This window comes from Neofelis nebulosa, chromosome 8 (assembly GCF_028018385.1).
Source record: "Neofelis nebulosa isolate mNeoNeb1 chromosome 8, mNeoNeb1.pri, whole genome shotgun sequence".
NCBI lineage: Eukaryota > Metazoa > Chordata > Mammalia > Carnivora > Felidae > Neofelis > Neofelis nebulosa.
The window spans coordinates 67,584,453-67,653,168 of record NC_080789.1 but is presented as its reverse complement, the minus strand read 5'-3'; the positions used below and the strand labels follow the sequence as shown (position 1 = coordinate 67,653,168).

The window sequence follows — 68,716 nt, the reverse complement described above, 5'->3', positions numbered from 1 at the left end:
ATTGTCTGCCTTGCCGGGGGAGACCTAGGAGGGCAGGTGTGCCTAGGGGGGTGTGCGACCTTACGAGGGAGGCCTTGAAGACTGCTGTCAGTCCACTCACCATCCTGAGTCTGCTCTTCCCCCTTCCCCCGTGGCACCTCCCCACTGCAGACTGCTGAGCGTCGCAGACAGACCCTCCCACCCAGGCTTCCCGGCCGGAGTAATCTTCACCCAGCAAAGAGCAAAGCACTCTGAAACCCCAATCGCCTCCTTTCCACCCGCACCCACCACTCCTGATTCTTTTTTTTTTTTTTTTAATTTTTTTTTAACGTTTTATTTATTTTTGAGACAGGGAGAGACAGAGCATGAACAGGGGAGGGGCAGAGAGAGCGGGAGACACAGAATCCGAAACAGGCTCCAGGCTCTGAGCGGTCAGCACAGAGCCCAGTGCGGGGCTTGAACTCACGGACCGCGAGATCATGACCTGAGCCGAAGTCGGCTGCTTAACCGACTGAGCCACCCAGGCGCCCCCTACTCCTGATTCTTTAATAGCACTTCCTTGGTCCTCTGGCCCAGTGATTTCCTGCTTGGCTGGCACCCCACCTCGTGCCCCAAAGGTCAACCTCTCAATTCCCAGACTTTCCTACCCCTGTTACCGGCCCTCCGAGACTGCCAGGCACTCTGACCCCCACAGGTCCTCAAGGCCCCAGAGCTCAGTCTGCGTGGGGGTGTCACCCCCCCTTACTGGCTCTGACTCCAGTGGAGGGAGGCCTCAGGAGAGCCTGGCATGGAGGGCAGGAGTTCCCTCTCCACCCAGGCCTGAGACCCCATGCCGTACCCCCTTGCCCGCCCCCCCCCCCCCCCCCGCTCACCCTATGGCACCAGGCAGCCCTCAGGGCTGAGCCCACCCTGCCATCAGAGGCCACAGGAATTTCCATGTGGGCCTGGCCAGGGGCACTGCCTAGTGACTGTCCCTACCCCCACATCTGACTTGCTCCCTGTTTTCTGACTCGGCTTCTGTTCGACTCTATGATTTACTTTCTCTCCCATCCCTGAATTTCTGTGGGTCTCTGTCTCAGCCTTCCTCTGGGGCCGGCACAGGGGCAGTGTGAACCTTCCATCTGCGTGTGGGCCGGCCGGCCGGTGGCCCCTGCTCCTGGCCCTTGGCCTGGGCCTCTGCCAGCTTGGGTGATCTCCCTGGCTGAGGCCCCACCCCAGTGGGGAGGTGACTAAGGTGACAGTTTTGGAAAAGAGCCTACAGGCCTCAAAGGCAGAGCAGAGCTGAGAGGGAAGAGGGCGCTGATGAAGCCAGTGTTGTGGGAGGATGGCACACTGCTCTTTCAAGTTCAGGAGCAGGGGGTGCTGTTGGGGGACATGAAGAGCGACTGGGGTGCATGGAGGGGGGGGTCTCTGAGCTATTATATAATAAAGGCTGAGAAGGAAGTCAAGTTCTAGAGGAAAACAGGTCTTGGGTGAAATAACGGTGGGTTTCAGGGATAGGTTGTGATAGAAAGTTCTTTTCAGTGTCTAACCTCAATCCCACCTGCTGCAGACCCAACTCTTTCCATCTGTTTATTTCTTGCCTCTTCAGAATTCATGCGAGGCCTAAAGCGAAAGCGAGTGCAAGAGGTGCTTGTGAGGGGCAGAGAGGCTCTCTCCTCAGCCGGTGAGGCCACCAGAGTGTCCCCCCGCCACCCCAATCACCTGATAGCTCCCCAGTCCTTGGCAAGTCCCAGAGACCAAGCTGCCGGCAGTGGCAGCTTCAGGCCATTTAGACAATCTTCCTTTCACAGGTTTATTTATTATTCTTTTCCCACCTCTCCACCCCTTCCCCACCAGCTGCTTAAAATATTTTTTCAAACAGAAAAATGCAACCACAGCTGGAAACCAACCCTAAAGTTAGTGGAGAACGTGGGAGCTGCCAGGGAAAATTGCCGGAGTTCAGGCGGGGCTGTGAGAGGAAGGGCCCCAGCCACGGAGACGGCCAGCTCTGCCGGGGCCCCAGCGGTGGGGCTGCGGACGAGGGGAGAGGGCACTCAGGTCCCGTCATCGTTCCACAGCCTGCGAGGACCCGCTGTGGGGGGTTCGCCCAGACACAAACCTGTCAGTGACGACAACAGCATCCGCTGAGTGTTTCCTACACAAGGTCCCAGCCTAAGCACTTCACATGCATCACCTCGTTCAAAGCCCTATCAGCCCCACAGGGAAGGTATTACTGTGACCTCCAGCTTGCAGAGGAGGAAACTGAGGCACACAGAAGTTAAGAAACTTGCATACCGCCATACGACTGGTAAACGGTGGAGTTGGGCTCTGTGCCCAGGCAGTCCAGAATCCAAGCTCTCAGCCACCGCGCTAGGCCGCCTCCATAGGATCACGCAAGGGGTGAGGCAACCCCCACCCCCACCCCACCAAACCCGGAGAGAAGTATAAACAAATTAACATGAGAATTCACAGAAGAGAGAGAGGGTCCCTGGCAGAGGGTCAGGAGGGTCAGCATGCAAGTGCTTCATGGAGGAAGTAAAATTAGCGCTGCTTCTGGAAGGAGAGCGGGAATTGAGGGCCTGTGCTCTGTGGCCGGGACAGAACCGTAATAGAGAAAACTGAGGCACGAGCAGAGGCGGAAATAGGACCCAAGAGGCCCCGCTCCCAACGTCTGGCCCCCACCACTTGAGAGACTGTCTTCACAGCGGCCCAGTGCTCAGAGGGAGGGATGCACAGGCAGGCCAGGCAGCCATTGTGGACGGTGACTCAGATCCATGCTCCGTTTCTCCAGCACCTTCTGCTGCTTCTCACCTCCTCTGACACCTCCCTTGCCTTCCCAGTTCTCTCACTCCTACTGTTTGTACTGCCCCCTACAAACCTGCCCATAAGGAGGAGTGAAAGACCAAACAACAACACTCTAAAAACCCTTTATAATATAAACCTTTGGTGCCATTTAATTTGGACAAAAGTCACAAAGCTGTCTTGGTTGGGATGGATGGCCCACTAGAGTGGCCACACAGCCATGTGGCCCAAAGACCCCAAGAGATAGGGTGGTGGGTCACTGGACTGGCCCCTGCTCCATGCCCCGCCTCTATTTGTCGCTGTGACCTTTACCAGGTCACTTGGCATCTCCGGGCCTCAGTTCTCTCTCTGGATCCATCTGGTGTGCTGCCTTTCAGATCCGAAAGCCCCATGAGCTCAGAGTACTGGGTACTCTCCTCTACGCCTAAGGAATCTCCATGGAATGACCAGCTGGGTGGAGGCTCAAAGCCAACCCAGAGATGGCGACAGTGCTGCCAGGACACAGGTCCGGCTATTCTCCTATATGCCTTCAACCACAAGCTTCTAAGGACCAGTTGATAGAGAATCATCATCACGGTGATAGCTGTGATTTGTCGAATGCTTACTACCTGACAGGCACTCTTCCAAAAGGCTTTCGTGGAATAACTTATTCTATTATTTTAACAGCATTACGTGTGAGGAAACTGAGGGACAGAAGTGGTTGAGGTCAGTGCCCAAGGTCACACAGCTAATGAGGGCCTGAGCCAGGATTCCCATGCAGACGGTCTGGCTCCAGAAGCCACGGGAAGGATGCCGGTGCAGGGCTTCCGTGGAGGAGAGGGGAGCACCTGGAGGGCAGGGATTATGTCCTGTTCGTCACTGTCTCCCAGGGCCCTGACTCCCTGAAAGATTGGGTTGGATTTGGCTGGCCTGGGGTAGAGCAGGAAGGCAAAGGTGTGAGTTCTAACGAGTTGCTGATGTCCAGGAGTTTGTGCCAACTATCTCGCCCCACGCCTGTGGTATGAAGGGCTCTGAGCCCATTCCCAGCTCTGAACCAATTGGATCCCATCCATAGCTGCCTGCTGCAAGCACCAAAGTGGGCCTTTAAGGCTGAGCTTCAGGGAGAAGAGAACTTCCAGTGTGGAAGCCCCACGTCCTGGGCCTCCCACGCCCCCTGGCGGAAGGAACAGAGCTGGGCACAGGCCTGGGCTGCCACCTAAGTCCAGCCTTCCCTCCTCTCTACTCCCCTCCTGTCCTCTCTCCTCTTGCCTCTAGTCATTCATCCTGACTGCATGTCTAGTGGGCACCACGCACATGACATGAGATGGGGGCACAGAATGTATCCTGTGGCTGTGACACTATCCCTGCCCTGAGGTGGCCCCCCCCCCCATTCATTCAGTCAACTCACTCGACAAAATATTTATGGAGCTCCTACTCCCTGCCAGGCTTTCTTCTAGGCTCCAGGGACACCAACCCTGCCCTCAGGGAAAGCACAGGTGCTAGAGAAGAGTCCACCAGACAGATGTGGCGACAGCTGTCCTGACACTGGGCAGTGTGTGTATGGGAATGGCAGGAGATAGGTTTTCAGGGAAGATCTCAGAGTGACATCTGGGCTGGGCTTGGAGGGTTGTGTACGATCTCTCCGGCTGCAGGAAATGGGGTGTGGAGTGGGGTGGGCCAGGGAGAAAGGAATATCCTATACAGAGAGGGCAGAACGAGCAAGCACGTAAAGCACCAGCATGTTTAGGAAGCTGCAAATAGTCTTCTGCGGTCAGAGTGTGTGGTTAGTGGCAAGAGAGCAGCAGGACAGGAGAAAGGGCCTTGCGAGATGTGGAAGGGTTTGGGTCTTTTCCTGCAGCCTGGGAGGAGCCTCTGAAGCTTTTAAGAAACAGGAGGACATGACTCCATTTGCATTTGATTAAAGGACCGTGAGGCTAGACCGCTGCCCCAACGGAGTGCGGACAAAGAGCTGGAAGGTCAAGCGGCCAGAGATGGTGTGGTGTTCATATGCCAGCTGTGTGACATGAGGCAAATCACTTCACTTCTCTGAGCCACAGATGCCCCATCCATCAAATGATGATGTTGAAACCCAGCCTGACACATAACAGATACTCAATAAGTTACTTTTTTTAAGCCAGGAAACCTCCTAAGAAGGCCATCGCATTGCCTAGGCAAAGGGTGCAGAGGACCTGAATTCAACCGCTGACTATTGATGGAGAGAAGACACCTATTTCAGACAGTTGACTTCTGGGATGGGATTGAGAATGGATTCGGCTTTTCTAACATTCTCTTGGAGTTTACCTCTGCCATCTGTCCTCGGGCTTGGCCCCGTGGCTCCCCCATTCCTATCATCCCCTGCCCGTGGTTTTCGCTGCCTGCTTTGTAAAGGGTGTCGGTTCATTCACTGCCTGTCCTTCTTCCATTCGTCTGGCTGGGTCTCAGACAGAGGCTGCTGAGGCCAGAGGCTCTGCTGGCTGAGGCCCCAGGCACGGTGCCCAGCACAGCAGCACACGCAGACAAGAGTTTAATGGCAGTTTCTGACAACAGTCAGGTGTGAATCTGTTTGGCCGCCAGGTTTGTCCCTGCGGCTGGCACAGGAGGTGGCAGTGCTAGGGGAGGTCGACCAGGAAGACTGGCTGACTGCTGCCGGGTTTCATCGAACACTCATTGAGGAGTTAAAATGAAGCAAGCCCACCCTTGGCCTACCCCTTAGGCAGACTTCCCAGCCTAGGCAACTTCTCCCATGGCCTGAGGGTGCCAGCTCCCGACACAGTTCCCATTCAGGGGCCCAGAACTTCTAGGCAAGGGTACCTAGGGGTGGCAATTCCTGGACGGGGTGGAGGCCATGTGGTTTACATTACATGTGCATTGCACACACACTGACATGACCCAGAGTGTGTGTTCCTCTGAGGTTGCCAGCAGTAGAGGGGGACTTTTGGCATCTACTAAGGACCAAGGCCCTCACAGCCATCACATGGACCTTGGGGACAGTGGCTAACAGTGTTCAGGGGCCAGGTACTCATCTCCCCAATCTGTAAGTACCGCTACGAGAGAGTCTGGTTCTCGTGTTTGTTTTAAGATGTTAGTTGGTGTTTTGGTTTGCCTTGTATTTCTATCCCGCATTCCAAGGAGATAACAGTCCTTTGGGTTTCTTTGATTTCTGTGGGGTAGAAATATTCTTCAAAGATTGTTTTAAGGAAACTCCCTGAACTGTCTTCATTCAATGGCTCAGCTCCTCAGAGAGATAATCCCAGGTATTCCTGAAGTGCCATTGAGGAGAGAGAGGAAAACACGGGGACAGCAGGGACCTCTGCCCTGGCATCGCTGTGGGGAATGGCTGTGTTGTGTACTGGGCATGCCCGCCCCTGGGACCCAGCTCTGCCAGCCCAGGCAACGATTCCCAGGCCCCAGGAAAGCTGTCACATCACCCAAACCGGGGGCCTGTGGCTCTCTGCACAAGGAAGAGAGAACGTGACACGGTGGCCTGCTTCTGGGGCTCTAAGAAACAAGGGCCGATTCTTTCACTTACTGGGTGTCACTTAACCTCAAGCAAGTTCTCCCAAGCGTGGAATAGATAAAGGGAACAGAATCAAGACCTTGCAGAGCACTTCCAGCTCTAAACTCTCAGCCTCCACGTCAGCGCAGAGGGAGGTTAACATAGTCTTAAAACACTGCCCTGCACAGTCCTGTCCCCGCGTGTGAGGGGGAAGGTGTGCAGCCTAGCAGAGCCGGCTCAGGTCTCTACTGCCCTTGGCCTGTGAGGCCAGGGGTACCTAGTGCACATGGAGAAATTGAGGAGCCTGGGAGTGCAGGGATCCCCGGACGGCCCCACTCTGCCCCGGCCCACCCGGAGTGCCCCAGTGAGCTCATGTCTGCAGTAACCTCACTGCTCATAACCGGGATGGTGAGACAAACCTGGAATCCAGGCAAAGGTGAGAAGTGATGGGTGTCTCCTCAGGAATGTGCTGCCCAATTATACCTGCCTCCCGGATGGTGCAGGCGGATGCTGGGACTACTCCCCCAGGCAGTGCTGGCCAGCCTTCAGGCTGAGCCATTCTGCAAGCATTTGTTGAGAGCCTACTATGCACCAGGTGTCGAGCTGGGTGCTGGGGAGACAAGGAGATGGAACAGCCATACTGGAGAGTGTAGGCTATCCGTCCCAAACACACTTTCGGAAGCAGACTGCCAGAAAGCCTCAGGGGTTCTGCTGGTTAAGTTCCCAGGCCCCCTTCACAGTCCCCACCAATCCAAAGCCCTTTTTTTCCTCACTACAGGCCCAAGCGCTTAGCCTGTTCCCTTTCCTTTTCAGAGCATCCACAGCCCTCCACCATCCTCTGGCCTCCACTTCTTCTTAAGCTGGTATGAACCAGGCCGCTGCCTCTCCACCTTCCTGGCGCCCCGGACAAGCCTGGACCCTCTGAAACAGCCATCTGTAGTGTGGACATTAGTCCTTGGCAGGGATCCAACAGAGGCCTCAAGGTGAGGCAACACCCATGTGACTGAAGGATGGGCTCATTCCCCAGATTCCCCAGGTGAACTCTCTGTCAGAAGTGGGTCCTCAGACAAGAAAGCTGAACTTGGAAAAGAGGCCTCAGACAGGAAAGAGGTCTCCCTCTAAGAGCAGACTTTAGAACTAGAGGCTAGAAACCTAAGTGTGGCCTACATAATGTGTGATTAAAGCAGTCAGACTGCTTGTGTTAAAATCCAGGCTTTGTCTGTCTGTATCTTTATTTTTTAGGATTGTATCCCACTGTGAGAGGCACCCCCAAAAAACACAATTTTGGTGGGGAGTGGTTATTTTTCTCATGTAACAAGAAGTCAGAAGATAGGTAGTCCAGAGCCTGAATGTGGCTCCAAATGCCATAGGAACCCAGGTTCCTTTTATGCTTCTACCCAGCCTTCCGTAGCATGCATTTCTTGCCTCATGGTCACAAGACGGCTGCCCCATCTCCAACATCAAATCCAAATTGCAAACTGGAAGAAGAAGGTCAAAGGACCAGTTAAGTCTCTATCCCTTATCAGGAGCTTTCTAGCAAGTGCCACACAACTCTTGCCTATATCTCATTGGCTCAAGCTGTGTCATGTGGCAAGACAGGTGGGGAGATGTATTTTTTAGTTGAGCATATTGTTGCCCCAAACAAAATCAGATTTGTATAAAGAATATAAATTGGTATAGAGATTGCAACGAGAGAGATGATGACCAGATTTCAGGAAGGAGAAGGTATGGGCTAGAGGTAGAAAAGAGTAACAATGCCTCCTTGCTGAGATTAAGGTTCTGATTAAGATTCTTTGCTTGACCAAACTTTAGTCAGGCTCCTAAAACTTCTCCTAGGCCCTTCTGTGTGCTTATCATAGAATCCAGTATGAGCAAGAACTCTGGACCCTGGACACCTGAGCATTCTCCACCATCCCCCGGGTGACAGCTGATCATCCTGGCCTGTCTTCAGCAAGAATCCTGTTAGGTCGGTTTAGCCAGAATTCTCCCTACCCCTGATGTTTCCTCTTAGTAATTTTCCATCTGCTGACCACCCACCCTGCTCCTTGCCTATGAATTCCTACTTGCCCATGTTGTATTCAGAGCTGCACCCAATCTCTTCCCCACCCCCTCAATGCAAGTCCCCATTGCAGCCGTCCCTACACCCATAGCCATGGCCCCCCTTTAGTAAAGTCTGCCTCACTGTCTTTAACAAGTGTCATTTACTATTTCCTTCTTTAGCACTTCTTACTCTAAAGGCTCAGTGGATCGGCTATGACCAGCAGTTGAGCAGGTAGCTGGACAGCAGAAGGGGCACCAGCGTTCCCTAGAGCATAAAGGAAGAGTTACGGAGGTGGCAGAGACTTTGGAGGTCGCCAGCTTCACTCTCCATTGCCAAGCAGGCCCTTCATCAGTCGGGTTCACAATCTCTCCTCTCCCCCAGCAGCGTCGTAAGCAATGTCACTTAATGTCTGTCCTCACTTTCTTCTGCTGCAGGCTAAGAGTATGTGCAAAGAAACCCACTCGTTAAAAAGCGTTCTCTAACCCCTTCTGCGCAGGCCTTTTTGCGTACTGATGACGAGGTAAGGGGAGGACTAAGCCGCAATGGGGGCAAGTTCCGTGTCTTCTGCATCTCTGCACCCTCTGCGTCCACACAGCCCTCGTACCCAAACGATAGTTGAGAATGGCTTTGGCCGCCGCCGGCTCCTTCCTCGTCCCTCGGCAGAGACACGCGGCTCCGGAAACTTGACTCAGGCCCTTCCTGGCGTTTCTGGGAAACTCTGGAGTATCGCCTGTTCCCCCCGGGCCACCTCGCGTCGGCCGAGCGGGGCACCGCTCTCTGGCGCCCTCTGCCGGCGCCACAGTTGGGTTGGGAAGAGCGCACGCGCGAGCGCACGCCAGCGTCCCTCTCCCCCCGCGGCTTGCCCTTCGGCGCGTGCGCGGCGAGTGCTGGCAGTACGGAGGACCGAAGAGGCAGGTAAACCTGCTGGAGCGGGCAGGTGGCGGTGGGTGCGGCCCAGAGAGGAGCTGCCGGGAGTCGGCGCGCTGCAGGTCCGGGGACGCCGGCGTTCGCTCCCGTCTCGGCGACCCCGGTGGGCTCGCAGCGTCAGTCAGCCGGGGGGCGTGACCTGAGCCCGCCTCCCGGGGCTGGGAGTGGAGGGGGATGGGGATCTCTAAGGCCTGTTACTGATTTGGTGCCTGTTGTTTGTCCGGGAAGGTTTTCTCGAGGAGAGCGCAGAGTTTGCGAATAGCGGGCAGGAAGGGGCGAGGCTGGGACCAGGTGGGAGCTGGGGTGCCCCGAGTCCACAGGCAGTGAGGAGCTGGGCAGGTTGGTGGAGGGAGCTCTTGTTTCTCTGGCTTTATGGGGCGGGTGGCAGCGGTTGAGGAACATTGCTACAAAATGACGATCCTGGTAGAAATCGTGCAGGTGTTTGAAATCCCAGGACGGCAATTTGGTCTCTTTTTTTGTGTGTTTTCACTTTTCTGACAGAAAGAGGCAATTCCTTCTCTCCGGGCTCAGCGTGGCCACTAACATGCGCTCACTTGCCTCTTTACGTCTCAGGACATGATACAAGTGGCACATCCGGGCCATGGGGTCCCAGCATTCCACCTCTGCTCGCCCCTCTTACTGCAAGCGAAAGAAAGATGACAGGGCGGATTTGCTGGCCGAAAGGGAGCAGGAAGAAGCCATTGCTCAGTTCCCATATGTGGAGTTCACAGGTCGAGATAGCATCACCTGTCTCACGTGCCAGGGGACAGGCTACATTCCAACAGGTGAGCATCTTTGGCAATCAGGGGAAGGATTCCCAAGGTACCCACAGGGCTGCTTCTGCCGCCCAGACAGAGCTTCTCTTCTGGGCAGTAATGCCATAGTCATAGTGCCCTGAACAGAAGCCAATTTGATAAATTTGGGTAGGTTGCACAACTTCTGTTGGTCTCCTTATATCTGAAAGCCTCTCTTGACTTGCACTCTTTTGTTCTTTGTGTCCTTGGTTTGGAGCATGCAGTTGGCTCTACGTTGTGGGATTTGTTGACAGGCACGTTTCTTTATTGCTCTCACTTGTGAGGCCTGGCACAGCTTTTTCAGGGGAGCCATCTTGGAAGCGTCTTTTCAAGGAAGTAGATAGTAAATCATTAACGGCCTAAGGTCTGGGAAGTATTTCAAGTGGGGAGAGAAAAACACATGCTCAGGAGTGGAGCCTTGATTAAGTGCAGGATCATCTGTCAGTAAATTGGTCCTCAGGAGGTCTTCGCAATTTAGATGGAGAGTCACGGATGTTTACAGCTGGTAAGAACCTTAGAAACCATCTACTCCAAAGCCTTCATGTGACACATGAGGAGACAGCAGCCTAGAGAGGAAATGACTTCCCCAGGGCCGTTCGGCAGCTCAAGGCCATGCGGTAAAACTAGAACAAGATCTAGATGTCTCAACCTCCATGTCACTGCCCTGGTAGGATCGATAGATGTCTTGTAATTTGTGGCACAGTCTATGGATTTACTGGTTTCTTGTTCCTTAGACCCAAAATGTGGAACTAGTATAGAAATGTCTAATTCCAGGCAAACCTCTGTTGTGACAGGTTCGTTTGTGACGTAAAGGAGAGTATCACGAGCACATGGGGTTTATTTTACCAAAATAATTGTTTGGTTCTTTCCTAGAACAAGTAAACGAGTTGGTGGCTTTGATCCCACACAGTGATCAGAGATTGCGCCCTCAGAGAACGTGAGTCACGTGTCTCTCCTCTTGATACCTACTTCTGTCCTCCTGTCCCTAGTCCCATATATGTATGAGTGCCAGCTACTTTTTGAAAAATTTTATCTGTTCTTGTAAATTCCCCATTTCCTTTAATACTATCTGCTCGAGCAAGATATCTCTGCCCCGTCACAATCTGGGGAAGGACCACTGCTAGAAACATTCTGAGGGCCAAGTGAAAGAGTTGACCTGGAAGGCATTGGAGAACGGGGGTATCATGGGAGGTGAGGAACTGTTTCTGTCCTCCGCGCTCCTCCCTTCAGCTTCTGTTTCCAGATGACGGATGGCATTCAAATGAGTTTTTAAAGGCTTCTCCCACTGCACTCATTCTTGCCTGGTTGTTGTTCCTGGCTCTTTGTACTTTCCTTTTCCCTTCATCCCTGGTTTTGCATTTAATCTTGACTAATTGGACCTTGATATCTGACTGCCCGGGCCGATCATGTGCTGTGTCATTTGCAGTAAGCAGTACGTCCTCCTGTCTGTCCTGCTCTGTCTCCTGGCATCTGGTTTGGTGGTTTTCTTCCTGTTTCCACATTCAGTCCTTGTCGATGATGACGGCATCAAAGTGGTGAAAGTCACCTTTAATAAGCAGGACTCCCTTGTAATCCTCGCCATCACGGTAAGACTTAGGGCCTTGCTTCCCAGATTGTGCACCTACAAGTCTTGGACCCAAGACACTCATACTTGTTTCCTCCCTCACCCTGATGCAGGCCACCCTGAAAATCAGGAATTCCAATTTCTACTCTGTGGCAGTGACCAGCCTGTCCAGCCAGGTTCAGTACATGAACACAGTGGTTGGCACGTACGTGACCACTAACGTCTCCCTCATTCCACCTCGGAGCGAGCAACTGGTATGCTGTTCTTTTAGGACCCGTGCTTCACAGGCTTCAGGAAAGAGTAGGGGCCGTGGGGTGCTGTAGCCTCAGGACTTTGCTTTCTGTCTTCTCATTTCCACTGGCAGCGACGGGTTGATGAGGAAAATTTGATGTGCTCTGTAATTATGAGAAATAGGAAAAAAAAAATCAGCTGGCATTTGAGTGATAGGAGAACAAAAGAATTTCTAAGAGCAAGTAGTTCGCTACAAATCGAGAAGAGGCAGTCTTATAGTCTGAAGTCTGTTGGCCTCTCGCAAGGGAAGAGGTTGCAGCCGTTGTTAGAGGGTCATGGTCTATGTCAGGGACAATCTCGGGGAAGTATTTTGTATGTGACGGATGAATGCTCTCAAGTCTGTGGATTGCTGGTAACAGTGCTGTTCTGTCTTGAGCCTGCCTGGGCCACAGACTGACTGTGGTGTCTTATTTTCAGGTGAATTTTACTGCGAAGGCTGAGATGGGAGGACCGTTTTCCTATGTGTAGTAAGGACAGCATTGTCTATATGTGTGCTCTCTGCTGGATGGAAGGGATTCAGAATGTACTCAGTTGATTGGGGCTGGTCCTACCTTAAGTCCCAGCCTTTGGCCTGTAGGTTCCCTAAGCTTTGGCCATCTTGGGGTTTGTTTGGAGGATGTGTGTTGGCCTTCGACCGAAGTGCTGGGATTTCTAAGAGATCATTTAGCCACTAGAAACATTTACAGGCTCCGGCATTTATATGGTGGGTTTGAAAAAACAAGTATCATGACGTGGGAGGATGTGTGGACTCTGTGGGGACTCAGAGCTAGTGAGCCCTGGAAGCACTTAGGTCAGAAGGGTGGGGGAGCAGAGGAGCCCCAAGCAGGGCTGACTGTGTCACTCAGCGCTCTTCTGTTCATTCTTTTTTTTTTTTTTTTTTTTTTTCTTCAAACCAATCTAACTGTTTTCATATTTGCTGTTTGGTAGCTTCTTCTGCACATTACCCGATATCGTGGTGCACAACATAGTGATCTTCATGCGGTACGTTGCTCTTCTCCCTGTCCCCGTGGCCTTTGCGTCTGCACCTGGACCATCAAGCTGTGTGACCTCACCGCCTTTGCTCGGGAGATGCTGTGTGGCCCACAAAGCAAAGGCACCTAACCAAAGAGGGGACACATGATGTCTTACAGACACAAATACAGTGGACCCTTGGGTGTTCTCTAGATGCAGTGTCCAATTCCCTTCACAAATCACCAGATTCACAGTGATCAAGTAGACATAAAGTTTTCTCCATGAAGTAAGGTCTGGTTCTGTGATCCCTTTAGAATCCGAGTGAGACTAGTAAAGAACAGAAGAACTTCTCAAGGCGTAGTAAGTACTGGGTGTTTGACCAGACTTACTTTCTGTCCACACAAATTACCATATGTCATGGGTCTTTATAGAGTTGGTCCTAGAACCCTGACTGTTCAGTTTGCGGATGACAAGCATCTTCTAGACATTTGAAATAGGAGGGTCTAGAGCAGAGCTTCTCAGCCTTGGCACCGTTGACATTTTGGACATTGGGACATCTTGGACACCGTTAACAGTTCTTTGTTGTGGGGGGCTGTCTGGTGCACTGCAAGTTGTTTAACAGCATCCCTAGCCTCTACCCACTAAACGCTAGTTAAGTCACCACCTCCCGGCCCCTCAGTTGTAATACCCCGGAAGGTCTTCAGACATGGCGGAAAGTTTCCTATAGGGTAAAATTGTCCTGGGTTGAGAACCACTTATTTAGAACCACTTCTTCATGCCATAGCCTTTCTGTGAATGTAGAAAGATCCTCTGGCCTCCTGGTTATGTAATCGTGAAGATAGGCATCTGGGACCCATGGATGTTGTTGCTTGAGCTTGCTAGAAATTATTCAGGCAACTTTTCTTCATCTCAAAAACAGAACTTACTCTTCTTGTGTTTTTTTTTTCCTCCCCCTAGAACTTCAGTGAAGATTTCATACATTGGCCACATGACACAGAGCTCCTTGGAGACACATCACTATGTGGACTGTGGAGCAAATTCCACAGCTGTTTAGAAACTGCTCTTGGTTCTTCCGTGGCAGCACCTGCCAGAAGAGACACAGCACCTGTTCCCAGGGCCTGAGTTTCATACCATGTCGCAGGTGGTAGAAAGAGCGGAGAAATTGGTTCTCTTGATCGCCAGCAAACACCCTCCTGCCGCTTGGTGGGGAGAGCTCCTCTTGGTAGCGCCATCTGTGTTTCTCAGAACCAGCAGACTCACTGCCCGGTGCCTACCCTGTGCCCAGCAAATAGTAGGCCCTCGGAAAGTTTGGAGAATTGAATCCTGCTGTTTTCGGCTGTTCTTGGGGCATTACAAATAGAAATCATACTGTGGTTCTAGGTTATCAATGCACAGAGTGACGTGGAGATTGGACTGTTAGTGCAGCTGCAGGACTGTCCTACTCGTCTGCACAGAAGAGGCAGAGGGTGGGAACATTTGAATACATAAGGAAGCACAGACCCTTTAATACGGGAATTTTTTTCATCTGTTCACAAATGCCTAGGAACTTAAAAACAAAAAACCTTTTTTTCCTGTAGAAAGCTCAATTGTTTTTAGCAAGAGTCTATGTGAGGCTTGCTTTACCCTTCATCCATTGGCTGGAACATGGATTGGGGATTTGGTAGAAAAATAAACCCTGCTTTTTTGATTCACCTACGTTTCCTCGGATTGCCTGGATGTCTTAGGAGCCACCTCTGGGGGACTGTAGAATAGTTGCCTGCTAAGTGGGTCAGCACAGGATGGGGGAGGGGGGAGGAAAAGGAGTCCCCACTGTACTGTCCCCGTGAGCTCCCATCACTGAAAGCAGCCTCCTGCCACAGCAGCCTGGCTCCTCCCCATCTGGCGCCCCCCTGTGGTGACAGGCTGCCCTACTGCTCTTGGAGAACAGACCACTTAGTGCCCCCTGGAGGTTGCTAGAGGTAGGGCAGATGCCTGAGGAGTGAGCAGCTCCTTTCCTAAGGAGGAATAACGTCCCCCACCAGTTGACTGTAGTACTGATTAAGAGGACCTGGTTTGAAGCTGAAAGTTTTGTCCACCCTCTTGGCGTCCAAAGAATGGGCTACATAACAGCCCCACGATGGCAGGGAATCTGGTTGGGTAACTTGAGTAGTTAGGTTTCAGGATCCGGCTGAGGTGGACTCCAGTTCCCTCACTGGTGGCCTCGGGAAACCCTAACAGAGCAACGGGTGGTGGCAGGGAGTCAGTATTAGCTTTTGTCCCCACTCCTATAGGTTGATTATATTTGTTTAATGATTTTTGCACTCAGAGTCTTCAAACTAAGGTTAAATTTTATGATTCTTTGGCTGCTGTTGACCATGATGGAGTAACCCAAAGCTCAGGGTTGAAAGCCGAGTTACAGTGTTCTGCTGGATCCTTTAATGGTCTGTACTGTGTGTCGGTGAGGGAGCACCACCGCTTGTGCAGGAGCAAATCCCCTTTTCTGAGAACACTATCCTAAACAGAACGTGCCCTGAACAAATGAAGATGTTCACAATTACACGTTTTCTCTTTAGTTTTGCCATGTTTCAACTAGTCTCTAGCACCTCTTCGCGTTACTCATTAGTACTTCAGTTTGGAATCCCATTTTGTGTCTGTGTACCTCCACAGCATTTCTTATACATATTACCTTTAGAACTCAGCTATGATCTTCAAGTGAGAGCACTTAAAATTTTTCAACAGGTCTGACTGCATTATGCTATGAATTCTCATACCTATTTATATCCTAGCATGCCAAGCTACACTGTGGGGTGTTCTGCGTGGTTTAATCATGCTCTCCGTCAGTTACTGATTCAATGCATACAATTTGCTGTCAGCAACACCAGAGTAGAAAGGGCAAGTGGTTGGCTTGGGTGTCCTCGCTATCACTGTGGTTTTCCTAGTGCATTGAGATTTGGAGAGTATGTTTCTTGGACACGGGGCTTCGCTAGAGATCATTTCTCTGCAGGTGCTGGTGTGGCCTATGTTGGGACCTTTCTTGCTCTCACACTACTTTCACCGTGTCACCTGGTTGAAATCTCCATTTGTTCATTTACTCATGCCAGGAAAATGTTTATTGAGCACCTGCTGTATGCAAAGGATTGCATTTTCTGATGCATTTTGTTCAGAACCATAGCAGAAGTTCATCTACCACAAGCTTTTGATATTTGCCAGGCCCCATATAGGCCACAGTTTGCCTCCACTGTCTATTCCGCAACCTTAGTTTCCCCAAAGCAAGATCCCCAAGATCTCTGGATCGGCTGCTCTAGGAACTCTAGCCCCAGGTGTGAACTAAATTACTTAAAAGACTCTGCCTATTTGTGGGGGCCCTGGCTGGCTCAGCCAGTAGAGCATGCGACTCTTGATTTGGGTCGGGGTGGTGAGTTCAAGCCCCATGTTGGGTGTAGAGCCTACTTAAAAAAATAATACAATTAAAGACTCATCCTATTTATAAAAACTCTGAATGAATCTAAAGGGTCCCACATACTTCCTCGGAGCAAAGTAGTTCTTATTCTTGACTTTACAAGTAAGATTCTTTGTTTTATTTTAATCTCAGCATAGTTAACATACAGTGTTATATTAGTTGTAAGTGTACAGTATAGTGATTCAGTAATTCTGTACATTTACTCAGTGCTTACCCTAAGTGTATTCTTAACCCCTCTCACCTATGACATCCATCCCCCACCCACTTCCCCCTGGCAACCATCAGTTTGTTCTCTATAGTTAAGAGTCACTTTTTGGTTTGTCTCTTTTTCTTTGTTCGTTTATTTTTCTTCAGCTCCGCATATGAGTGAAGTCATATGGTATTTGTCTTTCTCTGACTTATTTTGCTTAACCTAATACACTCTAGCTCTAGACACATCGGTGCAAATGGCAAGATTTAATTTTTTTTCACAGCTAATACTCCCGTTTTGTGTGTGTGTGTGTGTGTGTGTGTGTGTGTGTACACACACACACACACACACACACACACACACCACTTCTTTATCTGTTGATGAGTTGATGGATACTTGGGCTGCTTCCATAATTTGGCTTTTATAAATAATGCTGCAGTAAACCTAGGGGTGCATGTTTCCCTTCGAATTAGTGTTTTTTTATTTTGGCGATAAGTATTCACTCATGAGTTTACTGGATCGTATGGTAATTCCATTTTTAATTTTTGAGGAACATTCATATTGTCTTCCACTGTGGCTGCCACAGTTTATGTTCCCACCAGTAGTGCAAGAGGGTTCCTTTTTCTCTATATTCTCGCCGACACTTGTTTTTTCTCTTTGATTTTAGCCATTCTCACAGGTGTGAGGTGATGTCTCATTGTAGTTTTGATTTGCATTTCTATGATGATGAGTGATGTTGAGCATCTTTCCATATGTCTGTTGGCCGTCTGTATGTCGTCTTGGGGGAAATGTCTGTTCATGTCTTCTACCCATTTTTTAATTGGATTATTTGTTTTTTGGGTGTTGAGTTGTATCTGCTCTTTATTTTGGACACTAACCCTTTATTGGATATGTCATTTGCAAATATCTTCTTCCATTCAGTAAGTTGTATTTTAGTTTTGTTGTTTCCTTCACTGTGTAGAAGCTTTTTATTTTTGTTTAGTCCCAATAGTTTATTTTTGCTTTTGTTTGTCTTGCCTCAGGAGACCTCTCTAGAAAAATGTTGTTATGACCAATGTCAGAGAAATTACTGCCTGTGCTCTCTTCAAGGATTATTATGGTTTCAGGTCTCACATTTAGGTCTTTAATCCATTTTGAGTTTATTTTTGTGTATGGTATAAGAAAGTGGTCCAGTTTTCATTCTTTTGCATGTGGCTGTGCAGTTTTCCCAAAACCATTTGTTGAAGAGACTGTCTTTTCCCCATTGTATGTTCCTTCCCCGTTTGTCAAAGATTAATTTGCCATATAATTGTGAGTTTATTTCTGGGTTTTCTATTCTCTTCCATTGATCTTTGTGTCTGTTTTTGGGCTAGTACCATACTGGTTCGATGATTACAAGCTTTATCATATAAGTTGAAATCTGAAATTGTGATGCCTCGAGTTTTGTTTTTCTTTTTCAGGATTACTTTGGCTATTCAGGGTCTTTGTTGGTTCCGTACAAATTTTAGGATTATTTGTTCTATCTCTGTGAAAGATGGTGTTGGTATTTTAATGGAGATTGCATTAAATCTATAGATCGCTTTGGGTAGTACAGAGGTTTTTTAAATATATGTATAGGTATATGTGTATTTTTAATTTACATCCATGTTAGCATATAGTGCAGTAGTGATTTCATGGGTAGTACAGACATTTTAACAATATTTGTGCTTCCTTTCCGTGAGCATGGAATATCTTTCTCTATTTTTGTATCATCTTCAATTTCTTTCACCAGTGTTTTATACTTTTCAGAATACAGGTATTTCACATCTTTGGTTAAGTTTATTGCTAGATATTTATTTTTTTCGGTGCAATTGTAAATGGGATTGTTTTCTTAATTTCACTTTTTGCTACTTCATTATTAGTGTATGGAACTGCAACAGATTTCTGCACATTGATTTTGTGTCCTGTGATTTCCCTGAATTCATTTACCAGTTCTTGTAGTTTTTCAGTGGAATCTTTAAGGTTTTCTACATATAGCATCATGTCATCTGCAAATAGTGAGAATTTTACTTCTTCCTTGCCAATTTGGATGCCTGTTATTTCTTTATGTTGTCTAATTGCTATGGCCAGGACTTCTACTACTACTGTCGAATGAAAGTGACGAGAGTGGACATCCTTCTCTTATTTATGATCTTAGGGGAAGAGCTCTCAGTTTTTCACCATTGAGTATGATGTTGGCTGTGGGATTTGCATATAAGCCCTTTATTATGCTGAGGTATGTTCCCTCTAGCCCTATTTTGCAGAGGATTTTTTCTTTATAAAACTTTTTTTTAGTTTATTGTCAAATTGGCTAACATACAGTGTGTAAAGTGTGCTCTTGGTTTTTGGAGTAGATCCCCGTGGTTCATCGCTTTTACATACAACACCCAGTGCTCATCCCAACAAGTGCCTTCCTCAATGCACATCACTCACTTTCCCCTCTCCTCCACCCCCCATCAACTCTCAATTTGTTCTCTGTATTTAAGAGTCTCTTATGGTTTGCCTCCATCCCTCTCTGTTTGTAACTATTTTTCCCCCTTTCCCTTCCCCCTTGGTCTTCTGTTAAGTTTCTCAAGAGCCAGATATGAGTGAAAACATACGATAGCTGTCTTTCTCTGACCGACTTATTTCACTCAGCATTATACCTTCCCGTTCCATCCACGTTGCTGCAAATGCCATGATTTCATTCTTTCTCATTGCCAAGTAGTATTTCATGGTATATATAAACCACATCTTCTTTATCAGTTGATAGACATTTAGTCTCTTTCCATAATTTGGCTATTGTTGAAAGCACTGCTATAAACATTGGGGTACATGTGCCCCTATGAATCAGTCCTCTTGTATCCTTTGGATAAATTCCTAGTAGCGCTATTGCTGGGTCATAAGGTAGTTCTATTTTTAATTTTTTAAGGAACCTCCACGCTTTTTTCCAGAGTGGCTGCACCAGTTTGCATTCCCACCAACAGTGTGAGAGGGTTCCCATTTCTCCACATCTTTGCCAGCAGCTGTTGTTGCCTGAGTTGTTCATTTTAGCCACTCTGACAGTGTGAGGTGATACCGCAGTGTGGTTTTGATTTGTATTTCCTTGATAATGAGTGACGTTGAGCATCTTTTCATGTGTCTGGTGGCCATCTGGATGCCTTCTTTGGAGAAGTGTCTATTCATGTCTTCTGCCCATTTCTTTACTGGATTACTGGTTTTTCTGGTGTTGAGTTTGGTAAGTTCTTTATAGATTTTGGATACTAACCCTTATCTGATATGTCATTTGCAAATATCTTTTCTCATTCTGTCGGTTGCCTTTTAGTTTTATTGATTGTTTCCTTTACAGTGCAGAAGCTTTTTATCTCGATTAGGTCCCAATAGTTCATTTTTGCTTTTAATTCCCTTGCCTTTGGAGATGTGTCTAGCAAGAAATTACTGCGACTGAGGTCAAAGAGGTTGTTGCCTGCTTTCTCCTCTAGGGTTTTGATGGTTTCCTGTCTCATATTTAGGTTTTTCATCCATTTTGAGTTTATTTTTGTGTATGGTGTAAGAAAGTGGTCTAGTTTCATTCATTAGCATGTTGCTGTCTAGTTCTCCCAGCACCATTTGCTAGAGACTGTCTTTTTTCCAGTGGATACTCTTTGTCAAAGATTAGTTGGCCATACATTTATGGGTCCAATTCGGGGTTCTCTATTCCATTGGTCTTTGTGTCTGTTTTTGTGCCAATACCATATGGTCTTGATGATTACAGCTTTGTACTAGAGGCCAAAGTCTGGGATTGTGATGCCTCTGCTTTGGTTTTCTTCTTCAATATTACTTTGTCTATTCGGGGTCTTCTGTGGTTCCATGCAAATTTTAGGATTGTTTGTTTTAGCTTTGGGAAGAATGTCAGTGCAATTTTGATTGAAATTGCATTGAATGTGTAGATTGATTTGGGTAGTATTGACATTTTAACAATATTCTTCCAATCCACGAGCATGAAATGTTTTTCCATTTTTTTGTGTCTTCTTCAATTTACTTCATAAGTTTTCTATAGTTTTCAGCTTACAGATCTTTTACATCTTTGGTTTGGTTTATTCCTAAGTATTTTATGGTTCTTGGTGCAGTTGTAAATGGGATCAGTTTCTTTATTTCTCTTTCTATTGCTTCATTATTGGTGTATAGAAATACAACCGATTTCTATACATTGATTTTGTACCCTGCAACTTTGCTGAATTCATGTATCAGTTCTAGGAGTCTTTTGGGGGAGTCTTTTCAGGTTTTCCATGTAGAGTATCATGTCGTCTACAAAAAGTGAAAGTTTGACTTCTTCATTGCCAGTTTTGATGCCTTTTATTTCATTTTGTTGTCTGATGGCTGATGCTAGGACTTCCAACACTGTGTTAACAGTGGTGAGAGTGGACATCTCTGTCTGTTCTCAATCTCAGGGGGAAGCTCTCAGTTTTTCCCCATTGAGGATAATATTAGCTGTGGACTTTTCATATATGGCTTTTATGATGTTTAAATATGTTCCTTCTATCCCGACTTTCTTGAGGGTTTTTATTAAGAAAGAATGCTGTATTTCATATGCTTTTTTTGCATCTATTGACAGGGTCATATGGTTCTTATCCTTTCTTTTTTTAATGTAATGTATCACATTGATTGATTTGTGGGTGCTGAACCAGCCCTGCAGCCCAGGCATGAATCCCACTTGAACATGGTGAATAATTCTTTTTATATGCTGTTGAATTCAATTTGCTAGTATCTTGTTGAGAATTTTTGCATCCATGTTCATCAGGGATATTGGCCTCTAGTGCTCCTTTTTTGCGGGGTGTCTGTCTGGTTTGGGAATCAAGGTTAATGCTGGCTTCATAGAATGAGTCTGGAAGTTTTCCTTCTGTTTCTGTTTTTTGGAACAGCTTGAGGATAGGTTTAACTCTGCTTTAAATGTCTGGTAGAATTCCCCTGGGAAGCCATCTGGCCCAGGACTCTTATTTGTTGGGAGATTTTTAATAATTGATTCAATTTCTTCATGGGTCTGTTCAAATTTTCTATTTCTTCCCATTTGAGTTTTGGTAATGTGTGGGTGTCTAGGAATTTGTCCATTTCTTCCAGGTTGTCCAGTTTGTTGGCATATAATTTTTCATAGTATTCTCTGATAACTGCTTGTATTTCTGAGGGATTGGTTGTGATAAATCCATTTTCATTTGTGATTTTATCTATTTGGGTCCTCTCTCTTTTTGAGAAGTCTGGCTGGGATTATTGATTTTGTTTATTTCTTCAAAAAACCAACTTTTAGTTTCTTTGATCTGCTGTACTGTTTTTTTTTTGGATTCTGTATTGCTTATTTCTGCTCTGATCTTTATTATTTCTCTTCTTCTGCTGGGTTTGGGGTTTCTTTGTTGTTCTGCTTCTAGTTCCTTTAGGTGTGCTGTTAGATTTTGTATTTGGGATTTTTCTTGTTTCTTGATATAGGCCTGGATTGCAATGTATTTTCCTCTCAGGACTACCTTCGCTGCATCCCAAAGGGTTTGGACTGTTGTGTTTTCATTTTAATTTGTTTCCATATATTTTTAAATTTCTTCTTTAATTGCCTGGTTGACCCATTCATTCTTCAGTAGGATGTTTTTTAACTTCCATGCATTTGGAGGTTTTCCAAACTTTTTCCTGTGGTTGATTTCAAGTTTCATAGCATTGTGATCTGAAAGTGTGTATGGTATAATCTCAATTCTTTTATATTTATGGAGAGTTGTTTTGTGACCCAGTATGTGATCTGTCTTGGAGAATGTTCCGTGTGCACTTGAGAAGAATGTGTTTTCTGCTTTAGGGTGAGAAGTTCTGAATATATCTGTCAGGTCCATCTGGCCCAGTGTATCATTCAGGGCCATTGTTTCTTTATTGAATTTCTTTCTGGATGATCTGTCCATTGTTGTAAGTGGAGTATTAAAGTCCCCTGCAATTACCACATTCTTTCCAATAAGATTGCTTATATTTGTGATTAATTGGTTTATATATTTGGGGGCCTCTGAATTTGGTGCATAAACATTTATAATTAGCTCTTCTTGATGGATAGACCTCATAATTATGATATAATGTCCTTCTTCATCTCTTGTTACAGCTTTTAGTTTAAAATCTAGTTTGTCTGATATAAATATGGCTACTCCAGTTTTCTTTTGAGTTCCAGTAGCAAGATAGATGGTTCTCCATCGCCTCACTTTCAATCTGAAGGTGTCCTCAGGTCTAAAATGGGTCTCTTGTAGACAGCAAATAGATGGGTATTGTGTTTTTTTTTTTTTTAATTTTTTTTTTCAACGATTTTATTTATTTTTGGGACAGAGAGAGACAGAGCATGAACGGGGGAGGTGCAGAGAGAGGGAGACACAGAATCGGAAACAGGCTCCAGGCTCCGAGCCATCAGCCCAGAGCCTGACGCGGGGCTCAAACTCACGGACAGCGAGATCGTGACCTGGCTGAAGTCGGATGCTTAACCGACTGCGCCACCCAGGCGCCCCGATGGGTATTGTGTTTTTATCCATTCTGATACCCTGTGTCTTTTGATTGGAGCATTTAGTCCATTTACATTCAGTGTTGTTATTGAAAGATGTAGATTTAGAGTCATTGTGTTATCTGTAGGTTTCATGCTTGTAGTGATGTCTCTGGTCCTTTGCGATCTTTGTAGCATTCCACTCACAGAGTCCCCCTTAGGATCTCTTGTAGGGCTGGTTTAGTGGTGATGAATACCTTCAGTTTTTGTTTGTCTGAGAAAACCTTTATCTCTCCTTCTATTCTGAATGACAGGCTTGCTGGATAAAGGATTCTTGGCTGCATATTTTTCCTATTCAGAACATTGAAAATTTCCTGCGACTCCTTTCTGGCCTGCCACGTTTCAGTAGATAGGTCTGCCACCACCCTTATGTGTCTATCCTTGTAGGTTAAGGCCCATTTATCCCTAGCTGCTTTCAGAATTCTCTCTTTATCTTTGTATTTTGCCAGTTTCACTATGATACGACATCAGAAGATTGATTCAAGTTATGTCTGAAGGGAGTTCTCTGTGCCTCCTGGATTTCAGTGTCTGTTTACTTCCCCAAATCGGGGAAGTTCTCAGCTATGATTTGTTCAAGTACACCTTCCACCCCTGTCTCTCCTCCCCCTCCTCCTCCTCCTCCTCCTCTTCTTCTTCTCCTTCCTCCTTCCTCCTTCCTCCCTCCTCCCTCCTCCCTCCTCCCTCCTCCCTCCTCCCTCTGGAACTCCTATGATATAGATATTATTCCGTTTCATTGAATCACTTAGTTATCTAATTCTCCCATCGTGGTCCAAAATATTTTTCTCTTTTTCTCAGCTTCATCTTTTTCCATAATTATCTTCTATTTCATTTAATCTCCTCTCTGCCTCTTCAATCCTCACTGTTAGCACCTCTAGTTTATTTTGCACCTCATTTACAGCATTTTTTAATTCATCGTGATTATTTTTTAGTTCCTTGATCTCTGCAGCAATAGATTCTCTGCTTTTATTGAAGCCCAGCGATTAATCTTATGACTATTACTCTAAATTCTTGTTCAGTTACATTGTTTATATCTGTTTTGATCAGTTCTTTAGCTGTCATGTCTTCCTGGAGTTTCTTTTGAGGAGAATTCTTCCATTTCATAATTTTGGCTAGTTTTCTGTCCCTTATGTGTTTTAAAAGCTTGTTATATGTCCTGTACCTGCGAGCACTACTATGTTAAAGAGGGTCATACACTGTCCAGGGCCTGGCCCTTCAGGAGGGAGGTGTTTTTTGGAGAGTATTACTTGCTCTCTCTTGTTGTGAGTTTGGTTACTTTATCTCCCTACTCATAGTGATATTTTGGACCCTCCACCAAGTGTGCTTTGATTTGTTCCTTGAAGTAGCCCTGGAAAGGAAAACAAACAAACAAACAAAAATAAAAAACAAAAAATACCAGCTACAAGTAAACAACAGGGTGGAGGTGGTGCTGATGGAAGAGACCTTATCCCATACTAGGAGAGAAATGACAGGGGTGGGGCCGGGGGGGTGGGGGGGGTTGAAGAAAAAATTGACCAGAGAAATTAAATGGCTTAATCCAGAGAGAGAGAGAAAGGAAAATAAGGAGGTATAGAACATGTATAAAGAGAATAGATTAAATATGTCTGTTTAAACAAACCAACAACCAGAGTAACCAGACTAGAGGCATGAAATGAGAAAAGGAAGAATGAATATATATGTGTGTGTATGGTATATATGTATATACACACACACGCACACAAAGAATTGTCCAAGAATTAAATCAGGCAATGCAGCAGCGCTGGTCTGGAGGAGGCCTGTCTGGTTCGTCAGCATCAATCCCACTCGTGTAGATGTGCAGTTACCAGGCACGGAGGGGTGTGGTTTGGTGTAGGCGGCTCCCACCTCCACTGTGAGCCCTGCTGTCCTTTCCTGAAACCCCACCTTGTTGGCGATGGGGAGAAGAATGGCAACATGCCAGTCTCTCCTCCATGGACCAGGTGTCCCAAACCACTCTGTTCAAGCCATCCTCACTGTGCCGTGGGCACGAATGAGGCGGTTTGTCCTGCTCCGACGACTCCCTTGCCTCCCTGGGGCTCAGCTGGGACTTAAACCCCGATGTCTTTAAGGTTCCCACTCCATACACCCTGGTTTCAGGGCAGTGCCGCTCCACCTGATATATGGCCTCTGGCTGGCAGGCGCAAGCAGTCTTGTCCTTTGAACGGTCATATACCTTCTTCCCGCAGCACTCCAATGAGGGGGTTGCTTTCTCCCACTTCAGACTGTGCCTCTGAACTAGTTACCGTGCTGGGGCTGGCTCCTTTCCTCCCCAGGTGCTCGATCCGGGCAGCTGGACTCAGTCCGGAGAAAGCCCCACAGTTAGAGATTGGATCTTGCTCCATCCTCGTCCGTGTTTTTTCTTTTGTCCAGATACAGTCCTACGGTTCCCCAGCCTCTCTTTCTCTTCCCTTTGTCCCTCCGCAGAAGGGGGTCCCCCCCTCCATTCCTCTGCCGCCTGTTTTATCTCTCCCAGTTCGCAATCACACAACTATGGCCCTTCAGGTTGTCCCGGTGGGTCCCTGGAGGCGTCTCTGTCACTTTGCCACCTGGACTTTTGGAGTTCAAGATCCCTTGGCCGTTTCAACACTGCTGTGTTTGAGAGATGAGGGAACTTAGGATCCCCCTACTTCACCATGTGGGCCTCTCCTCCCCGTAGAGGATTTTTTTCATGACGAATGTTGTACTTTCAAATGCTTTTTCTGCGTCAGCTTAAAAGATTATATGGGTTTATCCTTTCTCTTATTGTTGTATCACATTGATTGATTTGTGAATATTGAACCACCCTTGCATCCTTGCATCCTGAGAATAAATCCCACTTGATAGTGGCATATGATTTTTTTAATGTATTGTTGGATTTAGTTTGCTAATATTTTGTCAAGGATTTTTGCATTTATATTCATGAGAGATCTTGGCCTATAACTAACTAACTAACTCTCTCTCTCTCTCTCTTTCTCTCTCTGCAGTGTCTTTAGCTGGTTTTGGTATCATGGTAGCCTTATAGAATGAATTTGGAATATTTCCTTCCTATTCTAGTTTCTAGAATAGTTTGAGAAGAATATTAAATATTTTTTAAGTTTTTTTTGTTTCTTGTTTTTTTTTGTTTTGTTTTTGTTTGTTTGTTTGTTTTTGTAGAATTCACCTGTGAAGTCATCTGATCCTGGACTTTTGTTTGTTAGGAGTATTTTTTGGTTACTGATTCAGTTCATTGCTGGTAATTAGCGTATTCAAGTTTTTTTATTTCTTTCTGCTTCAGTTTTGGTAGGTTATATGTATCTAGGAATTTATCCATTTCTTCTACATTGTCCAATTTTTTGGCATATAGGTTTTCATAATATTCTGTTACAATTGTTTGTATTTCTGTGGTGTTGATCATTATTTCTCCCCTTTCATTAGTGATTTTGTTTAATTAAGTGTTCCCCTCCCTCTCTTTTTGATGAGTCTAGCTGGAGGTTTATCAGTTGTTTTGATCTTTTCAAAGAATGAGTTCCTGGATTTATTGATCTGTTCCTTTTTTTTTTAGTTTTGATATCATTTATTTCTGTTCTAATATTTATTATTTCCTTCCTTTTGCTGTTTTGGGTTTTGTTGTTCTTTTTCCAGGTCCTTTATTTTTTTTAAGTTTGTTTATTTATTTTGAGAGAGAAAGAATGCACATGCATGGGGGAGGGTCTGAGAGGGAGAGAGGGAATCCCAAACAGCCTCTGTCTGGTCAGCACAGGGCCTGACACAGGTCTCGATCCTACAAACTGCGAGATCATGACCTGAGCTGAAATCAAGAATTGGACACTTAACTGGCTAAGCCACCCAGGTACGCCTCTAGCTCCTTTAAGATGCAAAGCTAGGTTGTTTATTTGAGATTTTTCTTCTTGAGGTAGCTCTGTACTGCTATAAACTTCCCTCTGGAGTAGCTTTTGCTACATTCCAACGATTTTGGACCATTGTGTTTTGATTGTCTCCATGTATTTAAATTAAATTGCTTTAAATTATCTATTAGTTACCTCCATTTAGTTTAGCTGTCTTGCTGTGATTCTGTCCTGTTCTTTCATTTGGGACATATTCCTCTGTCACCTCATTTTGTCTGCCTTTCTGTTTCCATTTGTTAGGAAAGTCAGCTATGCCTCCTGCTCTTGAAAACAGTGGCCGTATGAAGAAGAGATCCTGTAGTGCCCCGCAGCATAATGTCCTCTGTCCACCAGAATCTGGGGCTGCAGGGTGTCCCCTGTGTGTCTTGCATGAGCCCTACTGTTGTGGCTGAGCCACTTTTGCCTTCAGTCCAGTCATCTGCAATGGCTTTCTTTGCCTGCTATGGGCAGGGTTTGGTCCCTGTGTTGTTAGTGGGCCAGTCCGGGGTCACCTTGGGCCTGAGTTGAGTCAGACCAGACATTTGCCAGAGATGCAATAGCACCAAAAGGCAGGGTGCTTTCCTTGTGTTGTCTCCTGAGGAGGTTTTGTTGGTGGGTGGGGTCTGCAATCACATCAGCTGTCTGCCTCCAGTGCACTGTTGGGGCTGCAGTGGGACTGGTGTGCATAGTTATCTTCCCCTCTCCCTAGGGTGAGAGTCACTTTGGAGTGGCACTTGCCCCTTTTGGGGCTATTTGCATACTGCCAGGCTTGTGGCACCACTTTGGATAGGCTTCAGCCAAGGGCATATTGGAGGGGACAGGTCCACAGGAGAGCATGGGGGCAGGGCTCATGGCCAGTGAGTTTTGCACCCATCCACTATGGGAAGGGAAGTACCTGCCCAAAACTCTGGCCAAGGCTGGCCACAGGAGAACGCCAGGGTGGGCACTTTGTAAGCAAGCTAGGTGGAGAGCGTTGATGTCATACTGGTTCCCAACGCAGGTGTCCTTGTTTCTGGGCTGGGATGCAGGGGGCGGAAATGCTGCCTGCCAGCTCCTTTGTTCCTGGAAAAGTCTCCCAAAGATTCCTGTTCCTCCAGCACAGCTCTGAGATTAGCAAACAAATCTCTGTCCATATACCCCAGGCGCTTTCAAACTACTGCTTCTGTGCTGTATCTCTGTAGGACTGTTGGTTGTGCCGTCTCTTTACTGGTGGGGACTTTTTCCCTCTTGCCATGCCAGTTCTCCCAGAGCTGAGCCTGATGATTTTTAAAATTCCACATATAAGCCCCTGCTGATTGTAAGAACTACAATGTTATGTCCCTGTAGTTTTCAAAGCCAAATATTATGCCTGGGATTTCTGGTGTAAGGGTGTTTCTCTCTCCCCTCTTCATGCCTCTGGTGTCCCTTCCTCCCTTGGACAGTCCTGTAGGTCCTTTAGCTCTAGACCACATCTTGGCCCTTCCTACCCTCTCTGATGCGGCCTCTTCTCTACATTTAGTTGTGGAGAGTCTGTTCTGCTAGCATTCAGGTCATTTTCTGGGTTATTTACAGTGATGTGGGTTTCTAGATGTATCTGTGGGATGGGGTGAGCTTAGGGTCCTCCTACTCTGCAGTCTTCCCCAGAAGTAATTATAAATAAGATTCTTCATCGCCTCGATAGCAGTCTTTTTTTTTTTTTTTTTTTAATGTTTTTTATTTATTTTTGGGACAGAGAGAGACAGAGCATGAACGGGGGAGGGGCAGAGAGAGAGGGAGACACAGAATCGGAAACAGGCTCCAGGCTCCGAGCCATCAGCCCAGAGCCTGACGCGGGGCTCGAACTCACGGACCGCGAGATCGTGACCTGGCTGAAGTCGGACGCTCAACCGACTGCGCCACCCAGGCGCCCCTCGATAGCAGTCTTAAGATTCTCTCTGTGTTCCTTCACTTGGCTGGAAGGGGAACCAATTTCAGAAATTGTTGTGATTTACCTAGGATCCAGGTGACTTGAGGAAGTCCAAGCTCTTATTTCTAGGTTTTACTAGGTACCCAGGAAGTGGATGGGCTTTGAGGGATCACCTTGATACCCTGGTGCAAATGGGACTTCTCTTACAAAGGTCCAAGCTGATGGTCACAATCTACTGAGCTGCTTCAGTAAGAACTAGGAGCTGTGACACCACTGTGGGAAGTGAGGTGGGATAGGAAGCAGTGTGAGCTCGGTGAGTGTGGCTGTGGGGTAGAGCCACACTCTGCGACTCCATTCCACCTTTGTCCACCTTCAAAAGCATCCATATACCCCGCTGCTCTCCCCTTGCCCACCTTAGCTCTCTTGGTAGATGGAAGGGCTGTTTTAAATTATGAGATAGCTATTCTAATTAGGTATTTTTAAGTATGTTTTCATTTTACTCCTTTAGTCATGAACTAGCCCTGATAAGATACCCTTTATTCAACAAAGTTTACACTGTAAGTTGGATATTAGTAATAGAAACAGGTAGTCCAACAGAAATGCCCTATGTATCTTTTTTTTTTTTTTCTGTTTCTTTAATAGAAAAGCTGTCTACCTTCCTCTGGAGGAAGGGACAGGCAGGGATAGGAGAATGGGACCGAGAGAGGGACAGTTCCTCTGGTTTATCAGTAGTGGTGGGTAGCTTTTGAAATTTATGTTGCCAGATACTATTGTCATTGATTTTGATTGGTTTCGTGTCTCCTGTCCACCTCACACATCACCGCCACTGTGCCCCCCTCTAGTAGAGAAGGTGACAGTTTCCTCACTGTGCCACCCTGAGTCACTGGAAAGCAAGGGACCCCTGATGGCAGGGAGAAATGGGAGGCCATCCATTCAGAAGCCTGGTGTTGGGAGGAAGTCCATGGAAGCTCTAAGTGTAGGCCTGGCAAGCAGAGAGGAGGGGCCAGAGGAGGGCGCAGGAAAACAGAATAAGGGGTAGGGGTGAGTGTGTAACACTCCCACCTCTCCTTGACCTAAAAGTCTTAAAGAAAGATGCAGATAAATAGATCGCCAGGGTTGGCTGATGGTGTGTACTCGTCACGGGCCTCTGTGGACTTGCTCCCGCGCCTCTTCCCCACCCTCCCTTGGGAGCATCTCTGATCTCCCTCATCCAGCAAGGTGTGGCCCACACACTGTCCCATCCCCTCTGTCCATCCCCATGCCCTAGAGTTGTGTTTTGTTTACTCGAGAACAAGGCCGTTCCTGTTTTCTGCCTCCCTTCTCAAGTCTTGCCCTCCGGTCCCAGTTTACTCTTGGATTCCACGCAGTGCAAAGGTTACAAAAAGAGGCAAATGCGTGTTTGTGTGAGGTCACTAAACCAGGCAGTGTGACTCTAGAGTCCTCCCTCCTGGTTGAAAAGTCAATAGAAGAAGGCCTTCAGGACTGCCATTTGGTCATGGCTACAGTATCAAAGACTAAAGGAAAATGAACAAAGCACAAGTCGGTATGTACTTTCCAATAATTTTTTTGTTTTTAATATCAATTGATGTTTTAAAAAATACAGAGGTGTTTGACACAGAATAGCACCATTGTGTAGGACACACACAGTTCCTGCGCCCGGCACCTGAAGGGGGCTCTTCTTGCCTGGGCTGGGGACAGTCACTCAGGGGGCGTTTGACTCACACCAGTTAGTTTCCTGCCTCTGCCTCGACCCAAAGGTCTTACAGGAAGACAATAAATAAATAGAACACCGAGATTTTATTTTGCAGTCTGCCCAGTTCAGGTCTCTCAGAAAGAGAGAGGAGAAAAGTCCACACTGTTGAGCGGGTGGGATGAATGGACATCAGGTCAGGTCAGCCATTCAGTGCAGAGCCCTAGAGTGACTGGGACTGGAAAATACTTGGGTCCTCTGGGTTGGCAATGGATTGTGTTGTTTGTGGGTTCGGGTTTTTACAAGAAGCAGACAGGCCCTATGTCCACACCAAATTCCTGCTCAGGCCCTCCTATGTCCATGGGTGCAATGTCAATGATGGGGAGACGCGAGGTCTTCTGTGACCGGTACTCGATCATAGTCTTGCCCCACTTACCGGTGTGTTTCTAGGGGAGAAAGAGAGGAGACACTGTCCAATGCCAGCTGCCCAGGACCCCAAAAAGGAGCATCACAGAACACAAAGTGTAAAACACGCTCAGGGCTCCCCCGACCTCTCCTTGGCTTGCTGAAGCCCTCTCCACCCCAGCTTCTGTCCTTACCAGCAAGTCCCCCTCCACCCGCTCCCTCCCCCACAGTGAGCGTCTCTTCACTCCATCCCCAAGGCAGACTCACACACACGCCATGTGAATACTCCTACGAGAGTAACTGGACGTGCCAGGTAGGACTTCTTTCCCCTGAGCCCAGGGAGTGAAGAAGATACAACAATGGCACCTTTCCCTCCCCTGGCACTCCGCACGCCTTCTCTACATAACCCCTCACGCTCACCTCTTGAGGATCCTATCACCTTAGGCCTATGACACCTGCTGTGGACCAACCCTCTGCCTGCTCCAGCCAGCCCGACTCACCGTGCAGCCATCCTTCAGGACAGTATATGTGAACCTGCTGTTGCCCTCAGCCCGGATCTCCACATCATTGGAGCCCTGGATGAGCAGGGCCTTCTTGAGGTTGCCAGCCGCTTCATCCAGGTAGGCAATGCTGTTCTTGCAGTGGTAGGTGATATTCTGGGAGCCCTCGGTGGACAGCAGGCGTAGGAAGGTCATCTGGACGTTGGCAGTGTTGGGAGCCAGGTTGTCATCTCCATAGCTGAACTGTCAGGGCAGAGAGCGATGGCGTGAGGCCCAGGGGCAGTGTCCAGTGGGATCGTGGTTAAGAACACTCTTCCTCCTCTTTCCCTCTTCCGAAGCCTCCAAGAAAAGTGGTGGGCGAGGTGCCACCAACTTCAAGGGAGAAAGAAGAGAAGGGTTCTGAGGAGCCGTCTGGGGCCCAGAGCAGCCAGCTACTCACGTGGAAGCCACCGTTGATGGTTTCTCCGAACCAGATGTGCTTCTTGTCCTTGCTCTTGCTGCTCCACCAGTTCTTCTTGGGAACACTCGCCGGGTTGGGGTAGACGCAGGTCTCGCCAGTCTCCATGTTGCAGAAAACCTTCATGGCGTCCAAGGTGCAGCCCTGGTTGGGGTCAATCCAGTAGTCTCCTGCAGGGGGAGGAGGCAGTACCCCATTGGGGCTCAGACAGGCACACACATACTCCCGAGAGGGCCAGGCCTGCCTGGGAGAGACGGAAAGGCTTCCCAGGACACAAGGGGGAGAGGCACAGGCTGTGAGGGCCACGTGTGGCCAAAGGGAGGGGAGATGCAGGGATCTGGGAGCAAGGAGACCTGGACGGGAAAGTCTGATGCTAAACAGGGGCGCAAGCAACAGGGCAGGAGCAGCGCCTGCCTGGTGGATGGAACTCTACCCTCAAGTCATGTCTGCCAAGTAGCCATGGCAGGACGGGAGCCAGGGCTGAGGTATCTCTGCTGTGAAATGGAGGAGCAACCATCCACCAGAACCTTCCAGGCCTGGCTCTGGCCTGTGCTACGAGCGGTCTCCTCCCTCATTCTGATGGGGGCCATGCCCTGCACACTCACCGCTCTTCCATTCAGGGTGGCAGAGTTTCAGGTCCCGGCAGGTGCGAGCGGGGTTCTTGCGGGAGCCCTCAGGGCTGCGGATGCTCTCAATCTGGTTGTTGAGGGACTTGAGCGTGGCATCCACCTCGGCGTCGTGCTGTCTCAGGTTGCCAGCTGCCTGGTCAGCCCGCATGTACTGCAGGGGGTCGGGGCCCTTCTCTCTCTGGCCTAGGCCAGCGAAGGCAGACATGTCGATGCCAGGGCCAGGGGGACCTGGAGGGCCAGGGGGTCCGGGGTTTCCAGGAGGACCCTGTAGCAGGAAATGGAAATCAGCCAGGAATTGTGGGGATGTGCCCCTCCTGCGTACATCCCCACTTGCTAGAATATACTAGTGTCTTCTTCCAGACACTGGGTGGGGGAGGGGTGCAGCAGCCCAGGACCAAGAAAAATCACAGCATTTCCCTACTTCTTCATCAGCCCCTCTCTCCTGTTTCCCAGCACCAAGCAGGACCCTCTGAACCTCCAGGGAAGACCCAGGACACAGGATGCCATCTTCACTAGCTGCAGGCGGATGCCCTGAAAGAGGCCCTTGGCACCAGAGAGCCCGAGCCTCCCAGATGCTGGGGACAGGCCAGACAGCGGGGAAGGAGTCAGGACACTTACAGCCGGGCCAGTTTCGCCCGAACGTCCGCGGGGACCAGGAGGTCCAATGGGGCCAGGGATTCCATTAGCACCATCTTTGCCAGAGGGACCGACGGGACCAGGAGGACCCTGCAGGCCAGGAGAGAGGAGCCGTCAGCAAAGGCAGGGGTGTGTGTGTGTGGGGGGGGGCAAGGGGGGCTGGTCGGGTGGCTGTCCTGATGGGAAGCCCTGCAGCTTCACATTTCTCGGAGGGCCCAGACTTGTCTCCGCTGGGCCAGGGACCAGCAGGATGGCTTCATGGCTCTTCTGCCATCCTGAGCTCCTCTTTGTCGAATCCTATTCCCAGTGGGCCCAGCTGACAGCCAAGAGCTGTTCTCATGTTCATCCAGCCTGTGATCTCAGGGGGTTTCTGGCCACAGTCACCCTGAGCCCGTCGTCCTTCCACCTCCGAGCGAGGCCCCCTGAGCCCCAGGCTTCCCTCCCCATCAGAGCGCCCACACCTGGCCCCACCCCCGAGGAAGGACTCACTGCATCTCACTTACTCTAGGGCCAGAAGGACCAGCAGGACCAGAAGCACCTTGGTCTCCAGAAGGACCCTGTGCAGAAGGAAGAAGCAAAAGTCAGAGGTCAGCACAGACAGGGCCCCATCTTCCAGGATGGGAAGCCTTCTTAAATATGCGTACGATACATGTCCCCCCTCCCCCGTCCTTTCCATTTGCTCCTCCCTCCAACCCCAAGGAAGTCTTGGAAATTTTTCTTTTGGTCCTGGATATTTCTTAGGATGATCCCAAGCTGGGTTAGCTGCATGGGACACTCAAGTGAGCTCTGAGCAGTGGGAGGCACCTGGGAGACGTGCACAGACAGCAATACTCACAGGAGGGCCGGGCAGACCCTGCAGACCAGTGAAGCCACGGTGTCCCTTCAGTCCCCTCTCGCCAGCCTCTCCAGCTTCTCCTTTGTCACCTCGGGGGCCTTGAGGACCCTGGGAATGAGACAGACACAGGTTGGGTCAGGTTGACCGGGGTAGAGGCCTCTTGCTGGCCTCACCTGAGCCAAGGAGTCCCAGGATCCACACAGTCCCCACTGACCTCCAAGCCTACCCCAGTTAGGAACCCAACAGAGGGCACTCAGATACTCACTGGGATTCCCCGGGCTCCTGCTGGTCCTGCAGGGCCCATGGGGCCTTGTGCGCCCTGTGAGGGAGAGAGTGGGAACTCTGTCAGCAAAACCCTCCTCTGCCTATGGCCCGGACTGGGCCCCAAGACTCCCTGGACCCAGGGATGCATCCAGGGCCTGGGAGTCAGGCACGTAGTGGACGAGCTCCCAGCTCACTTGGCCACCCTTCTCCGCTTCCAGCTTTTACTGAATTAAGGATACTCACAGCTTCTCCTCGGTCTCCCTGCTTTCCAGTTGGGCCAGCGGGGCCAGGAGAGCCAGGGGGCCCAGGGGCTCCAGGAGCACCCACGGGACCAGTCTCACCACGATCACCCTGTCAGGAGAGAGGTCTCAGGCTTAGAGAAGAATGTTCCAGAAAATCCATGGAGAAAAGGCCCTTGCACACTGAGACAAGACTCTGACTCCAGCCTACCACCTGGGGCTGACCTGGTAGGCCCAACAGAATATTCTCCTGTCCCACTGCTCATAGAGACACCGAGATATTCACCTTGACTCCAGCCGCACCATCTCTGCCAGGGGGGCCATCAGCACCAGGGCTTCCCTGGGCAAGAGGAAACAAGATGCCATTAGAGCTGCCCCTGCCAGACTCCCGTTCTGTTCCTCCCTTCTCCCCTTGGGAGCCCCAGGCTTGTTCCCTTCCATCCTGCTAAAGCTTTGGAAGCTCAACAAGCTTCTTTATGCCTTCCTGCCCACGTACCAGTTCTTAGTCTCTGTGTCCCTCTCTCTCTCCCATCACGACCTTCCATAGCAGCTGGGCACTTGGGCCCATGGGCCCATCCCATCATCCCCTCCTCCAGGGCACCAGGACTGGGCCTGGCTGGCCCGGCACGCCTCTCCCTGGGAAGGGCCACACACACAGTGTGTCCCATTGCTCACCTCTCGTCCAGGTTCGCCAGAAGGACCAGTCAGGCCAGGAGGACCCACGGGGCCGGGGGGACCTCGGTCGCCAGATGCTCCGGGAGCTCCCTGCTTGCCAGGTTCTCCCTGGAGGGACAGCGACAAAGAGGATGAGTGTGCACTCTAAGAATCCCGTCCTGGGACATACTGAGCCCTTCCAAAGAAAGGGCTGACAGAGAGACGGTGCTGAGGGTGCAGAGTAGGGGGAAATCTCAGGGGGTGGTATTTCTTCTGCAGAGACCAGGCCACCAAGAGCACTGAGTGAAGAACACCAGCCAGAGCCAGGCTGGGCCCAGTTCACCAGAGGAAGGGGCATCCTTCACTCACCGATGGGCCAGGCAGGCCGGGGAATCCTCTCTCACCACGTTGTCCAGGAAGACCAACAATGCCCCTTTGACCAGCCAGACCTTGGGGACCTGGAGGACCATCGGGACCCTAGAGAGGGAAGGCGAGAGTGAGAATTTGAGCTCTGACAGGGAGTGGCCCAGCCATCCACACCCAGCCTGGCCGCCATTCACAGATCCCAGCACTCTTCCCTGGCAGTGGCCCCTCCATGGTGTCCCCTCCTCCTCCATGCCCTCTGAGCTCAGAAGACTTCCTGGCCCAGGCCTGGGAAGGACTTACAGAGGGACCATCATCTCCAGGCTCTCCCTTCTCGCCAGGGGGCCCGGCAGGACCTTGGAGGCCAGGGTCGCCAGCACGGCCAGGGGGGCCGCTGTCTCCTCGAGCACCTTTAGGACCATCTTTTCCAGAAGGACCAGGGGGACCAGGGGGTCCAGGGTTGCCCTAGAAGAGCAAATGCAAGAAATGAGAACTCATCTCACCCTGCCCCATCCAGACTGCCAAAGCCACTGTGGCCCCCTCCACACAAAGGAAGCTTGACCCCCACCCCTGTCTGCTTCTTCCACCTTCCCTCCCAGGAGGGAGCTCTGAGCAGCCAGCCCTGGCTTGTCCAGCCCCACATTTGCTTTTTCTGATCTACTTGGACTTCTTCCTGCCTCCTTTCTTTTAGAAATCTCAATCCCACCATCCCTCAAGGAACAGTTCAAACATGGCTCCTCGGACCCCTAAACCTCTGCACCCACTGCCCCTGCACTTGATTGGTGGTAAACTGGTGACTTTTCACCATCTCTCGTCCCTCCATGGCAGATTCCCTGTGGGCAAAATGTAGAACTTGTACAGGCCGGGAACACAGAATGCGCTCAAGAAATGTGTTGAGGCAATCATGCCAGCCTGTCCTGCCCACTGAGCCAGGAATCTGAGGGTCCAAGCCCAAGCCAGCAGGGAAGGTTGCCCATGGCCACAGCCCTTGCTCGCAGCTGTTTACGAGAACAGGTCCCCATGATCAATTACTCCCAGGAGTGGGAAAACGCACAAAGGGATGGAGGCCAGCTTGCACTCTTTGGAGCCCTGCTGGGACTGTGCCAGGCTCTTCAACCCCTGCTGTGCCCCTCATGCCAAGAGTAAGGTAAGAACCATCCAGGAGCATCACTTACATTGGAGCCTGGGGGTCCGACACGGCCAGCAGCTCCAGGGAATCCGGTGGCTCCCTATGGGATGAGAAGAAAGACTCTGAATCCCTCAGGCCCTCAGAAGCGTCAGGAATCATATCGGGGGACGGACAGGGGTGTCTCAGAGGCTGGTGTGGAAAAGGGCAAGGAGAGCTAGAGAAGGAGAAAGGGCCCCATGGGGTCTGGCTATTGGATCAGGAAGCTGCAGCTTCTCTGCCTCCAGCTCCTGTAGGGGCTGGGGTGAGGAGGTGCATTCAGCTGGGACAGCCAGTGCTTTGGGAGCTGAGCAGGGGGCCTGCCCAGGACCACAGACCTCCCCGGATCACTGCACACCGGCAGAGAGGGGCGCCCGTTCTCCCACATGGCTGTGGGATGGGCTCAGGCTGGGGGCAGAAGCAAGGCTAAGAAAGAAGCGGGTGAGTAAATCCCAGAGCACCACCGTGGGAGCATCTGGCCAGGCCTTCTTCGTGACAGCAGCTGCCGCCCCCAAGGCGCCCTCCACCCCACCTGGTGGGAACGGGGACCTCACTCACCGGGGGGCCTTGAGCACCTCGGGCTCCTTTAGGACCAGTCACACCAGTAGGACCCTGGGAAGGAAGGAGAGAGACAGTGAGGCCTGGTCACCCGGAGGAGAGCTGTGGGCTTCTGGGTATAGGGCCTGTCTGACCCCCAAGAGCTGACTCCCAAGGGGTTAGTTTTCCGAGATGTAGCTTTCTTGTCACTAAAATCCCAGCCTGGAGAAGGCATCACAGGTGGGCCTGCCACCCCCTCCAAGAGAGACTCGTGCTCTAGGAGACCTCGGGGGTGGGGGGGCGGGGGGAGGCCTGGCAGGCATCTGCCCCCTTCCCTCCCCAGGAGCCTGGCTGCATCGTCCCTGGTCATCTATCCTTAGCCTGCACTCTGTGTCATCTCCTGGCCCCCACACCCTAGACGACATAAGCCAGTTAACTCCTTTTGAACCTCTATCCCCAAGTACAGATTCCTCCCCACAGCTGCTCCCTTCTGGGGCTGGGGCAGCAGCAGGCTGTAACATCTGCCAGGTAGAGGGGCTTCAGCTTGGGGTGACACCCATGCCTCCTGTCCAGGCCCCTCATCCTGCACGCCAACATCCCTATCCCATGGGAACAGCTCCTGGGGCTGCTCACTGCTACCCACCTGAGGTCCAGGAGCTCCAGAGGGGCCCTGAGGACCCGGGGCACCAGCATCACCTTTCTGGCCAGCCTCTCCTTGCTCGCCCTTGGCACCTGGCTGGCCATCAGCACCCTGTCCCGAGGAGGAGGAAGCAGATGAGTTAGAGGCAAGCCAGATACTCCACGTTCTTCCAAAAGGGCCAGAGCTCTGGGTGAGTGGGTGGGTCAGTAAATGAGCGAGTGAGCGAGCTGCTCTAAGATGGGACTGTGAGATCAGCGTGGAGGTTCAAGGAAAGACAGAAGAGGCCATTTCCCTCTTCTTTGCATTCTGTCCCTCCCTCCCCCACAGGCTAGAAGGTGCCCTCAGGTGTAGAGCTGGCCTGAGCAGAGGGGTGGGAAGGAGGGTGGACAGGGACACTCACGGGAGGTCCTGCGAATCCAGCGGGCCCGGGAGGGCCAGTCTCTCCACGTTCACCCTGTGGGAGAGAGGGCCCAGGAGAGGTAAGGCCCTATGCCTGCCTGCTTCTGTCCTCTCCTATAACCCAGGCCCTTGTGGCCCAGCCCTTGCATAGAAAGCCCAGAGACAGGACATGCAGACAGCCTCCAGGAAGCTCTGTCCTAAATACAAGGGACCCACTTCAGAAGACCTCTCTTGGTCAGAGGATCTGGTGACCTGAAGGCCCTCCACCTCGACCGCATCATGGAGATGAGGCCTTCTCTCTCCATTCTCATCTCTGCTTCCTCCCCCAGACCCAAAGGGCCAGGCTGAGAGGCAGGGCGGCTTCTCTTGCTCCCAGGGGCCTGGGCACAGGGGCAGATACTCACCGGGGCGCCACGAGCACCAGCAGTTCCTGCAGGACCAGGAGGTCCAACTTCTCCCTAGGGTGGGGAGGGGAGACGAGAGCCACAGGTAAGGGGTGGGGGTCAGAGTGGGGACCTTAAAGAGCAAAGTGCATCCAGGGAGCCCTGCAGCAGATGGCCTGTTTTCTCCTTGTAGCTTCAGTCCGAGAGGTACTTCCTGGGGCCTCTGCTGAATGCTGGTTTACCGGCCCCCTCCCTCCCTGCAACAGCTCTGCTGGACGGGGTGCACAGCCTCTGACTCTGCTTTTAAGAAGACTCCCACCCCTCACTCCTTGCAGCTACTAGTGGGCAGGAGGGTGCTAGCTGTTGAGTGAGGAGAAGAGACGGCAGTCTTTGGCAGGAGATGCGCAGGTGTGATGGGGAGGGGAGCCATGAGCGAAGGGAGCTGTGACTCACCTTCTCACCATTGGCACCGGCAGGGCCAGGGGGGCCAATGGGACCAGTCAGGCCCTAGGGAGAAAGGAGACAAAGGTGAGGGAGGAAGAGTTGACCAGGGACTTGGAGCCCCGTAGGGAGTCTGGGGACCTCACACCCGTGGCCCCAGCCTTGTCAGGAGAGTCCCAAAGCTGCCCAGCCTGCACAACTGAGATAGGACAGGGGCTGTGCTCACACACTGCGCTTCTGTGCCCAGAGCGCAGGGCTGGAGACCCACGGGGTCCCCAGGGTGCCTGCAGCCAGCATTCACTTACTCGTCCACCGTCCTTCCCAGGGGCTCCCTCGGGGCCTTTCTCACCAACGTCACCCTGTGGGATAGAGAAGATGGGCCACCTCAGGAGGGGGCTCTGGCTCCGTGTCACCCTGGCTGAGGCTGCAGGCACAGCTCAGCTCCTGGCCCAGCAGGATTGGCTATGGGTTCAGGGTGAGAGGCGTGAGATGGAGGGAAGGGTTGGGAGAGGGGGTCACTAAAAGACAAATAGTGCCTGGGGTGGGTGGGTGGCGGGGAGGTCTCCAAGTTCCTCAAGAGGATTAACTAGGGACCCCCCGCCCAGGTGCTGTGGGGAGGGGGTGAGTGTGGCACAGGGAAGCGCAGCTTTGGGGGAGGCACAGTCGGCCTGGTACTCACCCTGTCTCCCTTGGGCCCAGCGATGCCAGCTGCTCCCCTCTCACCAGGCATCCCCTGCAGACCTGGAGGGCCCTGAGCCCCAGGGGGGCCGGCTGGGCCAGATGCGCCCTGTGGGGTGGGGGTAGAGGCGTCTGTGGTGGCCAGCACCTGCCCAGGACCCCAGCGCCCAAGCCCCCCTTCCTCCCCTGCCAGGCCTCCTTTCTGTCTTGTCTTCCATCTTCCCTTCTCCTGTCCCCATCCTCCCTCCCCTCCCCCAGCAGGGCCTCCTAGGCTGACCCAGACAACCCCAACAGCCTCACTTACTTTGGGGCCGTCCGTGCCAGGAGTGCCAGGGAGGCCGCGGGGACCCTGGAGGCCCTGGGCACCGGGAGAGCCACGTTCACCTGGGAAACCTCGTTCACCCTGTGGCAGAGACACCATGGGGCAGTCAAGTGAGAGGGATGGGGCAGAGGCCCAGGGAAAGGCAGGGGGGCAGCAAGCAGAGTGGGGCCCCGGGACCCGGGCGCAGCTCTGCAGGGCCAGGCTGGCAGAAATGCACAGGGAAAGAGCAGGTCTGAGGGGACCACCGGAAACAGCCAATGCTTACCCTGGGACCCACGAGGCCGGGGGCTCCAGCTTCACCAGGAACACCCTGGAGAACAAACAAAGACGTGTGAAAGAGGGGGAGATTTGATGTCCTGCAGCCAGGGAGGAGCATCCCTCCCTCTGGAGGCTGAGCTGGGATGTGGCCCGGACACTCCCGGCCTCGGGGGGCTCCTTGTGCCCTCCTGCAGAGCAGAAGAGACCTTCCCATCTAAATAGTTTGCAGGTTCAAAGAGCCCCACACTCACCTGGTCACCTGGCTTTCCACCTTCACCTGGGGGACCGGGAGGGCCAGGAAGTCCCTAGAAGGCAGTGACATGCGTTAGCAAGAGAGTAAGTTTACTCCTCCCGCCCTCCAGGGAGGCCCAGCACAAGGCAAGAGCCAGGACTGTAGGGAAGCCTCACCCCCCTGGCCCCCATGAGAGGGGCGGGCCCTCCACCCGCAGTGCCTACTACTGCCCGCAGAACCCCGGGCTTGGAAAGGACTGAAAAGGGGGCCCAGTCCGCCCACCTACCTGGAACCCAGATGGCCCAGGGGCACCCTGCTCGCCTCGTTCACCAGCAGGTCCCTGCAGAAGGAAACAAACGTGACCCGAGCGCTCCGGAGAATCTAAGAGCCTCGGACACAGGGCACCGGGGTGGCCAGCAGGAGGACAGGCCAGACACCCCCTGCACCGCCCAACAAGGTTGCAGGAGTGTGTGCCTCGCTATTCTCCCACCAATGACCTGCACTCCTGAAACAGGGGTGGGGTCCACACTGCCTTGGCTGAGTGGGTCTGGTGTCCCGCATGAGCCCACACCCAAACTGTTAGTTTCAATGCCGAGCGGGCCTGAGGTGCCTCGGCCTCCACACCACCGCCCCCATGCCCACAGGGCCACCTAGAGAGGCCAGGCAGGTACTTACAGCGGGTCCGGGGGGCCCTGCAGCACCGGTCTCACCATCTTTGCCGGGAAGACCCTAGAGGGAAGGGAAAAGGGTGAGGTCCTGACACACGCTCTTCAGTTCTGCGGACCCCAGTACTGGGCAGGCACAGTCGGTGGCCCTGAGTTTCCATGATCCCCCAACCTGAACTCCATTTCTCCCCACTTCCTTTCCTGAGCCCCTCCTTTTCCCAGTCTTGCTCAGCATGGGAGCCTTCCCCATCTCCCAGCTACTGACCAATAGCAACTAGAAGTCATCCTGTGTGGACTCCCAAAGGCCCTAGAGAAGCATGGGCTCAGCCACAGGACTCCACGCTGGTAACTAGGGACCCCAGGAGCATGCCACGGGATTCCTCTCCCCTTGAGGGTGTCCAGCCAGCACCAATGCGTGGGTAGTGAGACGGGGTACTTACTCTCAGTCCAGGGGCACCAGGAAGTCCCTTCTCACCAGCCTTGCCAGGTTCGCCCTGGAGGAAAGAGTGCAGGACCATGAAGGGAGGGTTTTGGTGGGGGCAGGGGGGTAGAGCAGGTGGGGGAGCCTGGGACTTGGGGCCACAGCCTGATGGACAGGAAAAGCTCAAGCTGAGAATCAGCACCTTCTCTTATGCTCAGAGGGTGTGGCAGCACTGCCCATGGAACAATGTCACGGCTGAGATGTCCCGAAGCTCTAAGGAGCCCCGGGTTTCCCCAGATCACATGCACTCCTGTGGGACATGGAGGCGCCAGCTGCCCATGGCACCCAGGATCCCACTCAGACCTGCCCTTGGTTAACTCTCTTTAGGAGCCAGTCCTTTCCACAGGGGGCAAGGAGGTAGGTGGCACCATGTGGAAGGAAATGGAAGGGCGGGTTATTACTTACATTGGCACCTTTGGGGCCGGGGAAACCCATGACACCAGGCTGCCCACGAGCACCCTGAGGACCTGGAGGTCCAGGACGACCATCTTCACCAGGGGCTCCCTGAAAGAGAGGACACCGTTCTCAGAATGTAGACGCTCTTCCCACATCCGTCCCTCCACCTACTAAGTGCCTACTATGTGGCAGGCACAGGGCAAGGCAACGACCAGACGCACGGCACAGGGATTGAGCACGGTTTCGACCAGCAGCCCTCACCGCACATGTGGGCCCCCGTCAGCAACAAGGTGCTGCTTAAATTAGAAGTTTTGCCTCTCACGGTGCGCACCAGGCTTCGTTTTCCCCCGAGGAAAGGCCCGAATGCACAACGGGGTGGCACTTCCAGAGCTCCACACCCGGCCCTGGTACCTACCATCTGCACCCCTCCCCTGTTCTCAAAATTCACGGGCTGCCCCCCACCCAGACTCCTGTCTGTCTTCCTACCTGCCTCCTCAAGGATATCCCCTCAACCTCTCCCAACAACTCCAAATGGTAGACTTACAGAAGGACCAACTTTGCCTTGAGGACCGGCATCACCGGGGCGTCCAGTGAGACCCTTTGTTGAGGAGAGAGACAGAGGGTGGGCGGGCGTCGGGGCAGGCCCCAGGTCCTCCCGATCCTCAGCACAGGGCTGGAGGGAGCAGGTGGGGAAGGGCACGAGGACTCCCGATCACAGTCGGAAGTCAAGGACGAAGGCGGCTGGGCTACTTACCCGGGCTCCAGGAAGGCCAGGCTCTCCGGGACGGCCAGGATCGCCGTTGGCACCCTTGGGGCCAGCAAGGCCGCTGGGCCCTCTCTCTCCAGGGGCTCCCTACACAAGGGGAGGCAGCAGTCATCAGCAGGCCATTTGACCAGCCATGCAGGGACCCCAAGCCCTTCTTCCCCCACTCACCTTTGGACCTGCCAGACCATCTTGACCTGGGAAGCCACGGTTGCCAGGAGCACCCTAGGAAGAAGTGGGAGGGCAGGTGGTGAGTGACAATGGCCCCTGACCCAACGGTGACTCCAGGGAGCCCAGCCAGGCTTCGGGGGATCAGTCCCACCAACCCACAGTTTCTGTGGGGCTGTAGCTATGGCCGGCAAGATTCCGAGAGAGTGACTTCTTGGGCCTGACCTGGGGAGTAGCTCAAACCATTTCGTGCCCTCCTGGGGGCATGGGGTACAAATAAGAAGAGCTCCCTGTCCCCGTGGCATTGAGTGGAGAAGAGAGGAATCTGATACTCAGGCCACAGGACTGGACAAGAACACAGAACCACCAAGACTCCACTTCCACGTTCAGGTCACACCCACAGAAAGTGGGGACTAGGAGTCCCCTTACCTCTAGAGCAAGAGCCCACTTACTCTTTCTCCAGGGGGACCAACGGGCCCAGCACCACCAGGCTCTCCACGGGCACCTCTCTTGCCTTCCTCACCAGCAGGACCAGGGGCTCCTTGGGGGCCAGCAGGGCCCTGAGAAGCATCACAAAAGAGAAACAGGGTGAGTCTTCACCTGACCCCGGGTCAATCACTGACCTGGCATGTGGTGGAAGTGACCTTGGCCGTTATTTCAGGGCTAGGGGATTTGGGGAAGAGGGGCCATAGAGGGTCAGCCCAGGAAGAGCAGAAGTGGCCCAGTGGGAAGAGAGAGGGTGTAAGGGTCAAAGATGGGAGCTGAAGCTGCATCAGCTTCTCAACCCCGATATGTCCCCCTCCCCAGACAGCCTGAGGGGTCCCAGATTAGGGGACAGGGCTATGGAGGAGTAGGGCAGTGGGCGGGGGGATGGCCTTGGGCCCAAGAGCTGGTGGGCAGATACTCACAGGCTCTCCCTTGGGGCCTTGTTCGCCTTTGAAGCCAGCAATACCAGGCTCACCCTTGAGAAAAGACAGAGGCAGGTTGTCACGCTGGGTTCTCTCCATGGACCCTGCCACCATCTCCAGAAACCCTTAAAGGCATGCCCCCCCCCCCCAGCCCCCAACAAAGGACACTGGTGTGAGTGCAGGAAGGAGGGATGGCGGGGTTTGACCCCGATGGTATCGATGGGACTTGGGGTTCACTCTGGGTCTTACCGTCTGACCTTTCGGGCCCAGCGGACCAGTTGCACCTTGAGGACCAGGTGGACCACGGGGCCCAGGGAAGCCGGGAGCACCAGCGATGCCCGGAGCACCCTGTCAGCATGAGTAGAAGAGAGGGGCATCAGGAGAGGGGGCAAGGAGGGACTGACCCCACCCAGAGGAGCCAAATCCAAGAGCAACACTCACAGCAGATCCTTTGGCTCCAGGAATTCCATCAGTTCCAGGGTTACCCTGAGGAAAGAGATGGGGTCATTATGAAATAAGTAGCAAAGAATAAACCCCAGCTACCTCCCTGCCCTCCCAGACCACAGGCCCAGGGGCTGGGCCAGCAGCTGGCCGTCCCAGACATGGTCCTGCTGGGGGTTTCTGGGACAGGATGGGGTTGGAAGGAGACCTGCCCCTAGAGATCAGGGAGCAGGTGCTGGGCCTAGATGAAGGTTTGATTGGTGGGGCTCCAAATGGGCTCCACGTCTCTCAGAGGTAAACAGAGTCAAGAGCACCCAGGCCACAGACTTCAGGCCAAAGGGAAGCTGTACTTACAGAGGCACCGGCCGGTCCAGGGGACCCAGGAGTACCAGGTTCACCACGAGGACCTTGAGCGCCTTCGGGGCCTCGAGCACCAGTGGGGCCAGCTTCACCCTGGATAGAGATGGAGAGGGGTGGAGTGAGGAGACGCCAGGAGGCGGGTGGGGGGCAAAGACCTCTCCCCGGCCAGCAACAGCTCAGGGACAGAAAGCGGAGTTGCACACACCGCACCCACTGTGCGCGTGCGCGAGCGTGTTTCCCACGTGGTCCCACACGCCCCCCACCCCGAGTGAGCTCGCCAACCTGATGCCTTCCCCCACCTCCTCCGCTCTCCGTCTCCCCTCCACACCTTAACCCCCCACAGCAAATGCACACCTCCGTGCTACGGCATCGGGCCTCAGGAAGGCCAGTGCTGGGGGGTCCTGCCCACGCTGAGGGGCATAAGCTGGTAGACGGGCCACTGAGGCGGGTAGCCTTTACCTCCCCCGCTCTCCACCTATTCCTTCACCGGGGAAAGGGAGGCCCTTGGACATCTGGACTCAGGGCACCACTCCACTTGTGTCTGGCCAATGTGTGAACACCGCCACCCCCAGGCTCCGGCCCAGGCCTGTCTGAAGCCAGCCAGGAAGCCAGGATGCAAGCAAGCCGGGACGAGCGCCCCACTCCACTTGCCCCTGCTCTGACCACGGTCCAGTCCTCCTCGGCCTCTGGCAGGTCCCGCAACCCCCCAAAATGGCCTCTGCTTTTACTTTCATTTTTTTCCTGAAAGTTACAACTGGCTGCGATCCGGGCTCTCTGGCTGGCCGAGTCCTCTGGGGAGGACTGCTGACCTGGAGGCGGGGCAGAGCCTCCTCAGGTTTCTTCTCAGAACATTCTTGCTCCACTCTTGTAATTATTATTTTCTAAAGGTCAGGCCCCCTCACCTTCCGCTGTCCCTCTTCACAATGGGTCTCCTTCACCCAGCTCCCAGGGCCTCAGACACTGTCTGGTTGCCATGGAAACCCCCAGGAGGGGAAAGGCAACCTGATGCCAGTGACCAAATGGAGGCTCCTTATTCATCTCCCGGCTGCCCCCGGGAGAGAATTCCCAGGGAACGTGCGCACTGGAATCCTTCTTGGGCCACAGGGGCCTTTCCCTGAACTGGCTGGCCTCCCACTGGCCCCTATTAATCCTTGGAAGAACTCTGTTCACACTGCCTGGAAGAGCCAGGCCCCCGGTGGGGTAGGGGCGAGAGGGAAGCTTGGAGCTATCTCCTTGCCCACTTCCTCCAGCTCTCTTCCGGGTCTAGAGTTTGCCGTCCTCCAGTTCCTGGTCTTCTGCTCCCTCCCAGATCTCCGGTGTCTCCCCATCTTTTCCTCCCTTCTCTGGTCTGACGCTGTAACCGCACCTCCAGCTTCTTATCCTTATATCTTACTTTCCCTTCCATCTGGTGACTGAACCGCCTGGCTCGTCCTTGCCTCCGCGGAGAGCAGCAGTGGGTGGGGGTGGGACACACTCCTCAGACGGGAAGTGGGGACGGTCCAGGGGGCAGTCAGTGAGGGTGATGGGGTGGGGAGGGGGCGGCTCCCGACTCCACCCGCAGGGCACGTACCTTGGCACCGGGAGCACCAGGGAAGCCAGGACCGCCAGCAGGACCCACGGGACCCTGGAGGAAGGAAGGAGGGGGAGAGGGGAATGCTGTTTCCGGGCAGTGTTGCTGCAACCCCCAAAGGGGTTGCGAGCCACCCCCACACCTCACACTCCTTCCCACCTTTGTACTGATTTTGCACTACATCCATCGTGGCCCAAAGTCCCTGGGCGAAAACTGCCCCCTCTGCCTGAGCCTGGCTTCACGAGGCAAAGCCGGTTTCTAACTACAGACATGGTGAGAAGCAGATGATTCTTTTACCTCCCTATCTATCCCTCCTCAAAAAAATGCCAAGAGGATGGCTGAGAAAAATGAACCGTTGCTTCAAAGCTTGTTATCGACAGGCTAGGGTGATACGGATTCCTCTCCCTTTGCCCAAGAAGCGCCAGCACTGCCAACCCCACTGGGCTGCTGAAAGGGACTCGGCTAAACCTACCACAGATGACAGGCACTTACCGGAGGCCCAGCAGGGCCTGGTTGACCGTCGTTGCCCCGGGCACCCTATAAGCAGGGGGGGGAAGAAACGGCCGTGGTGAGAGGTGCCTGACCAACAGACCAGGCCCTCCCCGCCCACAGTGCCCGCCCCCCCCCCACAGAAAATGTGGGCGGCGCTGGGCCCCAGGGGCCTCAGGGCTGAGTGGGGGGCTGGCCAGGGATGGGTGCAGGGCAGCTCCCCAGGGAGGAGCAGCCCCAGAACCCCTCCGTGTTGGGGGCAGCAGCGGGCAAATTCTGAGCTTAAACACAGCTTGGGTGCTCTCCTAGCTATTCCATCATTTCTTAAACTTCCATTTAGACCCCAAATATCCCCAACATCAAGGCCAAGTTATCATTTAAAGACTCAGTGAATCAGGCCAAAGGACAATGAAACAGCCAAGCAGCAAACCTCACACAATTCCTCCCACCTGCTCCCAGGGGGAAACACTTCCAGGAGCTTGGTTATCCTCCTTGGTTGAGGCTTGGTTAAGGCCTCCCCTTGGTTAGGTCCGGGATGCCTCTGGGCTCCGCCCTCTCCCCACCCACTCTACACAACCTATTTCTAAGGAAACACAGATGCTGCCGCTGGCCCAGGAAGAAGCCGTGTTCTGCGATAGGGACAGAGCCCTGGGCACAGCCTGAGGACCACGTCTGAGCTCTTGCCCCTGAGAGTCCTTTACACAGAAAGACAGGGCCGCCAGGTCGCTCTCTAGGACTAATTTTGAGGGTTTTCCCCCCAGGTTTGTGGTGAGCACATTCTCCACCCCACCCCCACCGCCCCCCCACCCCCCCACCCCCGCCTTTCTCTCTCAAGGCCCCTCAGGGCCCAGGGAACTTTTACCCAAACTCTAGGAACCATTAGGCTAGGCCCGGCACCTGGTCCTTGGCAGGGGACTGGAGCAGGCCAGAAGGCGACCTTTCCCAAGCTGGGCCCCGCCTGCCTGCCTCTGCCTTTTCTAGGGTGCTGAAGAAGGATGCTTTGGGGGGGAGCTCATATTTTAAATAAGACTCAAATCTTCTTCCTGGCTATGATCCATTTCTCCTGACTGAGATGCTCTAGACTGGCATTAAACAAGAACGCAAGAGGAGACTTGACAGAAAAAAAATGTCAGAGGGAACATAAAGCCTCAGCTTTGGCCACGGCCCATTCTGGGCCAGGCCGGCTGCTTCGGGAAGCTATGGAGCACCTTCCCTCCGGGGGTTGGCCAGAGGAGAGGCCTGGGGCCCAGCATGACCCGCGAGGCCTGTGCGGGCGTCGGTGGCTCTCCCTGCAGCAGAGCTGGGAGAGGGCACAGTCTGGCCCAAGGGGGCACGTGACCACAGCAGGCAGAGGCCAGCCCAGCCCCGTCCCGGGCCCAGCCTTGACACCAGGCCTGCACTTGGAACTGCGTGACGTTGTCAACTTTCTATGCCAAAGCCTATACGCAGCCTGCCAGCCTGACTACTGCGGGGACAGGAACCAGCGGGGAGGAGCAAGGAGCAAGGCCTGCTGTGCTCGGGAAGGAGGAAGAACAGGGATGCAGCTCGTCTCTGCCCCTGACAGGGTGCGGCCACCACAGCTCCAGGCCCGGCCAAAGAGCCACGGGCCAGGTCCTAATAATCTGCAAAAATAGCAGTGTTTCTTGGCAGCCCCAGCACTCTCTAATCCCCTCACACAAAGTGACCCTGGGACAAGGCACCTCAGCAGCTCCGGGGGACAAACGGGGGTCGGGGCTGCCTGTATCTCACTGATCTGCTCTGGAGGGAAATTTCTGCCAAACTGATACAGTATGCAGGAGGCAACAGAGTGAGTGAAGCTGATTTACTTTGGCCAGCCCTGCAACGGCCTGTGAGGAGGGGCCTCGGAGCCTGGGTGGCTGGGGTATGAGCTCAACCGAAAGCATAATCTTTCTTAAACACAGCTTTCATCACATCACTCGCCTGACCAAGCGCCTACAAGGGCTCTCCATTGCTGAGGGATCAGAAATAAACACCTGCGCCCTCCGCCGCCCGCCGCAAATCCCCTGCAAATCCCTGTGCCCTTCACTTCCCACGTCAACAAGAGGCCACCAGAGGCGGAGGCTGCGGAGCAGGGTCTTAAGCTATGCAACCTTTCTGTGCCTCGGTTTCTCCTTCCCTAAAATGGGGAGAAGAACGGAATCTACTTCACAGGATATGAGGGGAGATTCGGTGAGACAAAGCATGTAAGGTATTAACCCAAGGAAGTGCCTGTGGCAGGGTGGCCACTGGGATTATCTATCACCAGCGGCAGCAGCAATGTCAAGTATAAAGACCCCATGTGCCTAGTTGATGCTAGACTGTTATGCTTTAATAGGGCATCATCTCAAAAGCCAGAAAGAACAGAGAGTAGCACAGCACCGTAAGTCTGTCCATAAATTCAAACTGGGTTGACCGGGGGCATGGGGGGTGGGGGGGCCCTGCGAAAGGGATTACCTGCACCATCCAGCCTGGTTAAGAGAGAATCCTGCCCTCACCAACCAACCCTCCCATCGCTGTCCTTCAACGGTGCAGACTCGGCCTGGGGATTTGCAGCAGGGTTACTCAGAGATAATCCTCACGGGGTGACAATGCTCTCTGCGCCTCACGGGGTCATTTTGAGGGTCAAGCAAAACAGCCACCCACGAAAGTGCCTTGTAATCTCTAAAGGGCCGGCCAAAAGGTGGCCTTTGGCCTTGTCATTACTCACCGCAGCCCCAGCGGGGCCAGTCCGTCCTCTCTCACCAGGCAGGCCGCGGGGACCCTGGAACACACACACCAGGCCAACACACGCATGAGTCGGCTTAACGACGCTCCACAAGTCCTTCCCAGACACCGGAGTGGGGAGCGTGCATGTGCCCGGGAGGCAAAGGTGTGGATGCCCCTGATCCTGCCTTCCCGACCCATCTAGAACTTCTCATATCACATCAAAGTTCTTCTGCCCAGCAGACCACACACACGCTCCTGTCGTTACTGTCGGGAGTCTGGTGACAGGCGTGCCTTGCTTTGTGCAATAGACGAACACCCCCCTCAAAACGTGGAGAATAGACAGAATTTTAAAAAACTGAAGTACATCCTAAGTGTGTTCATGGGCTATTTCAAGGAAACACTGATGACACCTTGAACAAATCATCTAGCTGATAAATTTAGCTTTTGGATCTGATCGTAACCAGATCAAATCTACAAAACCGAGTATCTCCTCTGCACAAAGGGAGCAGTGGTGTCCATAGCAGAGTCATCTACTAGGCTTTAGGAGACGTCTGAAGAGCGTCCCGAGGGCCTCCCCAGGGGGTGATATTCACACTCACCATTGGGCCCGGGGAACCATTCTCACCCGGTGAACCACTCTCACCCTGGAAAAAAGATGCACAGTGTCAGTGAGCGGGACCCCACTGCCCCCAGAAAACTCCCAAGGAGGAAGCTGAAATCTCTGGTCAACTCAGCTGCCACCGAGACCCCCCCCGCCAAAGTTCAGTTCTGCGAGGGACAATTCCCCAAGCTCTCCAGGCCTCCTGCTCCTCCATCAGGATATAGGACTGGGTGTTCCCAACCAAAGCCGTTCTGACATCCTAACTCCACGGACTCAATAGCATCTCCTTGACCGGAAAGAAAGGCTCCTCCATTGTCCCCACATGCTTCTTGGTCCTTACCTTCACACCTGGAGCACCAGCTTCTCCCTTAGCACCATCTAGACCTGGGTAGCCCTAGGGGACAGGAGAAAACGTTCGATCACACTTCTGGAAGAAGATTCGTGCCCCCCAAATGATTTTTCTCTCCCCAGGGCAATTCCTTCCTCCCAACCCCCGCGTCCGTGATACTTACTCTGTGACCCTTGACGCCAGGAAGGCCTGGGGTTCCCGGGAAGCCGCGAGCACCCTGCAGTCCAAAGAGGAGACATTGAAGGCACAGTGCGGAAGGGCCCAGGAGAGGCAGACCCGCACTGCAGAGAGTCTCCAGAGCCAGCTCCCTCAGGCCGGGGCGGGAGGGGGGGCGGTCAGAAGCCCAGCACTTGGACAGTTCTTTCAGTAGATCCCAGAGCCCCCCTCGCCGTGCTTCCCCCATCTTATGGGAAAACGGGGGTATACAACAGCTGCCTAGCCATCCCCACCCCGTGGGCCTGTGTCAGGATCCTAAACATCAGCACGAAGGTCTGATGTACATAGGGGCTGCTGGAATTCTGCTTTAGAAGTGAGCTAACCCAACTGGATGAGCTGGGTGCGAGGCCACTGCCTGGCTGCAAAGGAGGGAGACTCACAACGAGGTTCGGGGCTGGGAAAGGCGGGGAGGGCTTTACCTGAGGGCCAGGAGGGCCTCTTTCACCAGATTTTCCAGGCTTTCCGGCTTCACCCTGAAGGGAGAGAGATGTATTTCAGCTTCTCCAGAAGACAAGGTAGCACAGTTGGCACGATCCAGATCACCTCTCTCCTCTTAGTTTTCTATGCCTTTGCCCACCTGCTTACTCCCTGCCCGCCCCGCCCCGCCCCCACCACCTCCTTCAGATTCCACACTTTGAATGCCCCTCCTGGGTCACCATGCATTCTTTCAGACAGCTGGGCAAGCTTCTCCATCCCCCCCAGCCCCCAGCTGCCCCAGGGGGCTTTTCTCTCTCCCCTCCTAGGCTCTGCCCATAGGGCCAGCACTGCCTTACCCTGAGAGACTTTTTGCTGTCTAATGCGATTCATAAGAATAGTTCGAGAGCCAACTCCCTTCACTTCGTTTGCATCCTTTGCAGACATCCTGACTCAGGCTGCGCTTTTCCTAACTCATTTACAAGTAAGATAATGCTGGGCTGTTGAGTGTCTTCCTTTGTTTTTCCTTCTCTACATCTGTCCCTCTGTGTTTTCCCTTTCCCTTCTCTTGTTTCTCAATTTCCCTTCGTGGAGCTAATGATGTTTTAATTATTTCCCTCCCCAGTGGGTCCCAAGAAGTCCCCGGGCACTCGCAAGTGGGAATGTAGACAGTAGACAGGGTCTGAGACTCCGACTGACCAGTTCTGCCCCTAAGGACACTTTCCCCTGGACCAAGCCAAGGGCGCTTCTGCCCCAGCACATACACCCCCTCCAGACCCTCCCAAAGAAGGCATCCACTCGTTTGACTGGTCAGGTGTACTCACATCATCGCCAGGCTTTCCAGGGGGGCCAGGAGGACCGCGGGGACCCATGGGACCCTACAAACAAAGTGAGGGAGTCTAAGAGATGGCCGGAGTGGGATGATACCCGATCGGTAGACAAAACTTCGGGACTGTAGCCTCTGGAATCTAGTTCCCCCCATAAGGAAGAAAGATGGGGTGCAGGGGTCTTCCCACTCTGTGCTGAGAGAGAGTGAGCGTGCAGGGCCGACTGTACTGGAAGGCAGCAGGCGGCACAGGCCAGGGGCGGCCCAGAAAGGGGACTGTTGTGACAGAGCTCCTGGTGGTCCTCGCCCGCCGTGGCTCTCTGTCAGAGATCCCACAGAGCTAAGAAGTGGCATCTAGATTTCCTCGGGGCCCTCCCCTGGGAAAGCTCTGGGCAGAGCCAGGGAGGTGACAGTGACGGGAGCTGGGTGGTCCATCACTGGAGGCTCCCCAGGGGGAGGACAGGGCCCGGCGCTGGCACTCACAGAGACACCGGGTTCCCCAGGTTCTCCAGGGTTGCCTTGAAATCCTTGAGGTCCCTAAAAAGTAACAGGAGGACACCAGGTTAGCCCTACAAACTGCCACCCGAGAGCTTGAAAGCATCCGCGCGGCCACCACCACCAGGAAAGACCCAGTACTTACGGGAGCACCGGCAGGGCCTGGAGGCCCTCGAGGTCCCATGGGGCCCTGCATCGGAACAGAAAAGGAGGAAGCTCAGTGGAATTGCCTCGCCAGCGGCCTCCCGCGGGCCACCTCCTCCCAGCCGAGGGCCCAGACAAAGGACACAAAGTTACCCCGTGGGGAGGGGGCATCCAGTGGCTGCTCCCTCTCATTTCCCGCTCCCCGCACAACCATCTATTTATTTATAGGCACCATTTGGATAGAGAAGCTGGCCTCGCTCTCTCTTGGCCCGCAGCCATGTTTACTAAAGTCTGAGTTTCATTTAGCATGTGCCAAGTCCAAGCCGCAGGGCCGAGATTTCCTGCTGGAAGCCTTGTGGATGCTGGAGAACAGTGGCTGCTGTCTGCGTTCTTCAGTTCTCAGTCCAAGAGCAGTAGCAACCAGCCTTGCAACAGACCAGCCTATATGTGTCTCTCCATGGTCACTCCAGCGCATCATTGAAACCGGCATCCGTCACCATTAAAAACCAAATGCGTTGCGCTAACCGCATGGGAGGTTACATAACCGGTGGAGAAGAGCTGCTCTACGCAATTATCTGTAAAGTGAGGTTGTCAGCCTCTCTGACTCTGCTAAGGGCCACCGCCTGCCATTTTGGCTGCCAAAAAAAACCAAACCCAAAAAACTGGCATCTTGTCTTACCATTGGCCCTTGCATCACTCCCATCTGGGCACCACCAGCCTTCTCATCAAATCCTCCGGCCATCTGGGCAGCAAAGTTCTGCAAATAAACCCAACCACATTAGGAGCCCGACAGGCTCCATGAAGCTCCGCTGTAAATCGGTATCGAGAAACAAAAACACCAAACCTTAACTTCAGATAAACTCTAATTGTTGGAAACTAACCTAGCATCGGATAGAATTACCAACGATTCCTGAAAAACCGGTGTGGAAATGTGTTATTAGATGACAGCTGCACACTCATTTCCCTGGAAGATGCAGTGCTATTTGGAGAAGCATCCGTGACTTGCATTTCATTTTACAGGATTACACTTTAAATTCTAAAATGGGGGGCGCCTGTGTGGCTCAGTCGGTTAAGCAGCCGACGTCGGCTCAGGTCACAATCTCGCGGTCCGTGAGTTCGAGCCCCGCGTCGGGCTCTGTGCTGACCGCTCAGAGCCTGGAGCCTGTTTCAGATTCTGTGTCTCCCTCTCTCTCTGACCCTCTTCCATTCATGCTCTGTCTCTCTCTGTCTCAAAAATAAATAAACGTTAAAAAAAAATAAATTCTAAAATGGTAAATAGGCTGTTTAACCTACGTTGAGAAATGTAACTCAAACATCGCTTCACAGGGTTTCAGAAAAAAAAATTTCCAGGTCTTTATCGTCCAGCCAAAGACTAAAACCCACAACCTTAAAATTTTTCAGCAAGGAAGGTAGCAGGCATCTGCGAGCCACTCAAGAATTTGAAACGCAGCAAACATCAAAACGGCAAACCTGCAAAAACTGGACAATAACACAGTTCGTTGACTGGCTTCATTCCAAAAATGACTGGAGCCACACACCTTCAGTCAGTGGGGCTCTTTCATGAGAATGAATAGTCCCTTGGAATGTACTTGGCAAGGGCCACGATTAAATGTCTTCCAAGGACAGTGGTCTCTCTTCTTCCAGGGAACTACAAGTGCCCAGTCATCCTCTCCCCCGGCCCCACACCCATGCCCAAGAATCGACCGCACAGTACAGACGCCTGGGAGCCAGGTAACTGAAGACTTTCTTTGCAGAAACCCAGTGAGTGAAAAAAGTCATCCCTTAGTGCCACAGTCTGATGCCTAATATGTGATTCCGCTAAATTACAGGCCCGGGGAGAAGCCCACGGGCAGGCTGTGCACACACTGCTGGCCGGCCTGGGAGCCAGCCAGGTAAGCGGGAGTAGCAATTTAGAAGCCACATTTTTCTGGAGGGGCAGCTGAAGGAAGGGGACATAAGGATACTTACTCCGCCAAGGCCAGGGGGGCCAGGGGGGCCAGGAGGACCAGGGGGGCCGGGATTTCCAGGGGTCCCAGGCTCTCCGTCTCTGCCACGCGGTCCAGGGGCACCCTTGGCAGAAAGAGAGAAGGGAACCCGTGTGAAGCAGGATTTACACAAGAACCGCCCTGGCCACGGCTGCCCCCGTGGTCATGCACATGGGAGGGGGCAGAGGGGATGCCCGGAGGATCGGGGGGGTTCCACAGGAATCGGGCAGCTTTTCTCTACTCACTTTTTCACCTTTGTCGCCACGATCCCCTCTGGGTCCTTGTTCACCTGCAGGTCCCTGAAGGTGAAGGGAATGATGAGATGACAGCATGGCCAGGGGCCTGCAGAGCAGTGACTTGAGGAAGAGGTGGGAGAAGGGATTTCTCCCTTTCTTACCTGAGGCCCAGGAGGTCCTTTGGGTCCTACAATCTGTGAGAGAGACAGAGACCCAGAGGATGGCAAGTTAGAGGGAGCCCAAGGAGCCGACCCCCTCGGAGCAGTGGAGGCAACCGACGTGAGGACAATGTGTACTTACATCCTTAATGTCTCCGGGTTCTCCTTTCTGTCCCTGAAATACGACACATTGTGAGGACGGAGCCCCACAAGCCCACTAAAGCCCCCAGCACGAAACCCTGCCCTGCAGCCTGAGCATTGAGGTCCCCCCGCCCGGTAACACAGAGCTCTGCCTGCTGCCTACAAAATCACAGGCTGGGTGAGCACAACATTGCTCCTGAAGAAAGCAAAAACAGAGACAAAAAAAGGAAAAGAGGGGCACCTGGGTAGCTCGGTCAGTTCAGTCTCTGACTTCACCTTAGGTCACGATCTCCCCGCTAGGCTCGTGAGTTCAAGCCCTGCATCGAACAGCTCTGAGCCTGGGGCCTGCTTCAGATTCTGTGCCTCCCTCTCTCTCTCTGCCCCTCCCCCTCTCACACTGTCTCTCTGTCTCTCTCTCAAATAAACTTTAAAAAAAAAAAAAAAAGGAAAAAAAAAAAAACTCTTACCTTTGGTCCTGGTTGCCCTGCAAGTGGGAAAGAATAGAGAAGAATGAAAGATTTGTGAGATGGGTTAGCACAAGTTCTTGTGCTCAAACACTCTCTAATGGATTAAACAAAGACAAGGATGCAACCCGGGAAGGAGGCAGCTTCCTGTCCCTCTGTTGGGATGTTAGGGTCACTGGGGTCCTGGGGTTGCTGGAGGTCCCACGAGGAATGGAGAGGACCCAGACTTTGTTATTGAGAAAGCAGTCAGCATGCAAAAGAATGGAGCAGGGATGAGCAGCTCAAGATCTCATGAGCACCAAGAAAGGAAACACCAGAAGCTGGCAGAAGGTCCAGTCTCGTCTCTCCTCACAGGGCAGGAAGCCCTTCCCACAGCCCAAGCCCTCCCGGAAGAAGGGTTAGGGAGGTAGAAGGGTCTTACGTTCAAGCGGGGTCTCCTTGAAGCGAGCACAAAAACACAGCAGGGCAGAGGAGTTATAGACAGCATCGAAGCCAGCAACCCCCCCCCACACACACACAAATCAATGATCCCTTCCCCCTTCAAAGCAGTGAGGCCCTCACCACTTCCCCCACTGGGGCCTCAGAAATGATCGGGAAATCTAGACCATGAAAGCAGTTTGCCAGTGTTGGTGAAGGTGTTAAGGAAGGGCAACTCCTTGCTTCCCTTTCAACTTTCTTCTCTGTTTGAGTAGGAAGGGGACAGTGAGGGCCACCCAAGAGACCTAGGCATGTGCCCGTCCCCACCACCCCCTTTCCCCCGCAGGGAGATGGGGCGTATGTTCAAGTGCTGGGGAGGGGTCACGTGCACACATGTGGTCCACCAGCACTGGTTCTGGCTGGGAGTGAGTAAACCCACCAGAGGGCACGCCTGCAGGGCTCCAGCCCAGCGCCATCTCTCAGAGCCCAGCCCCTCCTTCTCCTATTAACTCGCTTCGTAATTGGCAGTTAACTCCAAGAGAGGTAAAGAAAACAAAAGGCAACTGCCACCAACGTTCCAGATTTCAAAGAGGGAGCCCGCCCTGTCTCCCCACTGAAGACCATTAGTGGTCGTCTACAGAGAAGACAAGGTGTGGGTAACTAATTAATCTGGGGAATTAATCTGGGGTTCAGCCCACAGGATATGGGCTCTCCATTGCAGCTCTAGTGATCAGAGAGGATTCCAGAGAGGATCCTTTTGTGGAACCACATCTGTCCTTCCGTATCTTGGAAGCGTACTTTTTTGGAGGCTTTAGGTGAGGAGGGACCCCTCTAGTGTCCCAGGCTCATTCACTTTCAACCCGCAGGCAAGAAGTGGCCTTTCCTTTCAGCTTCAGCTGCCGGGGTCCCATGGATAACCAGCCCCTCTGCCGCACAGAGATGACCAGCATCCATGGGAGGTTTGCTGCACCTGCAAGTAATTTATTTATGTGGAAGAGGAAATAAATAAATTACGACCACTGGCAGTGGCGAGGTCAGTTGAGCAGATGGGGCAGCACTCTCCGAAGGGGGTCTCAGGGCTGAGGCAGTCTTTCATGTCTTCACAGATTATGTCGTCGCAGAGGACAGTCCCAGTGTCACAGACACAGATCCGGCAGGGCTCGGGCTTCCACACATCCTTATCATTATACCTCTGCCCGTCCTGCACACAGCTGCCAGCCTTCTCTGCACCAAGGGTGGGGCAGGGGAAGCAGAGAGTGAAGGGAAGGAGGGGGTGGGGAGCCAGAAGAGAAAAAGAGAAAGAGGTTGCAGTCAACTTGACATCATTCGAAGAATGATGGGCTCTGGCCATCCAAAAGTAGAGAACTTGGAAATCATTTTTCTAAGACATCATTCAATCTTTTGTGCAGTCAACATATGTTTATTGTGCACCTTGCACTGTGCTATCTATTGACCAGTGAAAACCCTGCCCCAGCAGTGAAGGTGGGCGAGGGGTGCTACTGTAGCATATTCTCTTTCGAATGCCTGGGGCAGACCCAAGGGTGTTGGGGGGGCGGGGACTCCGAGTGGGAACTCAGGAACTGTCCAGAGGAGAGGGGAAAATGGAGAGACACCCCACCACCACCACAGGAACAGAGGCCTTTTTTCTGCCTTCCTCTAGGAACTATGGGATTTGCTAAATACGACCGACAGCTACAATGCAGGAGGCATGTAGAAAATTCAACCCACAAGAATTAGAATCTATAAACAACCAGATTCCAAAAGCGGATATACGGGGTGGGGGTTAAAGGAGGAGCGGTTAGAAATAGGATCATGTCCCACGACTTAAATCATGTTAGAATTCGGGCCAATTTGGGGAGGAGGATAGGGGCCCATTCAAACAATGCCCTTGGGACCCCCAGCAGGCTAACAAAATGCCTTGGGAGACAAGAAGGGCGTAGGGGCTCCCCTCTGCTGACCTCCAGCTGTAGCCCTCCCTGGAGAGACCCTACCTTCATCAGAAGACAAACCTCAATGTGGGGGGGTGGGGGTGGGGTGGGGAGGGCGCTGGGGGCTTTGAATGCCTGGCCTGGGCTAAGATTAGCCAGTCCCGGCCTGGCCTCCTCCAAGAATGAAGACCGAGAACGGCACGGACTAGTCCCTCTCCACCAGCGCCCTGCCGTCTGGAACTCACCCTGCAAATGAAACCTGTGCTGACAAGAGCGCTCCCGAGAGCGCCAGGGGCTGAAGAGCCCGCACCACGTGCTAGGGAGCGCCCAGCGCTGTTTTTCTCATCAAAATCCCCAAAGCGAAGGCAGCTGCAGGGGATGAATAATAGGAAAGCGCCACAAACCAGGTGGGCGGAGAAAGAAATGGGCCTGCCTCCTGCTCTTTAAGGAGACTCTGAAAACCTAAAGATAAACCTTCCTTTTTTTTTTTTTTCCCCCTTGCCACCAGAAGAAATCCGCTCAGCCTTTAGGCAAGATAATCCCGGCCAGAGTAGGGGGATCCCAGGGTAAACACAGAAGTTGCGGGGACACGCCCACGGCTAAAATAGCTGGAACGGTAGAAATCGGGCATATGGGGAAGGAGAAGGAGCAGAGGTTAATGGTCTCCCGTCTGGACCGAGGAAAAGCCCACCTTCACCGAAGAGGGCCCAGGGTGAAAAAAGAAAACGCTGGGAGAAGGGGGTGCACCCGAATGCGGGTCAGATTTCTCTGGGAAGGGCGGCCCCGGGATGCGCGGGGGCGGGGCCAGGCAGCGCGGGATGTGAGAGCCGCTGGGTGACTTCTGGCAGCAGCTCTGGACGCGGCTCGCCCACAGACACTGGGAGGGTGAAAAGTGGGATTAAATGACTGCCCCAGAAAGGAGCCAGCCCCGTAACCGGATCCCCTAGGTGTGGACGGAGGAGCCCAGCACCACCATAATTGCTGTTCGCAACCGCTGCCGATAGCATCCCGGCGCGCCTGATCCGGTTCCCCTCATTACCGCAGCGCGGTATAAGTGCTCCTTTGTGGCAGGCCAATTAAAAAGTTACCTCTTTCGGGGAACTGTTTTTGCTTCGCCGCCGCTTTGCGCAGGGCTGGAGCCCGGGAGGTGGCGGCGGGCGGGCACAGGGGGGCATTGTGGAGAGGGGGGTCAGGGAGTCCGGGGGAACCCACCGGACCTCGCCTCTCATGAATGGGGCTTTTCTCGAGCGCACACAGAGCCCGATTCACAGGTCTCCGCAAGGAACCAGTTTAAATAAATACGGGCAGCATTTCAGCCCCATCTGGAAGCCATCGCTGCCAATCTCCCAACGCAAACAAGCCTCACAAAGGAGGATTGAGGTCTCTCCCCTCAGCCGAGGGGCACTTTCGCAGGCGAGGGCTGTGAAATGCAGATGTGGGTCAAAGACGCCGCCTCCAATAAGTTTCTCAAAGTCGTGGACAGATGGGGAGGAGGGGCGTGCCCGAGCTCTAGGTTTCTGACATTCCTGACGTCCACGCAGACTGTGCCTTTCCCCACGTCACTTCTTTGGGTCCACCGACCCAGGGGAGGGGGTTACGAGGCTCGGATGCGCCTGGGAGCGAAGTCAACCGCCCCGATGCACTCCCCCCCCCAACCCCGGGGAGGAGGAGGAGGAGCGACTGGAAGGTTTGGGCCCAAGAAACTGTGGAATTCACTCACTCCCGGGAAAGTTGCGGCGGTGAGAGCGCTCTGCCATTTAAGTGAGCGCCTCTAATAACAGACGGAGAATTTGGGAATTATTTTAAACTCACTTAGCTAATTTCACTGTGCACTAAGCAGAGGTCAGTCAAGAAGACAGCTTTGTGGGTGTACAGGAAAATTGAGGACAAAAATATAGCCAGTCCGAGCCGGAAACACTGATGGACACACCGTATCCCAACAAGTGCCCGGGAGCGCGCCGCCAGGTTAGCGCAGCACGCGACGACCCGGCCAGAATCTCCTGCCCCGGGCTCCCTGCGACTGCGCCGCGGGCTCCAGTCCTGCCCCCGCCTGGGTCAGCCACTCTAATGAACGGAAAGTCCTCCTGGGCCCAGAGCCCTCCAAACCGTCTCTGGAGACAGCCTGGTGGCAGGAGACACCAAATAGAGCCTCGTCGGCAGAGGGATTTTGATCCCCCCCCCACCTCCATCCCGCCTCCCCAAACAGTTTCCTCTGCGATTGATTTACAATCTGTAACATACAAAGACAGAGCTGGAATCCCAGCCATCGGAAACGTGCCCAAACACGTGGGGAAAAAAAAAATCCTCTCTACCTAATACACTTTCCAGGCTTCGTTTGTCCTGAATATAATCCCAGACAGTGGGACTTCACCAAAGGAGACGATGGAAAGGTGAGATCCGAACCGCCTTTGGACTAGACCGTAAAACTGCCATCTCTAACTATATTCGGCTGAAATTGTTATAGCAATTGACCAACTCTGCCCCCTTCCTCTGCTACACACACACACACACACACACACACACACACACACACACAGAGCCTAGCCCGGTGAGTTCCAGAAATTTAGAAGAGTAACTCATTGTAGTACCTCCGGGGTTTGGAGGGGAAGACGGCGGGGAGGGGGCGCTATTTTCTGGGGCGTTTGAAAAAAGCACGGTCTGGTTGGAATGTTATCGCCTTTCAGATGGCCTCTCCTACGGGGAGTTTCTGTACCCGTTAGAGGCACGGCCAAAGTCGAGATGAGAACGAGGGCTGCACCTTGCTCCTGCGCCAGCCGGGAGGGGGAGGAAACTGCGAGAGGCGCTGAGATCTCAGAGCGCCTCTCGGAAGCCTCTCTTTTGTGGCCTCCGATTTCAGCCCACCAGATTCAGAGCATCTCCTTTGTCTAACTCCCCTTTGAACCCTCCAGCCACCAACCCCTGGACGCGGCTGCGAGGTCAACCCTTTGGCGCTTGCTCGTCCCTTCGTTAGAGCCCTTTCCAACTTCTCCTAAGATCGATGGGCCACGACCTGTTTTGCTGCACTCCGAGTGCTTCGGGGAGGTGAGTTGGGTGGGTGTGCGCCTGCTTAATTATCAAAGCTGGTGGAAAAGAGCGCGCTTAAATCTATGCGCAAACATCTCGACCCGACACTTTGCACGTTTCAAATTCCTGCGCGACGTAGAGACCTGCAAATGCCTCCAACTGCGACCTGCACCAGCCGACGCTCCAACAGAGCCCCTGACTTGCAGAACTCCGCTAGGTGAGCCCCTGCGCATCATGCGCCCAAGTCTCGGCGCGCTATGACCCCTGGAGCCACTCTAGCCTGGACCCGCCGGCTCCAGAGAGGGAGAGGGCCGGGGGAGGGTGCGAAGGGACGGCACAGAAGGGTGGCAGGCAGGGACCGGGCGACTTACGGACATCCTGGCCGTGACACCGAAGGATAGCGGCGACGAGCAGCGTCAGCAGCACCAGCGTCTGGGGAGCCCCGAGGCGGATCATGGCTCACCGCGGGGCCTGGCGGAGCCGGCCCGAGCGGAGCGCAGCGAGGCGGCAGGAGCACGGCGTGGGTCCGGGTCTCTACCGCGCCCTCATGCAGGAGGCCCTCGGAGCAGGAGGAGGAGGCAGGAGACCCGGCAGCCCAACAGCGCTCTGCGTCTTCTCGCCTCCGCGGAGCCCGTTATATGCGTCCGGCCCCTCTCGAGGCTGGCGAACTCGCCCAAACCGCGGGCCGCCCCCGGCCCCCCGCCGGGCTGTAACCTGAGACCCCGCCCCCGGAGCCGGCCTGGGCCCAGCCAGAGCCCGCACCTGCCTGGGCCGGACCCCCCTCTCCGCTAGCCCTGCTTCCCGCCCCCCACCCCTAGTGTGCCGAGTGGCCTGATCGGGCGGGGCGCAGAGACGGCTGCTGTCCTCCCCCCAACCCAGGGCTGCGGCGCTGCCCCCTCCGACCACAGGCGGGAAGGGGGGCCTCCGGCCCCTCCCCTCGGAGTTCTGCCCAGATTGGAGGGGCGGGGGGTGTTTGCAGAGGCGCAGGCCGCGAGCCCTAGACCGTGGACGGAAAAGACTTGGGAGGGAGGAGGGAAAGCGGTAGAAAGGAGCAGCGGGGGAGAGTTAGCGGGGCTCCGCGTTGGGACCTAGGGCAGGGGGAGGGGAGGAGGGCGCAGGGGGAGCTTGCGATGGTATCCGGAATCCAACTCTTGGAACCTGGCAAGCAAGGCCAAGTTTGGGGAGGTGCCCCGGCCTATCTTCTAGCCTTCTGGCCGCTTCCCGGAGTACCTGGCCCCGGGGCTCCCACCTGGAGATTCGGAACGACAGGCCCCAGCCCCTCCCCCACCCAGCTCTGCGAAGAAAGAGCCTCCTCTGGAGCCTTGGCCGAAGTTGGCCGGAGCCAATCGCCAGGAAAGGGGCCGGTGTGTTACAGCACAGAGGGAGACCTGTGTGAAGGTGTGGGGGCGGGGGCAGGCCCTGGGAAGGGGGCTTGAGCAGCTACAGAAGACGGGGGGAGCCCAGACTAAACCGTGCGTGCTGCCGAGGTGGGGGACTGTCTAGTTCCAGGCTCAGACGTGGTGTCTGCTCTTCCTGGCCGGGGGCCTGGAGAGGGCCCCGGGGGGGAGTGGGCACTGCCGCCCGGGGTTGAGCAGTTCTGGCCAGGGACATTGGTCACTGCTGCAGCCCGGTCCAGGGAGTGAGGCGGCTGCTCCAGCTGGACCGAGTTCTGTGAGCCAGGGGAGAAGCCAGAATTTCCTAGTTGGCCCCCTGGCCCTCTTGCTGCTTCCCACCTCACTTCACCTTCCCCGGTGAGCTCCCTTGGGGCATCTTGGCCGGATGCTGCCTCCTTCTCAGGGCTCAGGCATGCTCTTCTCTTGGCTCCTGGTGACTCACTCCATTGATATTAGAGAGGCAAGGACCCCAAACAGACCTTCTTCCTCTTGACGAGATGGTTTTCTGTCCCCGAGGACTGTCAGGTCTCTCAAACAACTTTAGGAAAAATACAAACTTTCGTGAAACTTGGACTTGGGGGTCTGACTTGCCCGGATCTCACCTCCTCGGCGGTGGGGTTTTTGCTGTGCTTTCCTTCTGGAAGTTGAGGGCACTTGGAAGAAGCTACACAGGGAGTTCTGGGCTTCCCTTCCCTCTCTCCACTCCCCCATGCTATGAAGCTTCCCCGAGTAGGGCCCCGAATTCCAAGAGTGCAGGACTTGTGTGCATGTGTGCTGGCCAGAGAAAGAACTGTCACTGTTTAAAGAGATGGCTCCACATTTTCGTGCAGTCCGGATGGAGGTGGGTGAGGGACTGAACCACTGGTTCCAACTCCTCTACCCGCCAGGGGCCTTCCTTCGCTCTCTTCCTCACCTCCTGTTCAAGGAGGTTGCATTAAGCTCTGAGCCTTTCCTCGGCCCCAGCCTCTGCCCAGAGAAAGCTGCTCTCAGGCCTACAGTGTCCCAGTGCCCTCCTTGGGGCCATGGGTCCCATCTTCCACCGGCAAGGTAGGATGACCAAATCCCAAGACCCCCTGGGTGAGAGCCCCTCTGAGAAGCCTTCTCAGATATCTCTAGAACACAATGTCTCCCTGCCTTTCTGAATCCCTCTGGCACTTGTAGCCCGTATCCACAGTTACACTGTAAGGTACGTATGTTTTCTGTGTGGTTTTCATTTTTTTTTTAACCCTTGCATTAACTGGTCTTATCTTAGCAACGAGCCTGGGAGCCCCTTGGGACAAGAGCGATGCCTTAGGTGCACCCCCTGTGGACTAGTGCATTTAGTTGCAAAATATGATTTCTTTTGTGATGCAAGCAATACATAGGCAGCTATCAAGCTAGACCTACATACAACTGACCTCAAATAGAAATGGCCATAAAAGTTCAACCGAAAACAAAGTTTTGGGGAAAACACTAAAGTATATGAAAAAATTAAAGCCTATTTCAAAGTGATCTAGTTTGACCAGCGGCAAAGTGCCGCATACTTCTGAGCTAAGTTGCTCTTGATTTCGTCCTCTGTCACTGTGATTCATCTTTGCTAGTGAACTCTTTCTACATATAAGAACTCTGGATTCTTCCCAGTAATCATGGTTCATCTGTGAATACAGTTTCGCTCTCCACTTGCTGTGGTGGAGGGGGGAGGGGGGGGCGGATTTTTTTTTTTTCATCAGAGAAGAGAATTGAGCAAAGCAAAATAAAATTTAAAATTTAAATCAACAAAGCCAAAATAAATTACGGAAATTATTTAAATTCTAAAGCCAACTAAACACCAATATTAATATTTTACCCATTCGTGAATCCAAACAACTACCATTTCAAAACCTCTAATTTGTGACTCAGACTAAGACTGAACCTGTATGTGGCAAAAAGAGAAAAAAAAACACATGGATTTGGAGATTACTTACCCAGCAATCTCACTATCCAGAACATAGCCAAGAAGCTAAAAAGAAGAGGAAATAAACCGGTGAGCAGGGGATGAAGCACCACTCGGAAACCTGAGCAGCCATAATTCACGTCACGGACTAAAAGCATATGCATTTTATGCATAGTACAGCCCCTCTTGCCCTGGGTGTGTTGATCATGGTTTAGATATTGCATTCACAGGTAATGTCATCTGACCTCACCAATTAGATGCAGAAAGATAGAGGTAAAATAGCAAAACAGTTGTGGGACGAAAGCACAATAAGAACAGCAAGAAGGGACAAGAAAAGAAGGTAGAAAACGCAATATGAAGTTGACCCAGTGAATAAAGAACATGGTAGCCTGGGGCCAAGAGGGCTGGGGTCAAATGCTCCATGGTCCTCAATGGCACCAGGGGGTATCCAGCTTCATAGCATCTGCCGCAGTGCTGTGGTTCACAGTGATGAACTTCAATGTCCAGGAAAATGTTCCTTTGAGTTTAATATGGTCTCTTTGAGGAGGCAGGGAGCTACGCATTACATTTTAGAAAGGTCTCCGTGAAACATAATGAAAATAAATGTTTGTTCACTTAATGTAAAAAAAATCTCCTGTCCTAGCAGTGCAAAATAGATGCGAAGCGCCGCGGTGCCTTGAACTGCAGAACTGTGTCAAAGAACTGCTGGTTCCCCCACTCGGTGGAAGAAAAGCATGGATGGCTGAGGACAAAGGTCCCACGTGGCCTCGTCATCCACTTACACCTTTGAGAATAGCACGCCTGATAGCAGGTAGAACATTTGGCGATCGAACAGACACAATCAGTGCATCTGCCCCAGCTCAGATCGATGCGGTGAGACAGATGGATGAAACCAGTCATGTATGGTGTAGACAAACTAACTGTTCAACTATTTTTTCCTTTTTATGGGCATATTAAATTTAGACTTCCGTAGACACAGACTCACTGGGAAAGATATTTGTAGGTAGACTGGAAAGAAAGGGTCTTTCTCTCCCTCTGCACAAATTCCATTTAAAAATAGTGATAAAGTGAGGAAGGACTCGCATTCCAAAGAGGTAAACCCACCCCAAATATGGCAGGTGGTGAAGGCGCACACTTCACTCAGCCTCTAGCCGCACTTCACCCAGACGGCCGGCCAGCCGTGGTGGAGGGCTGGCGGGTCCGCCTCGTTCAGTGACATTCAGCTTCTGTCGGTTGGGCTCAGTTCAGACGTCCTTTCGAGATGTGTTTATGTTTTCCTTTGGCATTTTGGGGGCAGAGTAACAGAATCAGGACTATCCAGGATAGGGTTTCCAGATTCATGGTGTACATTCCATCGCATAGGAGCATAAATGTGTTACTATGTGTCTTCAAATGCAAACAACATCAAGAATCCCACTCAGTGTCCTCCGTCCTGTCTTAGCCCCGTGTGACTCCAGCTTAGCGCTTCTGTACGAAACGGGGAGATAGAGAGGGTAAAGAGACTGCCTTTGAATTCTCGTAAAGGAAACAAGAGAAAAAAGGAATTTGAGAAATGCTGGAAGGAAGGTACCCTCCTAAAAAAAAAAAAAAAGGAAAAGAAAAGAAACCACACAAAGAGAGAGAGAGGGAAGGACAGAAAGAATAGCAGAGAGCAACACTGGGGAAGCCTTCCTGGGAGAAGTTGGCCTCTGGGACAGGTAGGGTTTTGAAAATGCAGAGGCATAGGAAGGGCACGGGTTGGCTCCTATAAGAAGGCAAACAGGCAATGAAGCAGAAGACATGGCAAGGCTCCCAGAGCAGCGTGGAGTCAGCCTTGGGGGCCACCGGGAATAAGACATAGCCGTCCGGATGAAATCAAGGCCAGACGCAGAGGACTCCATGAATGCCGCTATTTGTCACTGAGTCTGCCTCAGACCTGCCTCTTTTACTTCGCTCTCCCACTTCAACTTGTCTCCCACGAGATAGGCCTTTTGCGGAAAAAGAGAGAAAGATGTCTGGGGTTGTTTTTTTTTTTTTTAAGGTTTACTTTTTTTTTTTTAATTTTTTTTTTAACGTTTATTTATTTTTGAGGCAGAGAGAGACAGAGCATGAACAGGGGAGGGTCAGAGAGAGGGAGACACAGAATCTGAAACAGGCTCCAGGCTCTGAGCTGTCAGCACAGAGCCCAACGCGGGGCTCAAACCCACGGACCGCGAAATCGTGACCTGAGCTGAAGTCAGCCACTCAACTGACTGAGCCACCCAGGCGCCCCTAAGGTTTACTTTTTGAAGAAATACAGAGATGATCTTCCCATTTCCCTTCCTTCTTCCTTCCTTCCTTCCTTCCTTCCTTCCTTCCTTCCTTCCTTCCTTCCTCCTTCCTTTACATAAGCCTTTCATACCAAGTCTTGCATTTTCTTAAAGTGCATGGTGTTCTGGCTTCTAAGGAACGTGTCTCTCTCATCAGTCCTTGGTGGTGCTGGGGTGCAGGGAAAAACACAAATGCCTCAATGCAGAGATGTCCGAGCACTCCCAGCAGAGGCTGTGAGTGAGGCAGTCGGTTCTGCATCGGAAGGTCGTCCAGCCACCGCCGTCTCCCAGAGCCAGAGAGCCTTTGCTCTGGGCACTCGTCCAGCAATGACACAGCTCTGTGGCTCCAGGGGCACCCCTGGAGGGGCCCCAAACCTCCCAGACAAGTGAAAGTGGGTGGCTTCTGTCTCCCATCTCTCTCCCTCCCTCGCACTCCTCACTTACATATCGCCAGTACCTTGGGATTGTGCCCTGAGTCGTTCGTTCATTCCCTCGTCTATTCTTCACGCATGTAGAGAAAGCCTACGCGACTCTCTTCTCATACGTCCTGGAGACCAGGGGCCATAACGTACACACAGCGGGTCTCCATAGGTGCCGAAACAGAGTTGAGTGTTCTAAATCTTTGCGACTGGCAGTGTGGTCCGTGGACAAGCATCCCCAACCTACCCTGGGGCCTTGTTAGAAAAACAGAACCTACTAAATCAGAACTGGCCTTTTCCCGAGATCGCCAGATAACTCAGATGCCCATTAAAGCTGGAGAAGTGCCCGTCTAAGGACTGGAGGTGATGGCTAGTGAGTTGTGCCCCCCCCAGCCCCCCCGGGCTGATGGAGTGGTGTGGTCTGCACGGTGGGGATCCCACGTGCCCTGCATCTGCAGGCATGGCAGGGTGGGGGCCCGAGTCCAGGGCTGGGGGACAGGAGCTGAGGGAGAGGGATGGACAGAAGGTTGTAGAGGGGGCACGGCTTTGAAAGGCCTGCTGCTGGGGGTGTGAGCGTGTTAACTCTCAAAGGCCGGCTCCTTCTGTGGTAGGGGGGGAGGTCACTTTCCCTGTGTTCTATTTCTGAGGGGAAATGGGGTCAGCACGAGGAAGAGCCTGAGCTCCGTGGAGACGGCGTCAGGGCAGAGCAGGAGACGAGTGGAGGCTGACGTCGGACCCCTTTCCCAACAAGCACCTCAGCCCTGCCTCTCTGGGGCCGCTCACCCATGAACTCTTCCTGGGTGGGAAGCGGCACGGAAAGCGAGGAGCTAGACAGGGATGCCTCTGGGCCTAGTGGGGCGCGCACCCTTCAGAGAAAGCCAGGCGCCTGGAAGCCACGTTTATTCTGCCCCGGTGGGGGGCGGGGGGCCTGTCCTCCAGGAAGTCCCTGAAAAGCTCAAGGGAACTTGTGGCAAGCTTCTAGTGGGTTCCCCTGCCAAAAACAACCTCTGGAGGGAGCAGGACAGTGTGTACTGCCCTTCTCCACACCGCAAACCCAACGAGGGCGCCTTGTCTGCCCTGCCTGAGGCACCTGTCCAGGGGCAGCCGGAGCACCATTCTGTCCTCACGCCCCACACTGGCTCTAGCCTGCAGGCCAGCTCCTCCGCTGACACCCACCCGCTGCCCTTGAAACCCCTCCCTCAGAGCCTTGGAGTCCTTCTTGACTGCCCCCCCCCCACTCTGTCTTCCTTCCTGTCCCCTCCCCTTCCTGTGCCTTCAGCTCCACTGTGCTAAGCACCAGCTATGCCCTAGGCACTTGCTAAATGGTGTGGGGGACACAAAGAAAGATCTATTTAATATGAATTCTATCCTCAAGGAGATTACCCCCCCACCCCAGGAGATACTCACATAAAAAGCCAAACTAAGAGGTAAATACATGGTAATATGTTGTGATGAGATGTGATGGCCATGCCCTGTACGGAAGCACTCTGTCCTGGCCTTTAACTGAGACTCGCTCTTGACACAGCCTTGGGCAATGAGGACAGCTTGGTCACACCTGTGCTACACCGGCGTTACTAATCTCCTTCCGAGCTCCAGAGATCTGCCTTCTTCCACCCCCACCTTCACCCCCAATGATAAGTCTCTTCCTCTGGCAGCTTAGCTATGTGACCAGTGAGGCCCCCACAACGGGGTTTGCTCCTTGTCACATAGGGACCCCGCCCTGGAGTCCTCCGCTGGTTGTCCGAGCATTTCCTTCCCATGCAATCAAGCGAGAGTAAAGAATCCCTCGGGCATCCAGTTGTCACCTGTGCCAGCCCGCCAGGACATCAGTCTAGTGTCACCCTCGCAGTACCTAGAAACACATCTATCCTTACTGTTTTCTTGGGTACACATAAAAAGAAACGAGGGTCGCCCTTCGACCCGCTCAGGTTCAACACGGCAAGTGCACTTCC

At 52.7% G+C, this 68,716-nt stretch overlaps 2 protein-coding genes and 1 long non-coding RNA gene across 7 annotated transcripts; 2 read left to right on the top strand and 1 right to left on the bottom strand.

The window, feature by feature from the left end:
- Nucleotides 1-9,080: 9,080 nt before the first annotated feature.
- On the top strand, nt 9,081-14,497 carry TMEM106C (transmembrane protein 106C). Of its 5 annotated transcripts, none has more exons than XM_058742996.1 (8): nt 9,081-9,194; nt 9,780-9,991; nt 10,874-10,937; nt 11,427-11,586; nt 11,678-11,818; nt 12,273-12,322; nt 12,783-12,836; nt 13,764-14,497. In XM_058742996.1, the coding sequence occupies exons 2-8, from the start codon at nt 9,808-9,810 to the stop codon at nt 13,858-13,860; spliced, it is 750 nt and encodes a 249-aa protein (XP_058598979.1). In that variant the 5' UTR covers nt 9,081-9,194; nt 9,780-9,807; the 3' UTR covers nt 13,861-14,497. The 5 variants fall into 5 exon arrangements, with proteins under 5 accessions (XP_058598979.1, XP_058598981.1, XP_058598978.1 ...); XM_058742998.1 differs by having other exon boundaries at nt 9,127-9,194; nt 9,708-9,991; XM_058742995.1 differs by having other exon boundaries at nt 9,156-9,268.
- Nucleotides 14,498-30,227: 15,730 nt separating this feature from the next.
- Nucleotides 30,228-61,378, bottom strand: COL2A1 (collagen type II alpha 1 chain). The gene is made up of 54 exons (XM_058742994.1): nt 61,123-61,378; nt 56,817-57,023; nt 55,386-55,402; nt 54,920-54,952; nt 54,781-54,813; nt 54,629-54,682; nt 54,367-54,468; nt 53,078-53,155; nt 52,400-52,444; nt 52,243-52,296; nt 51,758-51,811; nt 50,939-50,992; nt 50,467-50,520; nt 50,295-50,348; nt 49,953-49,997; nt 49,355-49,408; nt 46,651-46,695; nt 46,159-46,212; nt 44,583-44,681; nt 44,229-44,273; nt 44,037-44,135; nt 43,788-43,841; nt 43,332-43,439; nt 42,883-42,936; nt 42,703-42,801; nt 42,493-42,546; nt 41,958-42,056; nt 41,512-41,565; nt 41,082-41,135; nt 40,693-40,746; nt 40,426-40,479; nt 40,182-40,226; nt 39,899-39,997; nt 39,596-39,703; nt 39,222-39,275; nt 38,929-38,982; nt 38,497-38,550; nt 38,094-38,147; nt 37,697-37,804; nt 37,075-37,128; nt 36,527-36,580; nt 35,655-35,816; nt 35,358-35,465; nt 35,010-35,117; nt 34,621-34,674; nt 34,339-34,446; nt 34,097-34,150; nt 33,832-33,939; nt 33,500-33,553; nt 32,979-33,086; nt 32,337-32,625; nt 31,714-31,901; nt 31,275-31,517; nt 30,228-30,815 (listed from the first exon to the last, which is right to left on the bottom strand). Exons 1-54 carry the CDS (start codon nt 61,205-61,207, stop codon nt 30,669-30,671), a joined length of 4,464 nt encoding a protein of 1,487 aa, XP_058598977.1. The 5' UTR covers nt 61,208-61,378; the 3' UTR covers nt 30,228-30,668.
- LOC131519698 (uncharacterized) lies at nt 33,145-34,819 on the top strand. The gene is made up of 2 exons (XR_009265744.1): nt 33,145-33,583; nt 34,314-34,819. It is a non-coding gene; the product is annotated as an uncharacterized LOC131519698 (long non-coding RNA).
- Nucleotides 61,379-68,716: the final 7,338 nt, after the last annotated feature.

What these genes read in the sequence shown, in the direction of transcription:
- TMEM106C (XM_058742996.1), top strand. Translation starts at nt 9,808, where the DNA reads ATGGGGTCCCAGCATTCCACCTCTGCTCGCCCCTCTTACTGCAAGCGA. An exon ending in AGATTGCGCCCTCAGAGAAC is followed by an intron (nt 10,938 to 11,426) that starts GTGAGTCACGTG and finishes TGTCATTTGCAG; the next exon opens with TAAGCAGTACGTCCTCCTGT. An exon ending in CACCTCGGAGCGAGCAACTG is followed by an intron (nt 11,819 to 12,272) that starts GTATGCTGTTCT and finishes TCTTATTTTCAG; the next exon opens with GTGAATTTTACTGCGAAGGC.
- COL2A1 (XM_058742994.1), bottom strand. Translation starts at nt 61,207, where the DNA reads ATGATCCGCCTCGGGGCTCCCCAGACGCTGGTGCTGCTGACGCTGCTC. An exon ending in ATGGTCTGGCAGGTCCAAAG is followed by an intron (nt 42,802 to 42,882) that starts GTGAGTGGGGGA and finishes CCCCTTGTGTAG; the next exon opens with GGAGCCCCTGGAGAGAGAGG. An exon ending in CTGGCGAACCTGGACGAGAG is followed by an intron (nt 34,675 to 35,009) that starts GTGAGCAATGGG and finishes CCTCTTGCCCAG; the next exon opens with GGAAGCCCTGGTGCTGATGG.